This window comes from Xenopus laevis, chromosome 7L, assembly GCF_017654675.1.
Source record: "Xenopus laevis strain J_2021 chromosome 7L, Xenopus_laevis_v10.1, whole genome shotgun sequence".
NCBI classification, from domain to species: domain Eukaryota; kingdom Metazoa; phylum Chordata; class Amphibia; order Anura; family Pipidae; genus Xenopus; species Xenopus laevis.
In genome coordinates this window covers 114,230,822-114,284,422 of record NC_054383.1, presented here as the reverse complement: position 1 = coordinate 114,284,422, position 53,601 = coordinate 114,230,822, and the positions used below count along the sequence as shown (strand labels likewise).

The 53,601-nt window shown below is 39.7% G+C and overlaps 1 protein-coding gene across 1 annotated transcript; it reads right to left on the bottom strand.

The window, feature by feature from the left end:
• Positions 1-20,115: 20,115 nt before the first annotated feature.
• Positions 20,116-43,087, bottom strand: psg3.L (pregnancy specific beta-1-glycoprotein 3 L homeolog). The gene is made up of 7 exons (XM_041569580.1): positions 42,994-43,087; positions 37,509-37,859; positions 32,052-32,318; positions 30,861-31,106; positions 29,021-29,146; positions 23,859-23,891; positions 20,116-20,428 (listed from the first exon to the last, which is right to left on the bottom strand). Exons 1-7 carry the CDS (start codon positions 43,052-43,054, stop codon positions 20,385-20,387), a joined length of 1,128 nt encoding a protein of 375 aa, XP_041425514.1. The 5' UTR covers positions 43,055-43,087; the 3' UTR covers positions 20,116-20,384.
• Between the last annotated feature and the right edge of the window lie 10,514 nt (positions 43,088-53,601).

Sequence of the window (53,601 nt, the reverse complement as noted above, 5' to 3'; positions counted from 1 at the left end):
TCATGTCGCTGATCTGCATCCGACAGTCATGTCGCGTCTGATCACGTCGGATCAATGCAAAATGATGGAAATCAAGGTTTGACTGAAATGCATTGTCTGGGGTTGCACATCTAAAACTTTAGCAGTTAGAACCATAATTTTGTTGATATTTGAACAAAATTTATCTTATTTCCTCAATAGAATGTGAATGTAGTTATCCTATAAATTATAGTTTTTGTATTTATACTTCTGCTTGGACTTTGGTACCCTAAGTGCAGGGTTTGGCCATACCTTTATCTTTAGTGTCTATATGTATATATTTGTATCTTTGCTTAGCTACAGGATATACGGAAGTTACATTATAATGTAACAAAGAATGAGTTGTGTTGTGACAAATATATTGTATTTATAGGAAGGTAAAAGGCCAGAAGAGTTCCAATGGCTTGAAACCCTAGAACATCTGTTTTTAGAGAGTGGTCCTTTGACATTGTAACATTGTACCCCTCCAGGTGAAACCTGAAATTACCATTATGTCTCTGCTTTTACCACATTCGGGATTCTTCATTTATGGGACCCAAAATTAGATCCCTATGCTGTTTACTGCTCAGCGTCCAAAGTAATGATAGATAGATGGGAGCCTTAACAACCACGGGTAGTGTTTGAATAAAAAAAGTCTTTATTGCCAAGCATCTTTAAAAACACAAACAGGTATCTTCCTGGAGCTCTTTAACTAAACCATGACGTGTGTAGTCACCTGTCGCGTTTCGTGCCTCTCTTTGGCACTTCTTCAGAGGTGGAGTCTAGTCCTAGCTCTCTACCTTATATAGTGTATACAATTAAAACAATACATCCTTTAAAATTTACATATTACACTTTTGGTTTATTATCAGGCTATAATTTCACTTTATAATCAAAGGGAATCCTAAGTAATCTTTAACAATAGTCAGAATCTATGTTTGGGGGTATTTTCAGTAATATTTATATCCTATATTTAATTTAAAGAAAACATGAGACCTCCCAGTCACTATTTAACCCTTGTGGGTGGCGTGTTTTCAATGTAAAAATCCAGTATACCTCCTTCTGGTCTATCACTTTTTGCAAATCTCCTCCTCTCACTCCCAGTTTAACTAATTCAATACCTTGGAATTTTATTAAGCTGAAGTTGCCATTGTGTTTTAACATAATATGTTTACTTATGGCTGAGATTCTTCTGTGATTATGACTAGCTTGATCTAAGTCATTTAAATCTATTGGTGTAAGGTGTTCTCGCACCCGTTCCTTTAGGGTTCTGCAAGTTCGACCCACATATTGTTTACCACAGTCACATGTGGCTAAATAAATAACACATATAGAGTCACAATAAATGTAATAACGTATAGGGAAATTCTTCCCAGTTACACTACTCTGGAAGCCGTCCTTTACCAATATGTGTCTACATACCTTGCATCTATTTTTGCCACATTTGTAACATCCATTTTTGTTTAACCATTTACTACCTTCTTTTTTGGTTCTTTTTGGAGAATATAAACTTGGGGAGACATCGCTTGCAATGGTTCTATTACGTTTGAAATCAAATCTAATGTCATCTAAGACTGACTGGTCCAACAGTGGATCCATTCTCTTTCAATGATGAGTTTTTTTTAAAAAAATAGGGTTTGAAGGCTCGCCGACGTACGTTTCTCTTGCCCTTTTTGCCTTGATAAAGCGTAAGCGAAACGTACGTCGGCGAGCCTTCAAACCCTTTTTTTTTTAAAAAAAGCTCATCATTGAAATCTTACCTTTTTAAACCTTAATTAAATCTTGGATTCAGAGGAATTTAATGGAATTGTAGCGCTATTAGCGCAGCATTCATTCCTTTTATTCTCTTTTATCTCTAAGGCACTGAGGATTTGTTGGTTTTATAGCAAAGTTAGCTATGTTTACCAGACAGTAAAACGTAGTAACGGGACCACAGTCCTCAGTGTTCTGCCTTCCTCCCACGTGTGGTGTCCCAGGGCTTAGAACAACGCAGCTAGTTTCTTCGGGACAACTCCACCTCTATACTATTTTCTCATTTCTAACTTTTATTCATGAATTGCTGACGCTTTATTTTTAATTGTTTGATACCATGAACTCACTTTAAAATTATAACTACAGCACTAGCACCTTATTTAATTCATATAAGAACCATGAACTTTTCGATTATTCATCAATTGTGTGTAGATACATTTTGTTGAAGGTCACAGCACCTAATTTATAGCACTTAAGCACTTTAATCATAATTATTTGTATTAACACAATCGATTGAACTACCATTAATTGTATGTTGGTGCTAAATTGATTGAGAACGAAGCATATGTTTATAATAGCACTAAGCACTCATATAATTAGATCTCAATTAATTTTAGTAAGGTAGTGTGGGGGTTTACTGCTTTCTCTTGTTTTTAGTAAATAACAGAAAGATATATTTCTAGTTCAGGAGTTTGCTACAGATTACTCACCATATACCGGCAGGTTAATATATTGTGATGTTTGACTTCCTGGCTGTATTTGCACTATGTAATTTCCTCTGTTTGAAGTAGAAAGTTCCAATATATGTAATGAGCCATTTGGGAGGCCACTGGAATGAGGGATGTATTGTGGCCCTGGTGTCTGCACAGGGTTAGAAGTTGAATTATAAGTTAAGATTAGGTAGGAATTGCTGATGGATGAACCTTTATACCAGGAGAAAGAGATAATTGTCCCACTGATATCACTGACACTGAGAGTGACAGGCTGATTGACTACTGGATATTCAGGAATTGGCTGGATTTTGATTCCATGGATCAGATTTATCCAGACACTGAAGAGAGCTGAAAGGGAGAACGGAGTGAGATTAATTCAGGAGCAGGTGGACGGGCAATACTTTCATCCTTTTAAAGGGACTTTCATCCTTTTTTAAGCAGGTCTTGTCTTTATTTGACCATGTGTTTCTACTTAATACAGAACCCCTCTATGGCTACATCCTTATAATTTACAATAGGGGATACGTTAATGCTTATATAATACACAAGAATCTGTAAAATACCTCCTTATAACCAATGCTTAGTAATGTCATGTGTGTTTAGTGTAGTTAGTTGTGAATTACTAAAACGTATTCAAACCCTTATGTTGGAGAAACAAAAAATCACCTCTGTATCCCATCACCTGTGTTCAAGTTCTCAACCTTAGGCCCTAGGCGCATGATTTTATATGATTTTATTACGGACACCTTGAAACTAGTGATGAGCGAATCTGTCCCGTTTCGCCGGAAAATTTGCGAAACTCTGAAAAAATTCACGAAAAATTTGCAAAAAGCATTGAAGTTAATGGGTGTCAAAATAATTTTGATGTGCGATATTTTTATAAACGCGGCAATTTTACACGCGCAAATCTTTTGTCCAAATGCATAAAAGTCAATGGGTGTCAAAACATTTTTTACATATGCAACTTTTTTTGTCGCAGCTAAGTTTTTTGCAGCAGTTTCGCGAAGAAAATTTGCAGGTGGCGAAGTTCGAAAATTTCCCGCAAATCCATGTCTAGCGAATAAATTCGCCCATCACTACTTGAAACTAACATCAATGCAATAAAAAAAATCACACACAATTTTATCAGGCCATTTATATAAGAGAAATGAACTTTAGATGTATTTAATGAACCAGTAGCCTGAGCCAGAGTATGTACTTGCATAGCTGGTCTTATGGCCCAGTAGGGTACCCTGTTTTTGGACAAAGGTATGAATGAAAAACAATAGAGGGTCTGAACAGAGAGATATGTAACAATAAAATGGTGAATCACAGAGCAATCGTTTTCTAGGTTCCGGGGTCACTGACCTGCATCTCAAAGCTAGAAAATGGTAGGCAAATAATTAAAAAAAAACTATAAAAAGTAATCATGGGCAAATTTATGCGCCAGGCACGAATTCACAGCAAATTTCCGCATTTCGCAGCTGGTGAATAAATTAGTGAATTTGCCACGAAAATTCACTGGCGTTGATTTTGACACTGGCGAATTGTTGCCGACGTGAAAAATTGGTTTTGCGAATTTTACAGGAAATTCGTGGCAAAGCTAAACAGGACAAATTCGACCATCACTACTGCTAGGGGGCCCATTTACTTAGCTCGAGTGCAGGAACAGAGGAAAAAAAACTTCGAATTTCGAATGGTTTTTTTTGGCTACTTCGACCATCGAATGGACTACTTCGACCTTCGACTACGACTTTGAATCGAACGATTCGAAGTAAAAATCGTTAGAATATTCAACCATTCGATAGTCGAAGTACTCTCTCTTTAAAAAAAAACTTCGACCCCCTAGTTCGCCACCCCATAGGCTTAGCTATGTTTTTTTGGTCAAACAAAAATCGTTCGATCGATGGATTAAAATCCTTCCTATCGAAGGATTCGAAGGATTTAATCGTTCGAACGAATGATTTTTCGTTCGATCGAATGAATAGCGCTAAATCCTTCGACTTCGATATTCGAAGTCGAAGGATTTAACTTCAACAATAAGTAAATTTGCCCCTAAGAGTTGAACATTGTATAACATAACTTTTGAGCAAGAAATAAAAGCCCACTATGCCTCTGATAGTGAAGGTTATACATTTATTATTACCTGGATGGGTTATTACTCCCCTAATACACAGATCAGCTGTAATATGTCATTCATATATATATATATATATATATATATATATATATATATATATATATATATATATATATATATATATATAAGCACCAGGTCGCTATTGCTAATAAAATGAAGTATATCACATTACCTGGTAGCAGATATCTCTCCATCTTAAAGGTCCTGACTGGTGCCTCTGTCATGCACAACAATCTCTAGTCCTCTGACTGGATGGGAGATGGAATAATCTGTTATAATATCAATCATTATGTTACTTCCCTTATTCCAGTCCGTGGGAGGGCTTATCTGTGCAATAAGACTCCCTGAAATAATGGTACTAAAAGCTATAAAACTGCGGTTATGACAGTACTAGGCTATATACATGTCATTTCACTATTTATATGTATTATTTCCTTGTACAAAGTACGTATAGAATTCCCTTCTTTCACTATAATCTGCTGCATGAAAACGTATTTGTAACTGTATTTTACTAACTTTCTAAAAACTAGATCCGACTGAATCTGGACTGCAAATAATATTGCGTTTATGGCTGAATACTATTTTTGTCATGCAATCAACATTTTTAGACAAAAATTAACCTGCCTAGCAACAGAATATGTTGTATTTGATATAAAAAGATGTTGTTTTTGTGCCAAATAGAGTGAAAATTGACCATTGTTCTTAGAGAACAATCCAACATTGATAGGGAGTATAGTGTGGAACTTGAGGTGAAAGATGTGCTAACAGGGGTTTTAGTGGTTTGTTGTGCTTTGTCTATGGTCTTTGGATATGGAATTTGATTCTGCCATACATTTCCCTTTTTGCTATCTATCTCTCCTTTATAGGATGCTTTCTACGTGCTGATATCATTCTACAGCCACATCATATAACTAAGAGGTTACTAAAATGGTTAACCAGAAATACTCACTCATAATCAAAAACATATAATCTATCCCAAATAGGAGGAACATTTAATAAATATTATTCTAAGACATACAATTTACAATCTATTCAACATACTGACCCAGACTTGTTGTCCAATTTCCTCATCGAAGCAGGGTTTCCCAAATTATCAGCGGAAGATAGACAAGCTTTAAATCAAGGTATAGTCCTACCTATCCCTAATCCCTAAAGAGGACGAAGACCACTTAAACTGAGATAATTACAGGCCAATAACATTACTAATTTCCAACCTGAAACTTTTTCCAAAAATCCTAGCCAACAGACTCTCCCCTATTCAGGTCCAGACTGAGAATTAAAATAGGCCCTGGCATTTCAGGTACACAGAGGCCCAAACACCCACACAGAGGCCCAAACAGCCCCCACCAGCCCACTAAATAGTGACTTTCTATGGGACCTTATAGCAGCCCCTCTGGCATTTGCCAGAACCCACAGATTGCCAGTCCGGGCCTGCCTCTATTCTTCCAAACGTACTCCATGAAGATCAAGTAGGCTTCATACAAACCTGGCAAGGGGACAATATGCAACCAACAATTTAAAAGCTGTCCTGGTTGAATAGAAGTTACTGGTAATGGTCTCTAACAACTTTATTTATTTTCCCAGTTCATTAAAACATATGAGTTTTTAGCCTCATTGAAATAAATGGAAAAATGTGGTTCCCACTGCTGTGGGCCTCCACCACACACTTTTTAGGTGGGGAATATAGCACAGTTGCAGCAGATTGGCTTATGCATATCTTTATTAGTGATGGCCGAATTTGTCCTGTTTCGCTTTGACATGAATTTCCAGCGAAATTCGTGAAACTGACGAAAAATTTGTGAAACGGCGATTTGGCGCTGGCGGCGAAACCATCGCTGGCATTGAAAAAACTTATGACACCGAGCAATTTTCACTGCAAATTTACAAATTTATTCGCCAGCGGTGTAATGGGCAAATTCGCCGCAAATTCACGTCTGCCGAATAAATTCGCCCATCACTAATCTTTATGTCTTTATGAAATAATTTTATTGCTGAGTGTGACTACTGTGAATGCTTTTACTGCATAATTGTTTTTTTTTTCATGTTCAATGTTGTATCTGAATACTTTTTTTATCATAAAAATGCATGAACAATAGTTTTCTAGTACTATTACATAACAAGGGGGTTCTGAGGGAGTAGATGGTCTTTTTACATATTTTGAATTCAACAACATAAGTTCTAGGGTCAACTTACTGTTTAAGTGACATATAAATCTAAGGTGCCATTTCTAGGTATGTAACTGTATAAAGCAGATTAACGGGGTCCTACCCCCAAAAATGTTTTCAGTTACCATTTTGATTTCATCAGAATGTGTGTGTTTTGAGGCTTGTATGGTAATAAAGCAGTAGATGAAAATGTAACCATGGGAATTTAAATCTTGGGCTCTCTCCACATGGTTAGATACGTCTATGCATATTAGGTATCAAAGTTTTTAGAAGACCCCTGGCAAACATACTTGTGCCAGAAGTATCACACACAAATATCATTTTAATGCCAAGTGCTGGGAAAATCACCAAAAAATAGACCCCAGAAAATCCATATATTTTATTTTCCTACAGTTCACACTGCTGGTCATTCTGGCTATATAGCTAGTTATTTTTCTAGATATTAGTTCTCCCAGTGGGTTCCCTTCCTGATGGATTTGCTGCCTTGACATAAGCCTTCCTGTCTGATTTTCCATGTTCTGCAGTTAGACCCTGAGTTGAAAATACTGGAAATCTAGTAATATCCCATTGACCTTGCTATAGGAAAGATTACACTGGTTTATGTTTAGAGATTGGCAGAATCAGATGCAGCTGTGATTGGGTCAAGGCTGGGGAAAGCTGGGTGGGGGGGGGTGGAGAAATAGAGGGATGTGATATCAAGGGAGGAAGCAGTTCACTTCCTTATCTTCTGAGCCAGTAGAAACATCCCACCCACCTTCCCCTTTATTGAAAAATTTTGAATATGTCAGGAGTTTTCTTCTTTATGTTCTCATATTATTTATTAATAACTGAATGTGGATGTTTTCCTGAAGACGCTGTTATATTGTGATTTCTGTACCTTTTTATACAGTATAAATGTGAGAATCAGCATTGTATTCATTCCCGTTAATTCCAAATGCTTGATTCAGGGAATATTTCTGATTGCCATTGGGGTCCGGAAAGAATGTTTCCCTCTCGGGGCATAATTGGCACTGGCTTCAGGTACTGCACGGTAAAGTTTAAAAGAGGGAGAAAGGAGGTTCTCTCCTGTGACTGCACAGTGAGTTTATTGATACAGATGCTACTACTGCTTGTGCTAGGTGACAGCCTGCTTGAATTTCCTATCATCGAGACACAGCAGATTCAGGACCAGAAGCAAGGCTGCTGAACTTCTCTTATGGTGGGAGATGCAGCTCCTGCTGGTAGCAGAGGGCTATCCTCTCTGTAGGCAGAGGCAGCCTAATATTCATTGGTGGATATAATGACATAGTGCTGATCTCAAGTCTTCATTGAGGAGCGGTAGAGCATAGTAGTGATCTCTTATAGAATTCTGGCTGTAACATATTGCCTTAAGGTGAGACTGGGAAGGTCTTATTTATTTGATAAAATGTGAATAGGGATGTCGCGGACTGTTCGCCGGCGAACTTGTTCGCGCGAACATCGGCTGTTCGCGTTCGCCGAATGTTCGCGAACGTCGCGCGACGTTCGCCATTTTGGGTACGCCTTACCTGGCGCTTTTTTTGACCTCTCACCCCAGACCAGCAGATACATGGCAGCCAATCAGGAAGCTCTCCCTCCTGGACCACCCCCACACCCCCTGGACCACTCCCCTTCCATATATAAACTGAAGCCCTGCAGCGTTTTTTCATTCTGCCTGTGTGTGCTTGGAAGAGCTAGTGTAGGGAGAGAGCTGCTAGTGATTTCACTGATTTGAGGGACAGTTGATAGTAAGTTTGCTGGCTAGTAATCTACTTGATACTGCTCTGTATTGGAGGGACAGAAGTCTGCAGGGATTTGAGGGACATTTTAGGGTAGCTTTGCTGGCTAGTAATCTACCTTCTACTGCAGTGCTCTGTATGTAGCTGCTGTGGGCACTGATCTCTTCTGATCTCATCTGCTGACTGCTGTAATAACCCAATAGTCCTTGTAAGGACTGCTTTTATTTTCTTTTTTGTTGTTTTACTTTGCTACTTTAACAGCCAAGTGCTATTAGTCTAGCTGTGTTGGGGAGTGGGACTGGTGTGCTACTGTGCTGCTCCTAGTAGTTCAGCAGCACCAACCCGAGAATATTTTTTTTTTTAATATACATATAATTTTTTTTTTATTTTACTTATCTTACTGTTCTTTAAGGTGTCCAGTGCTGTTTGCTGTTCTTCATAGTAGTGCACCAATAGTAGTGCACTTGCAGGCATTATTTGCCCAGTGGCCACCTAGCTGTGTGAGCTTGTTCACATTCTGTCTAAATATCAATAATAATACCGTCTCCAGAAACACCACCTGAGTGACGTTTTTCAAGCAGCAATAATATATTCCGTATCCACCACTGCTGTAGTGTATACGTTGACCTTGTAGGCATTATTTGCCCAGTGTGTTCTTCATTTTCAAACCACTGCCACTTAGCTGTGTGAGCTTTTTCACATTCTGTCTAAATATCAATAATAATACCGTCTCCAGAAACACCACCTGAGTGACGTTTTTCAAGCAGCAATAATATATTCCGTATCCACCACTGCTGTAGTGTATACGTTGACCTTGTAGGCATTATTTGCCCAGTGTGTTCTTCATTTTCAAACCACTGCCACTTAGCTGTGTGAGCTTGTTCACATTCTGTCTAAATATCAATAATAATACCGTCTCCAGAAACACCACCTGAGTGACGTTTTTCAAGCAGCAATAATATATTCCGTATCCACCACTGCTGTAGTGTATACGTTGACCTTGTAGGCATTATTTGCCCAGTGTGTTCTTCTTTTTCAAACCACTGCCACTTAGCTGTGTGAGCTTGTTCACATTCTGTCTAAATATCAATAATAATACCGTCTCCAGAAACACCACCTGAGTGACGTTTTTCAAGCAGCAATAATATATTCCGTATCCACCACTGCTGTAGTGTATACGTTGACCTTGTAGGCATTATTTGCCCAGTGTGTTCTTCTTTTTCAAACCACTGCCACTTAGCTGTGTGAGCTTTTTCACATTCTGTCTAAATATCAATAATAATACCGTCTCCAGAAACACCACCTGAGTGACGTTTTTCAAGCAGCAATAATATATTCCGTATCCACCACTGCTGTAGTGTATACGTTGATCTTGTAGGCATTATTTGCCCAGTGTGTTCTTCATTTTCAAACCACTGCCATCTAGCTGTGTGAGCTTGTTCACATTCTGTCTAAATATCAATAATAATACCGTCTCCAGAAACACCACCTGAGTGACGTTTTTCAAGCAGCAATAATATATTCCGTATCCACCACTGCTGTAGTGTATACGTTGACCTTGTAGGCATTATTTGCCCAGTGTGTTCTTCTTTTTCAAACCACTGCCACTTAGCTGTGTGAGCTTGTTCACATTCTGTCTAAATATCAATAATAATACCGTCTCCAGAAACACCACCTGAGTTGTTGTTGTTTTTGTTTTAAAAATAATGCCAGGCAAAGGCAGGCCGCCACGCAGAGGCACTAGGGGCCGTGCTGCTATGCTATCCTGTGGCCCTAGGAAATTGCCCAGTTTTAAAAAGGCAATGACCCTGAACTCCCAAAATGCTGAAGAGGTAGTTGACTGGCTTACACAGCACACCCCATCCTCTACCGTTTCTAACTTTACCACAACATCCTCATCCTCCACTGCTATGGGCACCCCACGTAACACTTCCTCCACCACCGGCGCCCCTTCTTCACTGGAGTCAGAGGAGTTATTTTCACATGAGTTTCTTGAACTGAGTGATGCGCAACCATTATTGGCAGAAGAAGATGAAGGAGATGAGGACGTTACACCAGATTTAATTCTGGCAGAGAACACAACAGAGATGGACATAATGAGTGATGACGAGGAGGTCCCCGCTGCTGCTTCCTTCTGTGAGCTGTTAGAAGAAATTGATGCATCTGAGGAGAATGATGATGAGGAGATTGATGTTTTGTGGGTGCCCAGTAGAAGAGAGCAAGAGGAGGATAGTTCAGATGGAGAGACGGAGAGTCAGAGAGGCAGGAGGAGAATAAGACTTAGAAGAAGCAGGGAGGACAGCTCGCAGGGAACAGTAGGGCAACAACATGTATCGGCACCTGTGGTCAGCCGGCCAACGCACCCGCCATTGCCGCCAACGCCGCCGACTTCTACTTTTACCGCCAGATTGCCAGCCTCAAAAAGGTCAGCAGTGTGGGATTTTTTTAATGTGTGTGCCTCTGACAAAAGCGTTGTAATTTGCAATGAGTGCAGTCAGAAACTGAGTCTTGGGAAGCCCAACAGCCACATAGGTACAACTTCTATGCGAAGGCACATGAACGGCAAGCACAAAGCACTTTGGGAGCAACACCTCAAAGGCAACAGGCAAACTAAAGGCCACCCTCCTTCTGGTCCAGCATCTTACTGCTCTACCTCTGCTGTCCTTGACCCGTCTGAACCACCCTCCACTCCGCCTTCCACCTTGACCACCAGTTCCCATTCCCAGTCATCTGCCCCCAGCCAAGTTTCTGTGAGGGCCATGTTTGAGCGTAAGAAGCCAATGTCTGCGAGTCACCCCCTTGCCCGGCGTCTGACAGCTGGCTTGTCCGCACTCTTAGCCCGCCAGCTTTTACCATACCAGCTGGTGGACTCTGAGGCCTTCCGCAAATTTGTAGCAATTGGGACACCGCAGTGGAAGGTACCCAGCCGCAATTTTTTTTCAAAAAAGGGAATACCACACCTGTACCACCATGTGCAGAGCCAAGTCACCGCATCTCTGTCACTTAGTGTTGGGCCAAAGGTCCATATGACTACTGACGCATGGTCCTCCAAGCATGGTCAGGGCAGGTATGTCACCTACACTGCCCACTGGGTGAACTTGGTCATGGCTGGGAAGCAGGAAATGTGTGGCTCAACAACGACAGTGGAGTTGGTGTCACCGCCACGGATTGCACGCGGTTCTGCCACCACCTCTACTGCTCCTTCGCTCTCTACCTCGTCTTCTTCCTCTTCTTCGTCCTCTGCTGCTGGGTCCTCCTCCTCCACACCTGTGCACCCCCAGCTCCCCCTAGGCTATTCGACGTGCCAGGTACGCCGTTGTCATGCTGTCTTGGGGATGACGTGCCTGGAAAGCAAAAACCATACCGGATCTGTACTCCTGTCATCTCTGCAGTCACAGGCCGATCGGTGGCTGACCCCACACCAACTGAAGATCGGAAAAGTGGTGTGTGACAATGGAAGCAATCTGTTGGCAGCACTGAGACTGGGCAATTTAACACATGTGCCCTGCATGGCACATGTTCTGAATTTAATAGTCCAACGTTTTGTCTCGAAGTACCCAGGATTCCAGGACGTTCTCAGGCAGTCCAGGAAGGTGTCGGCCCATTTCAGACGTTCCTATACAGCCATGGCACGCCTTGCTGACATTCAGCAGCGGTACAACATGCCAGTCAGGCGTTTGATTTGCGACAGCCAGACTCGCTGGAATTCAACGCTCCTCATGTTGGAACGTCTGCTGCAACAACAAAGAGCCGTCAACGAATACCTGTTTGAACTGGGTGGTAGGACTGGATCTGCAGAGCTGGGGATTTTTTTCCCCCGTTACTGGGTGCTTATGCGCGATGCCTGCAGGCTCATGCGCCCTTTTGAAGAGGTTACAAATATGGTCAGTCGCACCGAAGGCACCATCAGCGACCTAATACCCTTTGCTTTCTTCCTGGAGCGTGCCGTGCGACGAGTGACAGATGAGGCTGTAGACCAGCGTGACGAGGAGCAGGAAGCGCACGATTTCTGGTCGGAATCACCAGAACGAACCCAGGCACCTGCTGCAACGCAGGGAGAGGTGTCAGAAGTGGAGTCAGAGGAGGAAGGTGGCTTTGTGGAGGAGGAGGACCAACAGGAGCAGGCTTCCCAGGGGGCTAGTGGTGACCTTTTGGGGACCCCTGGTCTTGTACGTGGCTGGGGGGAGGAGACCGTGGATGATGCAGTCCTTGATAACGAGGAAGCGGAGATGGATACCTCTGCATCCAACCTTGTGAGAATGGGGTCTTTCATGCTGTCATGCCTGTTGAAGGACCCCCGTATCAAGAGGCTTAAGGAGAAGGACCTGTACTGGGTCGCGACTCTACTAGACCCTCGGTACAAGCATAAAGTGGCAGAAATGTTACCAACATACCACAAGTCTGAAAGGATGCTGCATTTACAAACCAGCCTGCAAAACATGTTGTACAATGCTTTTAAGGGTGATGTCACTTCAGGAACTCATCAACATTCCAGGGGCAGAGGTGCCAGTAATCCTGCCACGAGCGCACCTGCAAGGACAAAGCACTTTGGCCACTCTGTAACGTCAGACATGCAAATGTTTTTCAGTCCAAGGCAGCGGCAGAACCCTTCGGGATCCACCCTCAAAGAACGCATCGACCGGCAGGTAGCGGACTACCTGGCATTAACTGCAGATATCGACACTCTGAGGAGCGATGAACCCCTGGACTACTGGGTGCGCAGGCTTGATCTGTGGCCAGAGCTGTCACAATTTGCCATGAACCTCTTGTCTTGCCCCGCCTCAAGTGTCCTCTCAGAAAGGACCTTCAGTGCAGCAGGAGGGATTGTAACTGAGAAGAGAACTCGCCTAGGTCACAAAAGTGTGGATTACCTGACCTTTATTAAAATGAATGAGGGGTGGATCTCGGAGGGTTACTGCACGCCGGAAGACTTGTTCTGAGTTTCTGATTCTGACTCCCCATGCAGCTGTCCTTCTCTGCACGCCTCATGACTCCACATACAGCTGTCCTTTAGCGTCCTCCTCCCTCCACCACCGTTACAAACTAGGGTGCAAACCCTACTGGTTTAATTTGAATCCAGGTAAATCCTGAGTTTTTCTGGCCTCTGTGCTTCAGTGGCTGCGACCAAAAAAAACAGAATATTTTCAGCATTTATATGGCATATTTTTTCTGGCCTCTGTGCTTCAGTGGCTGTGACAAAAAAAATTAATATTTTCAGCATTTATATGGCATATTGTTTTGGCCTCTGTGCTTCAGTGGCTGCGACAAAAATAAATGAATATTTTCAGCATTTATATGGCATATTTTTTCTGGCCTCTGTGCTTCAGTGGCTGCGACCAAAAAAAACAGAATATTTTCAGCATTTATATGGCATATTTTTCCTGGCCTCTGTGCTTCAGTGGCTGCGACCAAAAAAATTGAATATTTTCAGCATTTATATGGCATATTTTTTCTGGCCTCTGTGCTTCAGTGGCTGCGACAAAAATAAATGAATATTTTCAGCATTTATATGGCATATTTTTTCTGGCCTCTGTGCTGCAGTGGCTGTGACAAAAAAATGAATATTTTCAGCATTTATATGGCATATTTTTTCTGGCCTCTGTGCTTCAGTGGCTGCGACCAAAAAAACCAGAATATTTTCAGCATTTATATGGCATATTTTTTCTGGCCTCTGTGCTTCAGTGGCTGCGACCAAAAAAAACAGAATATTTTCAGCATTTATATGGCATATTTTTTCTGGCCTCTGTGCTTCAGTGGCTGTGACAAAAAAATGAATATTTTCAGCATTTATATGGCATATTTTTTCTGGCCTCTGTGCTTCAGTGGCTGTGACAAAAAAATGAATATTTTCAGCATTTATATGGCATATTGTTTCGGCCTCTGTGCTTCAGTGGCTGCGACCAAAAAAATTGAATATTTTCAGCATTTATATGGCATATTTTTTCTGGCCTCTGTGCTTCAGTGTCTGCGACCAAAAAAATTTATATTGTTAGCATTTATATGGCATATTTTTTCTGGCCTCTGTGCTGCAGTGGCTGCGACAAAAAAAAATTAATATTGTTTGCATTTATATGGCATATTTTTTCTGGCCTCTGTGCTGCAGTGGCTGCCACAAAAAAAAATTAATATTTTCAGCATTTATATGGCATATTGTTTCTGGACTTCTGGTTCAGTGGCTGCGACAAAAAAAACATAATTTTTCAGGAAAGTACACATGCCTAATTTTTCAGGGTTCTGCAACAGTGGCAAAATCGCATCTTTTATGGTCACCGCAGGTGATCAATAAAGTAGACCAAAACTGGGCCCACACTGCAGAATCAGTGTTTTTTGGTTCACTTCACTGTACATTGAATTACCTCTGCCTGACCGTGCACGTGTGCACAAGCACGGTGACTGCTAAACACACCACTACAGAAATATTGCCACCAACAGGACGAACATCCTGGAGGTGACAAGCAACTAGTAATTAAAAACTATTATTTGCTCACTTGACGGTATCATTCATTAAAGCTCTTTGCGTCTTTTAGCGTTGCAGTAAGCACCGCGTTTCGTCTTTGCGTGTGAACAGGCTGTAACTTTTACACGACTTGATTGGCATGTAGACGCCGGACGTTTTAAAGCATTTTATTACACAGGTTTAGAAATGTAGTGTGATTTCTGCCCTTTACAGCACAAAACGCAGCGCTGTGTCAACAATGGATTTTTCAGATACATTTTTGCCCTTGATCCCCCTCTGGCATGCCACTGTCCAGGTCGTTGCACCCTTTAAACAACTTTAAAATCATTTTTCTGGCCAGAAATGTCTTTTCTAGCTTTTAAAATTCGCCTTCCCATTGAAGTCTATGGGGTTCGCGACGTTCGCGAACCGTTCGCATTTTTGACGCAAGTTCGCGAATATGTTCGCGAACTTTTTTTCCGACGTTCGCTACATCCCTAAATGTGAATACATGATGTGGGCATTTTACCCCATTTCTGGCTCCTGGTGTTTCATTAAGGTATGTAACAATGGGGATCAGTGGGTTGGGTGGGGGCAAAGGGTCTATTGAGGAGTCATGAATAGTGATGGGCGAATGTATTCGCCAGGCGCGAATTCGTGGCAAATTTGCGCGATTCGCCGCCAGCGAATAAATTCGCAAAACGCCCGCGAAAATTTGTGGCACAATTTTTTTTCCGAAAAAAGGGCGCCGGCGTCAAAAACGGGCGCCGGCGTAAAAAAACAGGTGCCGTTTCGCGAATTTTTCGCCTTTCGCAAAATTCGCTATTTTTTTGCCGAAGCGAAACAGCGCAAATTCGCCCATCACTAGTCATGAACTGTGCCTGGTTTTTTGACACTGAACTGTTCATTTCGCGCAATTCAGTACAAGAAGCACGCTGAGCACAAATAAGCTTGGTGACTTTTTTAATGAGCTTTGTAACTGTTTTTCAGCTTTAGGTAGAGTCCTATATCTAAGGAAGTAGAATTGCATAAAAAAACAGGCAGATTTAGAAAGTTACTTTTTCCCTGAAAAACAGGATTCCTAGGTAAACTGAAAGTTCCCACTGGAAACTACTCCTAAAGTAAAAAGAGATCGCAAATTGATATAGGGCCAGATTCAATTCTTTAAGAAAAGTGATGGGCGAGATTTGATTTGAGAAAAACATTTTTCACTGTTTATCATGTGAAAACTCTATTGAAGTCTTTGGGAAAAACTGGAACTGAATTTGGAGAATTTTTTCTCCTTAAATTGAATTTCGTGAATGACTTTTCAGGTGATAAACCATGAGATAACTTTTTCTCACTGAATTGAATCTGGCCCATTGACTGGCATTTAGCACAAATGGAGGAGGTACAGTAAATCTCATCTGTGCTGCCCAGATCCCCCTGTAGTCCATCATCAGCAGCCTATTGACATCTCTCTAATGTAAACCATTATTCACACTATTATTCTATCACTTGCATTTTGGCACTATATAACATTTTTCTGTGGCTGGATATTCTGTGAGTGTGTATGAGTGCAATACATACTCCTTTCATATATTTACCCTGCTATCCCAATTGTTTCCAATACACACAATAATGCTTCTCATTATTTTACTTTATTCTTACAATGTTTTAAAGACCACTGTACAGCAAAAATGTCCAAAAACAGTCTCTTATTTAATACAAAACAGAATTATAAGTTACACTACTTATGTCATTTATTCCTTGTGATATAATGTACAGGACTGGCACACACACAACATGGCAAACATCTGCAACTGTCATTAAGATGGCTTAGAGCAAATAGAAGATTGTAGTTATGAGAGGAAGGAATACTGGCACAGTTATCCAACTCAGGATGTCATTGGAAGAGTTTTTCACACCCAAATAGGATGTAAATTATCACACGAGTGTTACAGCTCATTGTGTGTGTTCTGAGACAGATGCACAATTCTCTGAAATTGAGAAATATACAGTTACATATTCATTCTTATATACATTTGTCTATACAATTCCACTTTAATCAGAAATTAGCACATAATAACATACTATGGGGGTATTGTCAGAGACATATTTGAGTTGGCATCAACGAGGTCCAGGTATAACAACCATTTCTAGGAAAATATGTTTTAAAATGATTGTTACCAAATCTAAATGGTGTTGCTTCTAGAGTACAAAAGTAATTAACATACTGGAGAGCACAGAAGGTGATTTATTATGAATCTAGTGGAGGAACCTTTTTGCTGTACCAATAATCCTGTGCAAATAAGTAGAAATTAAAGTTAAATTTTGTTTTCCTACGGTTTTTTTCTTTTTAAAGGCTAATGCTAAATATCACCAGGAAAAATGCAATTCAAATAATTCAACCTCCTTCCATAATTTCTTGATATTTGCCAGTTTTAAAAAATAAGGTAAAGACATGTTGCTTGTTATGGGGTGTTGGCATGTTTGGGTTAAGTGTTCTGAAAAGCGATGAGCGAATTATTTAGCTAGGCATGGATTCACTGCAAAATTACTCACTTCCCCATCTGCAAACTTTTTCGCGAAACTGCGGCAAAAATCCACTGCAAAAAATTTTGCTTTGGCCAAGTCTAATGCATTTAGAGTGAGAGTAAAAAACTTCCAGTTTTTCCCCATAGAAAACTGATAAACTGTGACACAAGTTTTTATGAATTGAATTGCATCTCAAATCTCGTCCATGAATTTTCACGTGATAAACCCTTTTCTCATTGAATTGAATTGGGCCAATGAGTATAGATTACAGTTGAAGAAAATAGGGGTGGTACAAATATGAATGTTGTACTGAGATAATAAAGTGATTAAGAGAAATAGATTTTGTAGTTCCCTGGAAGAAAATGTGCAGTGGTTATATATTCCAGGCAAAATTCTAGAACATTGTAACTCTTTTATTTTGTGGTATTATCGTTAAGCGCTCTATTTTATTTATTTATTGTTTCTCAATTATACATTGTTTTTATGTTTTGCACCTTGTGAGGGGGGGGGCTTAGGTGGAACAGAATTTCTATATGTAAAAAGTATATACATAGTTGTATTGACAATAAAGTTTTTTGAATCAGGAATCTTGAGTATTTAGACCATAGACCATTTGGTAGCTTGTATGTTATGAGGATAGTAAGAATAATTACGTTTTAATTATAGTAGTTTGGAATTTCAAATAATCTTGTTGCGTAAATAATTATTAATGTTCTCAAAAGAGCTAAAATTGGAGAATGAATTATAAGCTCAGATTAGATTTGGTATGGAATAGATTACAATATGTGATAATTATGTAAAAATGCAACCACTTTAAGGGGCACATTTACTATGGGACGAATATCGAGGGTTAATTAACCCTCGATATTCGACCATCGAAGTTAAATCCTTTGACTTCGAATATCGAAGTCGAAGGATGTACCGCAATTCGTTTGATCGAACGATCTAAGGAAAATTGTTAAATCGAACGATTAAATACTTCGAATCGAACAATTCAAAGGATTTTAATTCATCGATCAAACGATTTTCCTTCGATCATAAATTGCTCGGAAAACCTATGGGGACCTTCCCCATAAGCTAACATTGGTGCTCGGTAGGTTTTAGGTGGCGAAGTAGGGGGTTGAAGTTTTTTTTAAAAAGAGAGTACTTCAACTATCGAATGGTCGAATAGTCGAATGATTTTTAGTTCAAATCGTTTGATTCGAAGTCAAAGTTGTAGTCGAAGGAGCCAATTCGATGGTCGACGTAGCCAAAAAAAACCTTCGAAATTCGAAGTTTTTTTCCTTCTAATCCTTCACTCGAGCTAAGTAAATGTGCCCCTTAGTGTTTTTTGTTATTCCTTCCCATGATCATCAACCTTGAAATAAATAATTTATTGAAATCAAGAGATATATTCTTTTGTGAGCTAAAAGGTGGATGGTAAGTCATAGGAAACTTGTGATTTTTTTATCAGAGGGGCAAAGTATGCTTATCTATAGCTGGTTTTATATAGTTGAAATACATTTTTACATACAATGGTATCTCTGTAAAGGCAAATCTTTAAGTGAAAGTGACATTATTTGGTTGTTGATTAGATATGAAGAGAGATTATTCTGGTCCTAATGAAAACAGTTGGTAAAGTCACTATAAGTTTAAGACAACCTATGACGAATTCACTTCAACTTCCCATCAACAGGAATATAAACCAACTGTCAGTCAACTAATAACAACAACAGAACAAAAGGGATACACGCAAAATATATACAATAAAATACAAAACAATACAAAGAGCATACAACAAATAAAACAAAGAAAAAACTACAATTGAATCTCTTCATATTTTATATGTGTGCTCATCTTGAACTCCTCCTCATACAGTATTTCTGCCACCTGGTGGGTATTTAAATCACTCACCTGGTAAAAATGATCATTAATGCCAGTGTTGTTAATATGGAAAACATTGATAGGCAGGTAAATGTTAAAAACCATACAGCCAAACATTTCTAATTATCCTCTTCATGTCTCATGACAACCAGTTTACCTTCTAGTCTAAGATGATTTGCTCAAGGTTGGCAAAAGTGTTGTTCTATGACATGGTATGACGTGAGCAGGAGACACCCTTGCATGAACATGACATCAAACTCTATGATCCTTGACTGTTGATTGAATTACATTCATCTCGTATTTTGGGATACAATTATAGGATCTATTCCTGGGAAACCTGTAATCTAAAAAAGCTTTGAAAAATGCCATATTTGCCAAAGGGCTTAATTTTAATCATCCGGCCGTCCGATAGTTCGAGAATGGTTTCTTAAAGTAGATGAGATGATACATCCATTTGAAGAACTATCACCTATCAGCTGTTAGTTCAGAACAATCCACAAAGTATAGGTATAGGATCCCTTATTTGGAAACCCGATATCCAGAAAGCTCCGAATTATGGAATGGCTGTCTTCCATAGACTCCATTTTATCCAAATAATCCAAATTTTTAAAAATGATTTCCTTTTTCTCTGTAATAATAAAAAAGTAGCTTGTACTTGATCCCAACTAAGATATATTTAATCCTTATTGGAAGCAAATCCAGCATATTGGGTTTATTTAATGTTGAAATGAATTTCTAGTAGACTTATGAAGACCCAAATTATGGAAAGATCCGTTATCCGGAAAACCCCGGGTCCCGAGTAGTCTGGATAACAGGTCCCATACCTGTACTAGTTAACCTGGCTGAGATGGCTTCTGTTAATGGATCCTGATATGTATAAATATATTATTGGTAGAATCACCAATTCCTCACCCTTCCACAGCTACAGATGTACTTTATCCCCACCTGCTCTTTCTCCCAACCCCCTTAACCTATCCATTCTATATACTCCATCATTTCCCCTGGTTATCATCTTCTTATACTTTGTTTCTCGGAATCAAGGACAAAAAGATATTAGTCTTCCCCACTTACAAGTGTATTATAAAGTTATAACTCACCATAGATGCTCTCTCTTCTTTTGCTCCCTGACGCTACAGAAAGTTAAAGAGAGAGAGAGAGATGGAAAGAAATTGCTTTTAATGGTGTATGAATGGGAAAGGGGTACAGTATACACCTATCTTGCAATATACTCATAAAAGCTAAATTAAGCAAGAATTATGGTGGCCAGACATGGGCTGATATAAGCTGAGTGGATTCCAAGAATAAAGGAGATCCTTTCTGAATTGTTCCCCACACCCAATGATCTTCATGTGACAAGAGGAAAGAGAGAAGATTGAAACACAGATGAAGAAAACCTGAGGACAATACATTTCCCTTTCATGTAGGGTTAACAGTTTATTTGAAGTGAATAATTCCTGCCTTTTTGAATTTTACTCCTTTTCCTGCAATTACGGTTTTTGTATTGAGTTGTGTTTACCTGCACCAAATGTTATTTTGAAAGTTTAATAGACCCTACCCATTTACAGGTTGAGCACGAATCACTTACCTTTGTTGAACCAGAAACACTACTATATATTTTGTAGTGCCCTAAATGTTCAATAAAAATAGTATTTTGAATGTTCGCCAGTAATTTATATTTTGAGCCACTTACAATATGGCTACCCTCGGATGTGTAATTATTATTGGCTAATTGTCTTTATCTGTTCTATTTTGACTTTAGACAAACCCATCTTTATGCATTTAGATGAAGATCGACACTGCTATTAGAAGTATTATTCCCAGAAGCAGATAAGAGTTCCTGTAAACAAAAAGGGGGTTATATCCGAATGCCATAAACTCGAACAATTTGAGGTTTTTTACTATAAAATCAGAATTTTTTGTGAAAAAAAACCTCAAATTTTTCGTGATTTATTATACCCCGAGGATGGAAAACTTCTGAATCCAAAAATCCGGCATATCAGACCTGCCGAGGTTGTATATAAGCCAAAGAGAAGTCCCAAAGATATCTTGATCTGTGCTAGGTTTCGTGCAAAAATCCAACCAATCCAAAAATCTGTAAAAATTTGATTTTTTTGTAGGCGGAAAATCCCAAAAATTGGGCGATTTTTTCGAGTTTTTTTCAGAACTGGAATTTTTTTTGGGGAAAGTATTGAAAAATAAGGGGAAATAACCCATGCGGTATATTTCAGAAAATAATGAGATAAATTCGTATTTTGATAAATAACCCCTAAATGTGCCATGGAAGTATTTCCATTCACATTAAGGGGCTGATTCACTAAGGGTCGAATATCGAGGGTTAATTAACCCTCTATATTTGACTGGGAAATGAAATCCTTCGACTTTGAATATCGAAGTCGAAGGATTTAGCGCAAATAGTGCGATCGAAGGATTATTCCTTCGATCGAACGATTAAATCCTTCGAATCGAACGAATCGAAGGATTTAAATCCAACGATCGAAGGAATATCCTTCGATCAAAAAAAGTTAGCCAAGCCTATGGGGACCTTCCCCATAGGCTAACATTGACTTCGGTAGCTTTTAGATGGCGAACTAGGGGGTCGAAGTTTTTTTTAAAGAGACAGTACTTCGACTATCGAATGGTCAAATAGTCGAACGATTTTTAGTTCGAATCCTTCGATTCGAAGTCGTAGTCGTAGTCGAAGGTAGAAGTAGCCCATTCGATGGTCGAAGTAGCCCAAAAAAAACTTCGAAATTCAAAGTTTTTTACCTTCGAATCCTTCACTCGAAGTTAGCGAATCGGCCCCTAAGTGAAAGTGACATTATTTGGTTGTTGATTAGATATGAAGAGAGATTATTCTGGTCCAAATGAAAACAGTTGGTAAAGTCACTATAGGTTCAAGACAACCTGTGACAAAGTCACTTCAACTTCACATCAACAGGAATATAAAGCAACTGTCAGTCAACTAATAACGACAGAACAAAACGGATACACGCAAAATATATACAATAAAATACAAAACAATACAAAGAGCATACACCAAATAAAACAAAGAAAAAACAACAGTTGAATGTCTTTATATTTTATATGTGTGCTCATCTTGAACTCCTCCTGATACAGTATTTCTGCCACCTGGTGGGTAGGGATGTAGCGAACTGTTCGCCGGCGAACTAGTTTGCGCGAACTTCTACTGTTCGCGTCCGCCGCAAGTTCGCGAACGTCGCGCGACGTTCGCCAATAGGCGTTTGCGTCAAAATCGTTCGACCATTCGACCATTCGATCGCTAAAATCGAACGATTTTCGTTCGAATCGAACGATCAAAGCCATTGGATTGAATGAAATCATTCGATTGAATGGCTTCGAACGTTCGATTCGAACGAAAATCGTTCGATCGAACGATTAAAATCCTTCGATCGTTCGAATCGAACGATTTTCGGATGTTCGAAGTTCGCGAACTGTTCGCATTTTTTGCCGGTGTTCGCGAACGGCGTTCGCGAACACATACTCGGCAGTTCGCTACATCCCTACTGGTGGGTATTTAAATCACTCACCTGGTAAAAATGATCATTAATGCCAGTGTTGTTAATATGGAAAACATTGATAGGCAGGTAAATGTTAAAAACCATACAACCAAACATTTCTAATTATCCTCTTCATGTCTCATGACAGCCAGTTTACCTTCTAGTCTAAGATGATTTGCTCCAGGTTGGCAAAAGTGTTGTTCTATGACATCATGCATGACGTGAGCAGGAGACACCCTTGCATGAACATGACATCAAACTCTATGATCCTTGACTGTTGATTGAATAACATTCATCTCATATTTTGGGATACAATTATAGGATCTATTCCTGGGAAACCTGTAATCTAAAAAAGCTTTGAAAAATGCCATATTTGCCAAAGGGCTTAATTTTAATCATCCGACCTTCCAATAGTTCAAGATTGGTTTCTTAAAGTAGATGAGATGATACATCCATTTGAAGAACTATCAGCTGTTAGTTCAGAACAATCCACAAAGTACTAGTTAACCTGGCTGAGATGGCTTCTGTTAATGGATCCTGATATATATAGTGAATAAAGTACCCCCTCTTGTAAAATATAAGGATATTATAAGTTACCGAGGAGTTTCATGACCATATAAAAACACGAGGCCAAAGGCCGAGTGTTTTTATACAGGTCATGGAACTCCGAGGTAACTTCTAATATCCTCATATTTTACAACTGGGGGTACTTTACTTATTATAATACACAAATTTCAGTGAGTCATGTGACAGAAATGACATCAGAACTCACCTTTTATAAGGATATAATTTACAGGATATTCATGGCTTTTGTGTATTATATAAATATATTATTGGCAGAATCACCAATTCCTCACCCTTCCACAGCTACAGATGTACTTTATCCCCACCTGCTCTTTCTCCCAACCCCCTTAACCTATCCATTCTATATTCACCATCATTTCCCCTGGTTATCATCTTCTTATACTTTGTTTCTCGGAATCAAGGACAAAAAGATATTAGTCTTCCCCACTTACAAGTGTATTATAAAGTTATAACTCACCATAGATGCTCTCTCTTCTTTTGCTCAATGACGCTACAGAAAGTTAAAGAGAGAGAGAGATGGAAAGAAATTGCTTTTAATGGTGTATGAATGGGAAAGGGGTACAGTATACACCTATCTTGCAATATACTCATAAAAGCTAAATTAAGCAAGAATTATGGTGGCCAGACATGGGCTGATATAAGCTGAGTGGATTCCAAGAATAAAGGAGATCCTTTCTGAATTGTTCCCCACACCCAATGATCTTCATGTGACAAGAGGAAAGAGAGAAGATTGAAACACAGATGAAGAAAACCTGAGGACAATACATTTCCCTTTCATGTAGGGTTAACAGTTTATTTGAAGTGAATAATTCCTGCCTTTTTGAATTTTACTCCTTTTCCTGCAATTACGGTTTTTGTATTGAGTTGTGTTTACCTGCACCAAATGTAATTTTGAAAGTTTAATAGACCCTACCCATTTACAGGTTGAGCACGAATCACTTACCTTTGTTGAACCAAAAACACTACTATATATTTTGTAGTGCCCTAAATGTTCAATAAAAATAATATTTAGAATGTTCGCCAGTAATTTATATTTTGAGCCACTTACAATATGGCTACCCTCGGATGTGTAATTATTATTGGCTAATTGTCTTTATCTGTTCTATTTTGACTTTAGACAAACCCATCTTTATGCATTTAGATAAAGATCGACACTGCCATTAGAAGTATTATTCCCAGAAGCAGATAAGAGTTCCTGTAAACAAAAAGGGGGTTATATCCGAATGCCAAAAACTCGAACAATTTGAGTTTTTTTACTATAAAATCAGATTTTTTTGTGAAAAAAAAACCCTCAAATTTTTCGTGATTTATTATACCCCGAGGATGGAAAACTTCTGAATCCAAAAATCCGGCATATCAGACCTGCTGAGGTTGTATATAAGTCAAAGAGAAGTCCCAAAGATATCCTGATCTGCGCTGGGTTTCGTGCAAAAATCTGTAAAAATTTGTTTTTTAGATGGAAAATACCAAAAATTTGTACGATTCTAATTTTCAGACGATTTTTTCAAGTTTTTTTCAGAATTGGAATTTTTTTTGGGAAAAGTATTGAAAAATAAGGGGAAATAACCCATGCGGTATATTTCATAAAATAATGAGATCAATTCGGATCTCCCCTAAATGTGCCATGGAAAGTATTTCCATTCACATTAAATATAGGATTATTTTATATATTTTTTAACTTTCTATTCTTCTCTTAGCTCTGTTATCTCTAGCCTCAGGTCTGGCTGTGGCCATGTTTTTTGGTTAGTTCCTTAACTTCATTATGTTTAGTACTGTTAAACTCTATGCCCCCTTTCAAAATTGTGCCGTAAATCTGCACCGAGGGGTAAGTAAAAAGTTAGGGGCATTTGCCAGGAGTAGCAGCCAGGCTGTGGGGAGGAGGGAGGGGAGTCTATGAAGGATAGGGGGGGTAAGGTTTTTTTTAATAAAGGGTTTACTACTCCTTTAAGGTGCATTTGGAAAAGAATGTGTTGTGAATGTGAATGTGTAGTGAATATAATTCTGTATGGACACATATGTAATAAGAGATGCAAAGTTTGCTACATCGCTAATCACCTATGGCTGCCAATCAGCAGGTAGCATTTACTCAACTTTTTAAAAGTAAACTTCTTATTGGTTGCTATGGGTTACTATACCTAGGCAAACTTACCTAGTAGCAATTTATCTTGACCCTGGAAAGACCTGTAGGAGCACTAAGGGGTGCAAGGTGCACTTTGCACCATTGCCTGTACATAATAAATGACCCCTTGTTTCTTTTATTACATAAGAGCCTGTTGAAACATATTTGAATGCAAATACCTTTAAAGAATAGCAAAACATTTGAGTCTGTCTTATCATGACTGCACTTGTTGCTGTGTCCTTTAATGAGCCCTATAAAATCTAACACAACATCCTTTCCATCATCCTACAAGTATCCTACCAGTATGCACCCTAATCATTCATTATGGACAGATTTATAAAAGGTCAAGTTGTTTTTTTCCCTAAAAAAAAATTGAGTTTTCGAGAGTATTTTTTGGTAAAAAATAAAATTTTCAGGTAAAAAAATACTAACATTTTTCAGGTGTTTATTAAAAAACTCGAGTTTTTGAAATTTATTATATCCCGAAGCTGGAAATACCTCGAATACCAACATACTCCAGCTAATCTGTCAAGATAATGTAGAAGTCAATGGCACAGGTCCCTTGAACCATTTGGGGATGTTGTTAACCTTCATGATTTTCTGGCTTTTTTCTGTGGTTTGTGCTTCAAAACACAATCAATTCCAGCAATTCAAGTTTTTTTTTCCTGCAGAAAACTCAATCAATTTGAGCAATTTTTTTCACCAATAACTTAAATGGGTGGTCACCTTTGAGTAAACTTTTTGTATGTAATAGAATGGCCAATTCTAAGCAACTTTCCCATTGGTTTTTATTATTATTCCACCCCCCCCCCCCAATTTTTATAAATAAGCAAACATTTAAATTGTGAGTTGATTCGAGGTATAAAAACCTCACATACTAAACCTTTAAGAAATACACAGCACCATGTTCCCTGCGTATAATTCTCTATTGCATGTAAAGCCCCCGTCGAAATATGGTTACATCTAAACTAGGTGATGCGTTGCATTGGTGCAATAACCCATTGCCAACAAAATCATTTTGTTTTGCTTAATGTACTGCAAGTCAGAAAATGAAAGCAAATATTTAAAGGAACAGTAACACCAAAATAATTGTGTTTTAAAATATGACAATATAATGTACTTTTGTCCTGCACTGGTAAAACTGGTGTGTTTGCTTTTAAAAAACTATTATAGTTTATATAAACAAGCTGCTGTGCAGCTATGGGGACAGCCATTCAAACACAGGTTTCACAATCGATCACAGATAAGTTCTGAAGAATCCCATTGTTTACTGCAGAACGTATCTTTCATCTATTAAGTATCCTGTGCCTTTTCTCCTTTTTCAGCTTTGAATGGCTGCCCCCATTCTATTATCTACTATTGTAGAGTTTCTGCAGCAAACACAGCAATTTTACCAGTGCAGGAGAATCAGCATATTACATCTTCATTACTTATACACACTTTAATTTTTTTGGTGTTACTGTTGCTTTAATAGGTTGATATGGGTTACTGCTCTGAACTTTAGCACCTATATACTGTATGTAAAGGCGTGCCTTTGTCTCATTGCTCTGGAAATCCCCTCGTATGTATTACATTAGGAAAATTAAACTGAACAACATCCTACTCATGCACCTGAAGGGTTTCCCATGTACTCTACTTTAACATCTTTCACTTTCTTGTCAGTTGTTGATAATTGCAAGGCCCCGATGGAAGTATTTTTTGCATGACAAACCAAAAACTTCCTCCTCTCACACTTTTCTCCTTCTATGTACTCGCAGATATAATAAATTGCCATGAAAGTGCTGTCATATCCTCTCGTTTTTAATGTTTTGCTAGAATGTTTTGCTATAACGTTATTTGCTTGTCTCCAAAAATAAAAATGACAAAAAAATTGTTTTAGGAAATACATTATGTTCCCATCAAAACAAATTCATAGGGTTTGTTGTGGAAATGAGCTCTGCCTGTGCTTTTAATTAAAAAAAATCAATATTTTCTCTGTTGGTAATATAAAGAACAATGGAATATTGTTTTGTTTTAATATACACACATATATATGTGTGTATACATATATATATAATGCTCAGCTGGCATTCGGGACACTGCTCTTTCATGGTTTACATCTTATCTGTCTGACCGTTCCTTTAAAGTTTCCTTCTCTAACTCTACTTCTACTACTTTCCCACTCTCTGTTGGAGTTCCTCAAGGCTCTGTTCTTGGCCCCCTGCTGTTCTCACTCTATACAACTTCACTAGGGAAACTTATTCAGTCATTTGGACTTCAGTATCACCTTTATGCTGATGACACCCAACTCTACTTGTCTACTCCTGATCTTTCTAATTCTGTCCTTTCCCAAGTCACAGACTGTCTCTCTGCTGTCTCCTCCTGGATGTCACAGCGCCACCTGAAACTGAACCTTTCTAAAACAGAACTCATTATATTTCCTCCAAGATCTTCCCCTGTCCCTCAGATATCACTCACCGTAAACAACACCACCTTTCATTCCACCACACAGGCACGCTGCCTAGGAGTCATCTTAGACTCTCATCTGTCTTTTTCACCACACATTCAAACACTTGCAAAATCTTGCCGTATTCAACTGCGCAACATTGCTCGACGCTATCTCAGCTCAGAATCAACTAAAACACTGATTCAGTCTCTTATCATCTCCCGCCTTGATTACTGCAACTTACTCCTCACAGGTATTCCAACAAGTCGCCATTCACAACTCCAATCTGTTCTAAACGCGGCCGCTAGACTCATTCATCTAGCTCGCCGCTCAACATCAGCTGCTCCCATATGTATGTCCCTTCACTGGCTCCCAATCTCTTCTAGAATCAAATTCAAATTACTTACACTCACATTCAAGGCCCTTAATAATGAAACCCCTCCCTATATTTCATCTCTAATCTCCAAATACACTCCTTCACGAAACCTTCGCTCTGCTTCTGATCTTCGCCTCACTTCTCCTCTGGTCACTTCTGCCCATTCTCGTCTACAAGACTTCTCTCGGGCTTCTGCTTTTCTCTGGAACTCTCTGCCACAAGCTGTCAGACTTTCTCCTTCTTTCCAAACTTTCAAGCGCTCCTTAAAGACCCATCTGTTTAAAGAGGCTTATTCCATGTACCTTAATTAATCATTGCTGTATCAAAAATGACAAAGTGTTTATACAATCCTAATGTCTCAATTGTACCCTAACCTTTTAGTTTGTAAACCCTATTGTACTCTGTAATCCTTGTCTGTTATCCACCATTTATTCCCTGTTTGCTATAACTGCAGTAAAGCACTGCGTATCTTGACAGCGCTATATAAATAAATGATGATGATGATGATGATATATATTGTACAGTACTCCAAATTTTCTATTTTTTCTCTACATCTCTTCCAGTAGCAAAAACAAATATTTTTATCCTGCGGGTGACACCCACAGAAGAAGGGGACCCCCATGGCCACTGGGTCTGCTTCCTCTGCAGTTATGCCACTTATCTCTGTATCTACTGCTCAATTTGCCTTGTTGATCTTACCTTTCTGGTATTTTCTCAGAGGAAGACTATATTTCTTGTACAGCAGAACCGTTGTATATATGATGAGTACAGTTCCTGCAAATGACCCGCTGATGATTCCTACCGTTGAGGCAACACAGTAAGATTCTGGAAGAATAAATATTCATAATGAGGTTAATTCGTCAAAATAGATTCTTTTATGTTTTCATTTGTGAAAAAATGTCACAATGCAATACTCATACAACAAGCACACTCAGGGGCCTCGCAGCAGCCATTGACTTTATTGTCTCCATTATTACCATTCTAGCTGTTACTCACATCTCTCCCTCCAAACATCCCAAAGCTATAAGGGCCCTGAACGGCTGTTCCTTAGCCAGGAAAGTTAGTGCCATCATGTCCTTAAAGAGTCCTACAAAAACATTAAAGTATGTAGGACAAGTCCAAGGCAGTATTTTAACTGCAATTCGTTTTTATTGAGAATGTGGTTCACACACAACATGTTTCAGGCAGGGCCCTTTATCAAGTGTGATAAAGGACCCTGCCCGAAAACATGTTGTGTGTAAACCAAATCCTCAATAAAAACTGATTGCAGTTAAAATACTGCCATGGACTCGTCCTACATACCCTAACTTTATTGGATGACCGTTTTTGGTATATCAGCACAGTATATCCAGTGGGATGAGCTGAAACAGTAATTGGTGAGCTACAGTTCAACATAACCTTTTTGGAAATATCCTTAAAGAGTCCTATCACCTGGATAATGTGCAACTATGGCATCAAATACGGGGAAGAGAATTAGCCATTCTACCCCCCACCCCAGGTAGACCCCCCCTCCCTCCTCCCCCCAGGCTAACTACCTCCACCCCCCCGGGGAGATGCCCAATACTCCATACTTACCCCTCACCGCAGATTCTTCCAGCGAAGTTCCACGCATCCATCTTCTGCGTCCTCGGTAAACTGACCGCGAGATTGGCAATTTCCATGTAATTCCGCACATGCACAGTTGCACAACCCGGTAAACTGCTCCAACTGCGCATGCGCAGAAATAACGATCTCGCAGTCAGCTTACCGAGGACGCAGAAGATGGACGCGTGGAATATCGTCGGAAAACTCTGCGTCGAGGGGTAAGTATGGAGTATGGGGCATCTCCCCAGGGGGTAGTTAGCCTGGAGGGAGGAGGGAGGGGGGTCTACCTGGGGTGGGGGGTACGGATTTTTTTATCCACAGGTTGATTTCTCCTTTAAGGGGCCACAGCTTCAGACCTAACAGTACAAGTCAGCTTTAACTTCTGTTAAATGACCTTCATCAAAAGAAACCATAACACTAACTATACATATTGTTGTAATGTAATATCACACATTTAACACTTACCTTATTCATTCAGACTACTTTCTTCTGCCTCCTGGCACAGACACTTTCTCAACCACCTGATCTCTCTCCCTCACAGAGGTGATTACTGTTATGCCAAAATGACAATGGACCCACCTGTTCCTCTCCCAAAGCCGATATTCTTCAGTATAGTCAGGACCACAGACTGGACAACCCGAAACCAATCAGCATTAGTCACACATACCCCAATTTTAAGAGGAGCCACTGCAGTGAATTCAGTGCTCTTGCAGTGACTACACATTCTCATCATCTAATGTAATTCAGTGTGGAGTATACGGTGCATCAAAGTACCACGGTCCTGAGGTAAATTAAAGATTATATTGTGGACCCTGCAGCCCGCTTACCCAAGAACATTGCACCCTTTGCTTTTCCTCCTCCTAGAATTATTCACTGGATTCCTTTTTCTCAGACTCTTAAAACTTGGATACCCCCCCCATCACTTGTATCTGTAATTCTGGGCATTAGGACTTACCAATTATAGCCACATGTACAGAAATGGTAGCCGAGCGCCTCGTCACTGAGTTATACACCTCACATATATACACCAACTGCTCCTGTGATTTGTCCTGTAGGACACTAATAGTGTCATGTGGAATAACAGTCCCGTTGATTCTCCAGAGGTAGGTGGGTGCAGGCACAGAGTCAGCAACACATTGTAATGATGGGCGGTCTGATCCAGTGTTGACATGAAGTAAACTTTTAACATTCTCAGGTCCATCTGCAGCAGAGATAAAAAAAATATACACCTACTCACTGTACAGAAGCCACAGATACTGCATGTTATCTGCTCAACATCTGCAGTGTGTTCAAATCACAGATAACTGAGCAGGGCCGGATTTACATAGTGGTTGCCCCTAAACCCACTGCGTTTCGTCGCCCCTGTCCCCTCCCCTTTATTCGTGCAAATTTTCATCATCAGTACCGGAGCAATAAGGGTTGGTCCACAGGAAATTCAAAAAATGATTGTATCTCCAGCGCATCCCCAGTATTTTTGAACCAATGAATCTTTTTGTGTCCTATGTTTTCCAAACGGCTCATTGAAAGCACTAACAATGTTTACTTTTCACTAGTCAATTCAGCCCAAAACCAATTATTATCTGAAGTCTTTTGCATTATATTCCGGTTTTCATTACACCACTATAATCTGGTGGAAATGCTCTTCCTCCTATCGCTAAAGCCTTTTCACCCTTTTCTATTCTCGCGCCTTATTGCACAGTTGTTTTAAAGGCATTTACAGCGATGTGTATTTCAATAACTAGAAGACTTTCACATAATCTCATGTTTGTACAAAATACAATGATTCAAAATATATCACCTATTTGTCTTATGCCTATTTATGACATTTTCATTCATGTTTATTTTTTGGAAATAAGTGTGTATTACACAATAGTACTGCATCACTAGTTTTTTTTTTACCCTTACCCTACGCCTGATGCAAGTTGACTTGGAAAGTGCCTCACATCAACCTCTATTCAGCTGTGGATAACACTATAATCTTCAACCTCGCATCTCAATATATTTAATATGCTTAATTTATATCAGTTATGTCATTGGTCTCTCTTACAGCCATGCCTCAGCCAAGGTGCTTCTAGATCGGTACGTGTAAGGTTTGAGGGATGTTTTTAGTTACTTTATTAATTATAAGAAACACTTTGTTACTCACAACTGACAGTCAGTGTGAAGATGTCACTCATATTTCCACTGATAGGATTTTCAGCTTCACATTGATATTGCCCAGCATCCCAGCGATTAATCCTGTGGAAGGTCACAGTCCTGTTGTCTGGAGACAAATCTACTCCAGTAGGGAGGCCATTACCATCCTTTCTCCATAGGATTCTCTCTGCATGAGCAGTTATACATGTGAGGGTCAGAGTCTTGTTTATAAGTAACTGGGAGCTGGATGAACTGATCACAGGTTTAGTGACAGGTTCTGTGGATTAAGGAAAACATATGTGGTTACAAGAATATACACAACAGAAGTTTCCTTGCACTACAAGTGTTATTAGCTTTAGCATGGTATACACTTTTGAATTTTGCACTTCCCATATTTTATATTTATTATATAGCTATCCCTAATATGTACTGTAGTTGTACCCATATAATGTGCTGTATAGATTTCTGTATTAATTACTGTATTGCTATCCAGTGGTGGTGTGTGTATGTGTGTTGGAATTTTTCTGGCCTACATGGTGGAGGGCAAAATATGTCAGTCAGTACTGATCTCTCCCCTTTTAAACCACACCCACTTTATGTCACACCCCCATTACCAAAAGAAGTTTTAAGACCATATCCACATTAATGGTGGTGAACAAACAAAAAACCAAATGGTTGATGCTCACTGCAGGGATATCACATATCACTCATATGTGAAAAATGTCATATTAAAACATTCCCCCCCCATCCAGCACATGATCAAACACCTTAGAGGCCCCTAACAACAATTTCCAAATACTAATGCTCATGCCCCCACAGATAACGTATGGCACACAGACAGGCAGAGTAGGGCAGGCAGAGCAGGGCACACACAGGGAGCAAAGGACAGGCAGAGTATGGCACAAACAGGGAGCATAGGACAGGCAGAGTATGACACACACAGGGAGCATAGGACAGGCAGAGTATGGCACACACAGGCAGAGTATGGCACACACAGGGAGCATAGGACAGGCAGAGTATGGCACACACAGGGAGCATAGGACAGACAGAGTATGACACACACAGGGAGCATAGGACAGGCAGAGTATGGCACACACAGGCAGAGTATGGCACACACAGGGAGCATAGGACAGGCAGAGTATGGCACACACAGGGAGCATAGGACAGGCAGAGTATGGCACACACAAGGAGCATTGGACAGGCAGAGTATGGAACACACAGAGCACATTGGGCAGGCAGAATACAGCAGTTCATACAGTGCTGGTGCCCCTTCAGCCGTTTGTATGAGGCGTGAACAGGTGAACAATGTGGGCACTTTCAGTCTGGGTCTAAATTGTGAACAATACAGGGTACAGTTAATCTCAGTACTGATACCTTTTAAAACTTACACAAGGTAAGCAGTCACAGCAGGGAGCCTTTCATGTGGGGGTCACATAAGGAGGGGGTCACAGGCCACCAGTTGGATATTACTGCCTTACACTCAGGAGGTCATAAAAAACTCACACTGTGTCCTGCGCTAATGGTGACACCCCTATGGCATTCTTAAGGGTAGAGCAGTGACCACTTACCTGATGTCTGGAAAACTCTAATAAATAGTCAATAACTGCCGATGCAGTCTTTGGAGGAGCCATTTCCGTGTGTAACTGTGAGCCTTAGCCCTCGGCATGCTGAATGGAAATGCTAGTCCGTGCAAATAAAGGTATCTCTCCTGAGATTGGTGGCAGCAAGTTTTATATAAGTTTTGTGGGTGTTGGTTGGTGTTTGGGGGGCTGTTGCGCTAGTCAAATCTTTTGTGCAAGGTGTGAGTAAGTGACCCCTGATAGCCACACTTAGGGGCCGATTCACTAACTTCGAGTGAAGGATTCGAAGTAAAAAAACTTCGAATTTCGAGTCGTTTTTTGTGCTCCTCGACTATTGAATTGGCGTAAATTCGCCTGAGTAGAAGGATTCGAATAGAACTATTCGCCATTCGATAGTCAAAGTACTGGATCGAGCGCAAAAATGCTGTGACTATTCGCCCATTCGATAGTCGAAGTACTGTCTCTTTTAAAAATACTTCGCCACCTAAAACCTACCGAGCACCAATGTTAGTCTATGGGGACCTTTCCCATAGGCTTTCTAAGTAATTTCTGATCGAAGGAAAATCGTTCGATCGATGGATTAAAATCCTTCGAATCGCTCGATTCAAAGGATTTAATCGTTGAACGATTTTTCCTTTGATATTCGAAGTCGAAGGATTTAACTTCGATGGTTGAATATTGAGGGTTAATTAACCCTCGATATTTGACCCATAGTAAATGTGCCCCTACGTGTGTTATATAATGGCCAATTCTAAGCAACTTTTCGATTGCTCTTCATTATTTATTTTTGATAGTTTTTTTTGTTATTTGCCTTTTTCTGCTTCTAACTCTTCCCAGCGGGTACTTTGCAGGTACTTTGCCACCTAAAACCTACCGAATTGCTTTAAAAGCCTATGGGAAAGTCCCATAGGCTTGTTTTCCAAGTTTTTGATCGAATAAAAAGGCATTCAATCGATTGAAAATCCTTTGAGCGAATATTCGATCGAGCACCTATTCGTCTGGCGAATATTCGCCAATTCGACTATTCGCCAGCGCGAAAATTGGCCCAAATTGCCTATTCGATTCTATTCCCCAGTCGAATTTCGAGGGATTTAACCCCTCGAAATTCGACCCTTGATGAATTTGCCCCTAATTTAAAGTCATGTGCAGCTGGAAGTTCCATAATCCGTAACTCACAGAAATTAGGTTCTTCCCCCCTTCGAAGGCAAATAAGGATTGATGGTTATGTAAATGTTTGCTATACAAACAGATCTGTTACAAGTCTATAATGTTATACACGTTAAATAATGTTACAGTTGATAAAATGTTAACTGCGGTCTTCTTCTTCAAAACCAGCGTCTCTGATTGTCTTTATTGGGGGGAAGGAATTGGTTTAGTGGTTGTTGGTTAAGTAAGGGAGGGGAAGAGTTATAGTTTTGACACTCATCATGTAGCTGCTGCCAGAGCTTAGAAAGCTCACTGGTCGTGAGATATGAGTGAGAAAACACAGAGACAGTCAGAATAGCTTCCAGGGTGCAGTTAACCAACTTTCCAGCAGTGGAGACAGGTATAAAGGGACTGGAGAGAGCTCTCTTTGATACGTATGCTTCAAATCAAAAATAAGGATACACATATTAGTGCATAAAGAGCGTGGCCTGCAGGGAAGTAAGGGGAATATGCTCAGCAGTTTATAGAAAGAAAGTGAGCAGAAGGTTTCAGGAGCTGCCCCACATTGTCACAGATCTCAGGGACGCAGCCACCAGAGTGGTTATCATGATGGGACTGTGGGGAGAAAGCTTTGGGTGTTCTGTGCATTGTTTAGCCTCTAAATCCAAGTTACCTTTCTATATCTAAATTCATTTACAACCCTATTTGCGAAGCCAGTACATGAACTGTATTTTCCACGACTAATAAAATCATCTACTCGCTAAAAATATGCCATACAGATGTCAGCTTTGTTGAGGCAAATAAAAAAGTAACCACTGGATAGATCGACGCTAAGTTTCTGCTCTTTTTCACAGGGCCAATCCCCGGGCCATGAAAGAGAACAGCAAGCAGGATGTGGTATTAACCGAAAAACAAGTTGCTAACAATGTAGATGACCTTATTTGGACCACATATAAGCAATTATAGGAAATATACAGCTCATAGACCTAATTTAGATGTTAAGATTATCTGTTTTTGTTCTAAAGACAAGCAAAACGTTTTTTGTTTTGTTTTTAAGACGAGCAAATTGCAGGCTAGTAGTTTATTTCATATTATTGTCTAGAAGTTTGTATTCAACAAAGCCTGTGTCCCCCCTCCCTATCAATCAGCCATTACATGAAAAACATTTCTTATTTTCATCTGTAGTCAGGACCCCTCCGTGCTCCATCCACTCTCATTATTAGTTTTCCTCCTTCATCGCTGTAACAATAGCCATAACCCAACTTTAAAATCAACATGTTGGTCTTAGGGAAAGAGTTAGGACAGAGGCAGACGCTGCTACTGGGGAAGATTAGTCGTCCATCAACAAATCGCATCTTCTTCAGGCAAATAATCTCCCCTAAATGCCTTCCCGCTGGCTAGAATGTATATCGCTGGCGGGATGGCACTCAGATCGATTTGGCTTTCCGAAGTCGCCCGAAGTTTCCTCGTGGGGCAACTTCGGGCGACTTTGGAAAAAGAAATGTTCCGAGTGCCATTCCACCGGCGATTTACATTCTAGCCGGCGGGAAGGCACTAAGACCAAAATTCGTGAATTCGCCAGCGTATCGCAATTTTGTTAATTCGCTGATTCACTAATGGACGCTGGCGTAAATTCGCTAGTGTAAATTCACACCCTTATGCCTGGTGAATTTGCGCAACGGACGTAACTACTCAAATTCACTAAAGTGCGCATTTTTCTGAGCGCTACCTTTTACGCCAGACTTCCTTCGCCACCTCAGACCAGGCGAATCGCAATAGAGTAGATAGGGATTGCTGGCAAAAAAGTTAAAACATTTTGTAAGTCCCAAAAAACGCTGGTGTTTTTTCTTTTTTTATGGATGATAGGCTGAAAAATATCGATTTTTTTTTGGGGTCTACCCTCCTTCCCCCCAACATTTCCTAACTCATGGCAACTTAACTATACAATGGGCACATGTGTAGGGCAAAATAAAAATTGTATTTGCTGTTTTGAAGGTTTCCAAGGCTTGTGTAGTGATACTACATATACCTCTATTGTAACTTCAATTTGGTGCCATATGCAAATTAAGCATTGGTAGCGTAACTTCGCTTTGCTTTGCGAATTAACGCTAGTGCAACTTCGCAACCTTGCGCTTCCCCTGAGCGCAACTTCGGATTTAAGTGAATTTGCGTAGCGCTGGCGAAATTACGCCTGGTTAGTGGTTTTTCTGAGTTTTCGGGTGAGTTTTAGATTCAAATTTTCGGACGATTTTCATGATTTTATTTTTTTTTAAATTACCTGAACTGGAATTTTTTGGGAAAATGTATTAATAAATAATGGGAAATAACCTGTGCGGATTTGGTCGGAGTATATTTTAGAAAATAATGGAATAAATTCGGATTTGGATAAATATTCCCTTTAGTGTCTGTAAGATGCTCAGATCCCTGTTCATGGCCACTTGGAAATCAATTCAGTCTGCAGTATTCAATTATGTTGAATACCAATCACACATACCATATATATGTTTTATTTAGCAAACAATAGATGATGCTTCAGTGTAATGTACTATGCATTTCCAAATGATTTATCATTAGCAACTGTAGTAATGATCTTTTTTGAACATGTTATTAATTTCAAGGAGTGAATGAGCTTGGTATGTGACTGATACATATGTTTACACAGTATACTCTATATACAGTATAAAACTGGATTAGCTAAACCAAGACAGGGCAAAGATTATTATTAATCAATAATTACTCACCATAAACTGTCAGGAGAACTGTATGTTGTTCTGTATGCTCAGCAGTCTGTATAAACACTGTGTAATTCCCCTGGTCTGTAGGAACGAGGCCTGAGATCTGCAATGAGCCATTTGGGAACTGACTGGCCCTAGAGAAATACTGACGCCCATGTGTCACTGAATTTAGAGATGGAATAACATTGAATATTTGGTTATTAGTATCTACACTTGAACCTTTATACCATGCGAATACTCGTATTGTGCCAGTGACTCCAGTGACACTCAGGGTAACAGACTGATTAACCACCGGATACTGAGGGATCAGCTGAACCCCAATTCCATGGGCTGAATCCATCCAAACACTGAGGCAAACTGAAAGAGACAATAAAGCAAGATCAGTAGAGCAGAGGAATGAATAGATTAGGAGGCAGAAGGATAAGCGCAATTCTCTATAGAAAGAGGTGAAAACCATGTCATGCACAAATACAAACAGGAAAGGCTGTCCTCTAATTTGTCCCATCTTGAGAATTTCACTCTCTTTTTCCCTTTGTGGTAGGTGATATTTCAGAGAATACTGGCAGCAGAATTTTTAAAGTTCTCTATCCCCAAACCTTAAAGGAGAAGGAAAGGTTAAAATTAAGTAAGCCTTATCAGAAAGGTCCATCTAAATATACCAGTAAACCCCCAAAGTAATGTTGCTCTGAGTCCCCGTCAAAAGAAACACTGCATTTCTTTCCTCCTATTGTGTACTCATGGGCTTCTGTATCAGACTTCCTGTTTTCAGCTTAAACCTCATTGACCTGGGCAAGAGCATGCTCAGTTTGCTCCTCTTCCTCCTCCCCTCCCTTCTCTACTGTAATCTGAGCCCAGAGCAGGGAGATACTCAGGCAGGAAGTGATGTCACACCACATTAATACTGCAGCTGCTATCCTAAACAAACAGAGAGTTTCTAGATCTTTTTACTCAGGTATGGTAAAACATTCTACAGAATAAATATAGCATTCTAGCTTGCACTATTGCAGCTAATCTATTGGCAATAAAATGCCTCCGTAGCTTTCCTTCTCCTTTAAGAATATCAAAAGACTTGCTTATGTGTTTGGTAAGTCAGAAGTATTATGGGCCCAACCAGGGTCGGACTGGGGAGCCGAGGCCACCGGGACTGCTGTCCAGGGCCCCCCACTACTCCGACGCACCTCTTAGCGTGCATGAAGGCCTAAATGCGCGAATGCCACCACACACATGCCCTCACTGCGCCGCTCTGCGCGCACATGCTGACGGCGCTGAGCGGCACCATTTTTGTTTTTTTGTAGAAAGGGGTCTTCGGGAGAAGGGGTTTGGCCCGACGGGGGCCCATGAGGGTTGGGGCCTACCGGGTTTTTTCCAGGTGTCCCCCCGGCCCAGTCCGACACTGGGCCCAGCTATATTCTTGGTCTGCCCATCAGGCGGACAGACTGCAGTATCAATGATTAGATCATTATCTCTTTCTGTTTTCCTCTTGGTCCCTCTTAGGGCTCTTACACACGGGCGTTTTTTTGTGCACTCCCCTGCTTTGCTCTTTCTTCTGCTTAGCCGCAGGGGAGCACAGGAGTAGACACACTCAATTATTGTGAAAGGGGCTGTACTCACACAGACGCATGTAAGTGCCAAACGCAGGTAAAATGCAACATGCTGTGTCCCATATGTCTGTGTGAGTACAGCCCCTTTCACAATAATCGAGTGCGTCTACTCCTGCGCTCCCCTGCGGCTGAACAGAAGAAAGCGCAACGCCCGTGTGTAAGAGCCCTTATACTCCATTTAACTCTCTCCCAGTGCACAGTTCATTTTCAGAGGATCATATATGATGTACACTACAAAATTACAAAATAAAGAGTGGATTTTACAGTTCCAGATGTTGCCCATGGAAATCTTATACAGCAAATACTGTATCTGTTGGGAGCTGGAGGGGTGAGGGAAAGTAAAAAACAATAATTACAGCAACATTATATAGTTTTCCTGTTCTAAGACTGCATATGATAACTCATGCTTATGTGATGCCAGATGCTTCATTTCTTGGAAGAATGTATAAATGTATATGCCCCAAAAATGCAATTCATTTAGAAATCATCATGTTTCCCAAGTTCAACAATATCAAAGATATATCCGTTTATAGAATTCCGGACTTGCATAGATCAAAAATCCACAGTCGAGAATACTGAATTTTAAAAGCACCAAACCAGAAATAGTTAACATTAAGTTGATCCCAGAAAAACATATTTGTTTTGAAAGTGCACATTAAGGCAGATTTGAAAATGGTAAATATCTGTATACTCCAGAGTACCAAACTGAAACTTTTTAAGATGTTTTATGACATTTTTTTTCCCTTTCTTTTTCAAACGTTTATTAATATTCATAAACAAGTCAGTAATAGGACAATACATGAACAATATTCCAAATAAAAGAAAAGTCAGTTAGAACAAAGTGACAAATGTTATTCATTACAGAAGAACAAATATAGAGCAATTTAATTTGAACAGATCTTAAAGGGCCTCAATAGAAACATGAGTAATAGAAAGTAGTAATAATAATACATTTGTAGCATTATAGAGTATTTGTTTTAGATGGGGACCGTGACCCCCTGGGAAGAGTTAGAAGCAGAAAAAGGCAAATAACTAAAAAAACTATCAAAAATAAATAATGAAGAGCAATCGAAAAATTGCTTAGAATTGGCCATTCTATAACACACGTAGGGGCACATTTACTATGGGTCGAATATCGAGGGCTAATTAACCCTCGATATTCGACCATCGAAGTTAAATCCTTCGACTTCGAATATCGAAGTCGAAGGATTTACCGCATTTCATTCGATCGAAGGAAAAATCGTTCGATCGAACGATTAAATCCTTTGAATCGAGCGATTCGAAGGATTTTAATCCATCGATCGAACGATTTTCCTTCGATCAGAAATTACTTAGAAAGCCTATGGGAAAGGTCCCCATAGACTAACATTGGTGCTCGGTAGGTTTTAAGTGGCGAAGTAAGTGGTCAAAGTTTTTTTTAAAGAGACAGTACTTTGACTATTGAATGGTCGAACGATTTTTATTTCGAATCGTTCGATTTGAAGTCGAAGTCGTAGTCGAAGTAGCCAATTCGATGGTCGAAGTAGCCAAAAAAATACTTTGAAATTCAAAGTATTTTTCACTTTAATCCTCACTCGAGCTAAGTAAATGTGCCCCTAAAAGTTAACTTAAAAGTGAACCACCCCTTTAAGACTGAAAAGCAATTAAAAAAAAAACTTCAAAATTTCCTGTATCAGAGCACAAGGGGTTCACTGAAAGAATTAAAATTAAAGGCACTCAGAAATGAATGATAAAAGTAAAATCAGATTCCTGGAACTAATTTTTTTTTAATCCCATGTACAGTCTTCCTTTGAAAATCCTTTATTAACAAAAGCATCCTTCTTGGGCCTGTCAAATAAATCTACATACAAAGGGGGGTTATTTACTAAACTCTGAATTCATCTGGTCAGGCTTTTTGGGTTAAAACTCAATTTTTTTAAGATTTATGAAAGCTCTATGCTGCAAAAAGCCCAAATTCTAAAATCCTTCATCTCAGACCTGCTGAGGTTGTGTATAAGTCAATGGCAGAGGTCCCTATCCTATTTGGAAGTTTCTGTGGTCTGTACGGGAATTAGCCTGAAAATCTGACCATTTCAGACTTTTCAGGCAAAAATCATAAAAAAATGCAGGCTTTTCAGGAACAAGCCCAAAAAAATTGAGCGATTTGGGTTTTTGCTTGTTTTATCTAGTTTTTACCCGAACCGATTAAATTTAGCTTGTTTTAATAAGAAATAATGTAAAATCGGGTATGGGAATTTGGTTGTGGTTTTTATATTTACATAATGAAAAGCAATAATTCCAGCAGCACTCCGATATGTGAATCAATGATTATTTATTCATGCCATTAGCAGAGCGACGTTTCGGGCTATTCCAGCCGGGTTGGAATAGCCCGAAACGTCGCTCTGCTAATGGCATGAATAAATAATTACAGTGGAGTTTTTCCTTGGGCAGAGAGGAACACAGCTGTGCACCCGACGCTGCAAAAGGCGATCTAGTGTAAGTGTGGCACCTTATTGATTTGATTTGACCATATATTTACATAATGAGATACATTAAAATTTTAGTAAATAACCCCTTTAGACCAAAGAGTCAGACAATAGAAAAGGCTGTTGGATGCAGTGGTGGAACTACCGGGGGAGCAGGGGGTGCGAGCGGGCCAGGGCCCGGACCCCCCAGCAGTCCGTTAGCCGCTGAAAATGCGGCCAAATGCGGCCGTACGGAGGAGGGCGGGGCCCGGCTGCGCCTCAGGCACCAGGGCCCGCCCCCCTCTAGGATTGCTACTGTTTTTCATTCTTGAAATTATAGCAAAAAGATATAAAAAAACTCACTTGGCTGAAAGAAGAAATACTTTCCCTTAATGCAGGGACATCTGTCTTATGACATTTCATAAAATCCCCACAGAGCTTTTACTTACAGCATCTAATATGCTTTATATCTTTAAATACAATGATAAAACAACATACATATAAATTGTAGGAGTCTTCTGAACAGTTAGGGCAAAGGATTATCAGAGTATGTGGCGTGCCGAGACCTCAAAATGGAAACAGTGCACCCAAAACATAAGTAATTAAGATGAATACAGCAAGCGAAATATCCACCAATACAAAAATAATTGCATGCTGAGGCCAGTGGTCAAAATCCCAGTTTTGATTCAATTTCTGTGCAATGAACATTTTACAGGCGCAACGACACAATTAACAGCTACGGACAACACACCATGGATTAAAATAAGTAAAAATTCTAAAAATGCAATTAAATCACTAGAGTAAAATTGAAAAAAGACTTCTGCATTTTTATGGCAAAAAAAACTGTGAAAAAGTAAATATATAGTGAATAAAGTACCCCCTTTTGTAAAATATAAGGATATTATAAGTTACCGAGGAGTTTCAAGACCATATAAAAACACGAGGCCGAAGGCCGAGTGTTTTTATACAGGTCATGGAACTCCGAGGTAACTTCTAATATCCTCATATTTTACAACTGGGGGTACTTTATTTATTATAATACACAAATTTCAATGAGTCATGTGACAGAAATAACGTCAGAACTCACCGTTTATAACTGATGACATCAGAACTCACCGTTTATAAGGATATAATTTACATGATATTCATGGCTTTTGTGTATTATATGTATATGTGTGTGGAAAATTGTGTTTTGTGTGTGTAATATATGCAACAGCTGTGCATTGCTGCATTCCATAGTTCTGCTGAACTAAGCAGAGAATATAAGAAATTACATAACCCTTAGACTGGAGATCCATGAGATGTATTTAGGTACATGGCATCAGACATTGTTATAGTAATCAAACTATATAATGACTCAATGTGCTTATATTTTGTAAAAGAAGGCACATTATTTCATATTTATTGTTACAGCCTGTAGGAGATGAATCACCAGAGCCACCGTACCTGTGAGCAGATATCCTCTCATGCAAAGGGCCCGGGCTGCTGTTGCTTTCTCTCCAGCCATCGTCTCTCTCTCTCTCTCTCTCTCTAACAGGAAGTCTGTTTTTTTATATATATATATTCTGTATATATATGCAACAGCATTCGGCAACCAAGTTCTGGGCTGCTGGCTTTTTTTCCCAAGCATCCTCTTGCACAAAACAGTGTTGATAGGAGGTTGTGTGAAACCCTTGAACCACTGAATTGAATGTGGTTTCACACAAGCCAAAGGCAGGAAGAACCATCATCATTGTGCAAGAGGGAAGTTTGGTTATACAGCAGATGTAACTTTAATAAAATACTGAAAATCTGCATTCAAAAATAAATGCAATATTGTTAAAACCTCTTCTACCTTTTCAGCAGGTGAGATGGATTGGGTGCCTAAATATTTTATTCCTATTTTAGCTTTTCTTAGAAGCTACAGTTTTTTTCTGACATAACTAAAAATGCTTCTATGAAAAGTCTCATTAATCTTTCCAAACATTGGGGGTTCCAGAGATCTCCCTATGAACAGCATTTTACAGGCAACTTATGAGTTTTGTTTATTATTGGAAAATAAAGTTGAGGTTTAGTACCACATCCTATAAATTTCTTCTTTCAACGGTAACACTAGAAAAGTATTTTTGCATGCACATTTTTTATTGCAAATATAGCAAGTTAATCTGCAGATGATGGGCTTCAGATACACCCCAGCACAGTGTTAAATCCCAGGTTAGTGGAGAGGGGCTCAATGTACATTTTTGCATGCAGCACCTTTCTTATGTAACATTTTCTCCAAGATGTAACACTTCGTGAGCTACCTAAAGGCTGTTTTTTTTTGTAATAGTGGGAGTAAAGGTCCCCATAGATGCAAAGATTTTTTTTTTGATTAAGTGCACTCCAACCAATCCGTAAAATTATTGTGAGGTTAGTGGGAATCGAACGATCGTGCATCTAACGATTTTTCGTCAGAAAATTGATTGGCTAGAAAATTTTCATCAGTCACAGTGAAATCTATCTTTTGTCCAATTGTTTGCAGGACCAAGCAGGCAGCTACCCTCAGTTTTCCTGGCTTCAACTAGACAATATCACTTGAAATGGTCTTTTTAGTTGATGGACAAATCTTACATTTAAACGAGCGTTTCAAGATAAGCTTGGTCTAACGCTAATGAAAAGACCTTCGAAAAATTGTGAAATAAGAAAGTTCCCGAAAAAATCGTGCAATTCGGACATTTTCACTCAAAAAACCTGAAGGTTTTCACAAAAAAATCTTGAACTTTGAAGGATTTCACTCAGAAATCATGAAATTTGAAGGTTATCACGAAAAAATTTTAATTTTGAAGGATTTCACTCAAAAATCGTGAAATTTTAAGGTTTTCACAAAAAAATCGTGAAATTTGAAGGATTTCACGCAAAAACCATGAAATTTGAAGGTTTTCACTAAAAAATCATGAAATTTGAAGGATTTCACTCAAAAATGGTGAAATTTGAAGGTTATCACAAAAAAATCGTGACATTTTAAAGATTTCACTCAAAAATCTGGAAATTTGAAGGTTTTCACAAAATTTTTTTGAAATTTGAAGGTTTTCACAAAAAAAATTGAAAAAAAAACCCGGAAATTGACGCCGTTGAATTTTCAATGCGGGAATTCCCTGCGAATTCGTGCCAGGCAAATTTATTTGCCCATCACTAATCCTTACATCTATGGCCAGCTTAAGAGTGTGGTGAGATCTACAATAAAAACAAAAATTTTAAAAGTAAAAGTAGTAACCTCCGCTGTATGCTGGCAAATGCACGGAGTTTGTCTGGTAAAATGGGAGACCTGGAATTAATTGCATGCTCTAAAAATTATGATATAATTGGTATCACTGAGACCTGGTGGGATGAAACATGTGACTGGATTGTGAATTTAAATGGTTACACCCTTTTTAGGAGGGACAGAGGGATTAAAAAGGGTGGAGGAGTGGGTTTGTATGTAAAGCCTGAATTAAAGCCATGCGCTAAAGAAATAACAATAGCTGGCACTGGTGAGGGTGTAGAATCACTCTGGGTAGAGATTTTGACTGGGCAAAAGGTAACAAAAAGAATTATCATTGGTGTATGCTATAAACCACCACGAGGTGGTTTATAGCATCGAGTATGAAGCCCAGCTACTCTTGCAGATACAAGCGGCTTCACAGCTGGGTCAAGTTGTTGCTATGGATGACTTCAATTATCCAGACATTGACTGGGGTAATGGGGTTGCTAAGACAGAAAAAGCTAGTAGGTTTGTAAATATGCTGAATGAGAACTTTTTATTCCAGCTCGTTCAAGAACCTACTAGGAATAACTCTCTTTTGGACCTTGTAATAACTAACAATACTGAACTCATCTCTAACATTTTTGTGGGTGAGCATTTAGGGAATAGTGATCATAACATGGTCTCCTTTGAGATTCTGTTGCAGAAGCAATTCTATAAGGGAGTAACTAAAACACTAAGTTTCAGATGTGCAAACTTTGACAGTATAAGGGCATCTCTGCAACATATTAAGTGGGAAATGCTTTTCACAGGGTTAAACACAGAACAAAAATGGGAAGTCTTTAAAATGCTGCTTAATAAATATACTTGTCAGTATATTCCACTTGTAAGCAAGGAACGATGTTGCAAAGCAAAACCTTTTTGGTTCAATAGAAGCGTTGGTGTTGAGGTGGGTAAGAAAAGACGTGCTTTTAAGGATTTCAAGTTAGCTGGTACAGCCGAAACATTTATAAGGTACAAGGAGGCCAATAGACCATGCAAAGAAGCTATAAGGCAAGCTAAAATTGCTATAGAAAAGGATATTGCAGCAAGCAGTAAAAAAAATCCAAAATTATTTTTTAAATATGTTAATAGTAAACAAATGAAGCAGGAAGGGGTGGGACCCTTACTATCAGAGGGGGGTCAGCTGGTTGATGAAAACAAAATAAAAGCGCAGATTCTGAACTCATATTTTTCATCTGTCTACACAAATGAGGAACCAGTAAGTGAAGGTTTCCTTCTTAACAGTCCCAATTCTAGTAATACAAATAATGATGCATGGTTCACACATGAAGAAATTCAAGAGACTAGAACATGTTAAGATTAACAAAGGTCCAGGGCCAGATGGTATTCATCCCAGGGTAATTAGCGAGCTTAGCTCTGTGATTGCCAAACCTCTTTACTTAATTTTTCAGGATTCATTGAGATCTGGCATAGTGCCGAGAGACTGGCGCATTGCTAATGTGGTGCCTCTATTCAAAAAAGGATCCCGTTCTCAGCCTCAAAACTATAGGCCAGTTAGTCTGACGTCAGTGGTAGGAAAGCTTTTTGAGGGGGTTAATAAAGGATAAGAAACTGGACTTCATAGCAAATCATAATACTATGAGTTTGTGCCAGCATGATTTTATGCGTAATAGATCTTGCCAGACTAACTTAATTTCTTTTTATGAGAATGTAAGTAGAGACCTCGATTCTGGGATGGCAGTGGATGTGATTTACTTTGATACAGTGCCACACAAAAGGTTACTGGTTAAATTAAAGGACCAGTAACGTCAAAATTTTTTTTTTACAAAATTCGTTAGTATACATCGAAATATAAACACCAACACACTTTAAAATTTTAAATTGCAAAGCCTTTATTAAAAAATAACTTACTGAAACTCCACTTCCTGTCCTCTTCAGAAACGGCGACACGGCGACCATCCTTCCTGCAGCAGTTGATTTCTTCTCCCTGGCTATCTCTCCTGGCCACTCTATGTCTGCCGCGCTCTGCCAGCAAGATTGACAGCCAGCTTCTTCTTCTCCAGTCACTTCTTGATGCAGCCGTACTGGTCCTGGTGGTGTTCATCTACGGGGCTTGCACAAAACCGGCGTGCGCTGGACTTCTCCCTGCACACTCGGTGTGCTGCTGCTGCGGACTCTGAGCCCTGCTGCCCCTTTGTTTCCCGTGCACCCTGTGTAATGGAGGTCCCTGCTGACTGGGGGTCTGCGGCGGAGAGCGCTTGTTGTTGCTCCCACCGCCGGGCCTGTCACTCCTGATCGCTGCTCTCATGGAAAGTAGCGCATGGAGAGCCTGTCAAGATCTGACAGGAGAGCCTCTCAGCGTGGCGCTGTCCCAGGCGCTGCCGTTTGAACTGAAGCTCTTATCGGTTCTCAGTTGTGGTTGGACACTGGGACGGTCGATTGTTTGTCTTCTCCAACAAATTATAATCTGTTATGCTGACTGCGGGGTCTGCGGCGTGTGGGGGGCGGCGGAGAGCGCCATGGATCTGACAAGAGAGCCTGTCAGCGTGGCGCTGTCCCAGGCGCTGCCGCTTGAACTGAAGCTGTTATCGGTGGAGAAGTACACAGTACAAGGAAAACCGTCAGAGTACAGAAATGCACTCTTGTGGAGTTCACTTCAGTTCAGACGGCAGCGCCTGGGACAGCGCTACGGACAGCACCCAAAAGCAGCAGCACTGCGGGACAGGCTCTCCATGGCGCTACTATCCATGGGAGCAGCGATCAGGAGTGACAGGCCCGGCGGTGGGAGCAACAACAAGCGCTCTCCGCCACAGACCCCCAGTCAGCAGGGACCTCCATTACACAGGGTGCACGGGAAACAAAGGGGCAGCAGGGCTCAGAGTCCGCAGCAGCAGCACACCGAGTGTGCAGGGAGAAGTCCAGCGCACGCCGGTTTTGTGCAAGCCCCGTAGATGATCACCACCAGGACCAGTACGGCTGCATCAAGAAGTGACTCGAGAAGAAGAAGCTGGCTGTCAATCTTGCTGGCAGAGCACGGCAGACATAGAGTGGCCAGGAGAGATAGCCAGGGAGAAGAAATCAACTGCTGCAGGAAGGATGGTCGCCCTGTCGCCGTTTCTGAAGAGGACAGGAAGTGGAGTTTCAGTAAGTTATTTTTTAATAAAGGCTTTGCAATTTAAAATTTTAAAGTGTGTTGGTGTTTATATTTCGATGTATACTAACGAATTTTGTAAAAAAAAAATTTGACGTTACTGGTCCTTTAAGGAATGTTGGCCTGGAACATAGTATTTGTACCTGGATAGAGAACTGGCTAAAAGATAGACTACAAAGAGTGGTGGTAAATGGAACATTTTCTAATTGGACCAGTGCATTCAGTAATTGTGGAACAAATCCAGGGCAGCAACTTGTCTGCAAAGTTCTTTATTGGGATAATGAGTTACACAACATGTTTCGGGCCCACGCCCTTTATCAATCACACTTGATAAAGGGCGTGGGCCCGAAACATGTTGTGTAACTCATTATCCCAATAAAGAACTTTGCAGACAAGTTGCTGCCCTGGATTTGTTCCACAACTACTGAATGCATTGAACTATTGGGTATTACACACAGAATACCTGTGGAAGAAGCCAACAAAGAAATTCGGTGAGCTTGCTCTGAATACTAATTGGACCAGTGTTGTAAGTGGAGTACCGCAGGGCTCTGTACTAGGTCCCTTGCTTTTCAACTTGTTTATTAATGACCTGGAGGTGGGCATTGAAAGTACTGTTTCTATTTTTGCAGATGATACTAAATTGTGCAGAACTATAGGTTCCATGCAGGATGCTGCCACTTTGCAAAGTGATTTGTCTAAACTGGAAAACTTGGCAGCAAACTGGAAAATGAGGTTCAAAGTTATGCACTTTGGCAAAAATAATATAAATGCAAGTTATACACTAAATGGCAATGTGTTGGGAGTTTCCTTAAATGAAAAGGATCTAGGGGTCTTTGTAGATAACACGTTGTCTAATTCTGGGCATTGTCATTCTGTGGCTACTAAAGCAAATAAAGTTCTGTCTTGCATAAAAAAGGGCATTAACTCAAGGGATGAAAACATAATTATGCCTCTTTATAGGTCCCTGGTAAGGCCTCATCTGGAGTATGCAGTGCAGTTTTGGACTCCAGTCCTTAAGAGGGATATAAATGAGCTGGAGAGAGTGCAGAGACGTGCAACTAAACTGGTTAGAGGGATGGAAGACTTGAATTATGAGGGTAGACTGTCAAGGTTGGGGTTGTTTTCTCTGGAAAAAAGGTGCTTGCGAGGGGACATGATTACACTTTACAAGTACATTAGAGGACATTATAGACAAATGGCAGGGGACCTTTTTACCCATAAAGTGGATCACCGTACCAGAGGCCACCCCTTTAGACTAGAAGAAAAGAACTTTCATTTGAAGCAACGTAGGGGGTTCTTCACAGTTAGGACAGTGAGGTTGTGGAATGCACTGCCGGGTGATGTTGTGATGCTGATTCAGTTAATGCCTTTAAGAGTGGCTTGGATGATTTTTTGGACAGACATAATATCAAAGGCTATTGTGATACTAAACTCTATAGTTAATATAGGTATGGGTATATAGAATTGTAATTAAAAGTAGGGAGGGGTGTGTGTATGGATGCTGGGTTTTCATTTGGAGGGGTTGAACTTGATGGACTTTGTCTTTTTTCAACCCAATTTAACTATGTAACTATGTAAAAGTACATTGGAGGGCAAAACAAAATTGGCATAAATACGTTTTTTTTAAAATAAATCAACGTTCTCAGTTGCTACCATATTTAAGACAAACCTATCAAAATCACATTGCTCCATTCATTTTCAAAGATGCTGTAAAATCACAAATGGTTTAATAAATTTAAAAAAAAAATGCTTGAAATCTTCTTGACAGTTTTAAGTTGCCAAGGTTTACCCATTCAACTTTTCACAATTTCTTTGTTTGATGTTTGATAAATCGAGAAAACTGAAATTTGTGAAAAATTGGATTTGAGAATATTAAAGGAGAACTAAACCTGCTGTTATATCGATAACTGCATGCACTGGCATGCAGACACAACAAAAATCGATAATTAAAATATCATAGATGCAGAGTAATGTTCAGTAAATAACAGACTAGAAGGCCTACTTGCTGTTGGATATGCATGTAAATATGCAGAAAACATTTTTGATACAAATAAACTTTTACATTTCTTGTGCAGGAGGCCAATCATAATCCTCCTGCGATGGGTTCCCTCCCTACTGGCAATTGTCAGTTTACAGGGTTGGGCTATGGAGGGATAGAGCAGCTTTCCCAAGTCCAGCTCTGTATTGTATCCATTACCGCAGACTCCCACTATCACGTTTTTATTTCAGCTCGCTGTATGTATTCTGAGATGGGTACTCCAGTCCCTAAAAAAATATAAAATATACATTTTGTTATGAATAATTTCTATTTATCTTTTTTTTTCTAGTTTCGTCATCAATAAATACTACTTATAAGAATGAATTTGAAATAAGCAATTGTTGAATGATAGGCTCACATGACTGAGTTTGTTACTGAGGTTATTACAGTCTGCATTGTCAAATGAAGGCATCGTATTTGATTCATACATAGAAGAAAGAATTGCTGATATGGTCAACAGTGACCGAGTCAGGAGCCATTATTTTTCATTGTTACAGACTAGGGATGTAGCGAACCGCCGAGTATGTGCTCGCGAACGCCGTTCGCGAACACCGGCAAAAAATGCGAACAGTTCGCGAACTGTTTGCGAACTTCGAACATCCGAAAATCGTTCGATTTTAGCAATCGAATGGTCGAATGGTCGAACGATTTTGACGCGAACGCCTATTGCCGAACGTCGCGCGACGTTCGCGAACTTGCGGCGGACGCGAACAGTCGAAGTTCGCGCGAACTAGTTCGCCGGCGAACAGTTCGCTACATCCCTATTACAGACACCCTAAAACTTTCTTTACATCTTGTTCTCCTAAAGAATCCAGACAAAAAAGTGATAATATAACAAACAAGGGAAAGTTGTGCTCACCACTAAGTTTTAAACCATTAGGTGGGGGTGCAATGAGGCTGTGACCACAAAATTCATACAGACAAATACAAGAAGTCATGATAGTATAACAGCAATCAGATTACACTCACACAGTAAACTGTGCTTACTGATTTTGGTTTATTGAGATCTCCACACGACATCTTGGGGGATCTACCCCCTTTCTCAAGTGAGAGGGGTCAATCCCCTGAAACGCTGTGTCTAGATCTCAATAAACCAAAATCAGTAAGCACAGTTTACTGTGTGAGTGCCATCTGATTGCTGTTATACTATCATGACTTCTTGTATTTGTCTGTATGAATTTTGTGGTCACAGCCTCATGGCACCCCCGCTTATACTATCATGTGTTATATGGAATTGCTGAGCAACAGAGTTCCCGGATAGAGCATCACAAAATTGCATGCAACAGAATTGGGATTCGTATTAACAAAGACAAGAAGTCCTCTGCACTCAACCCATATATATTTGAGACATTGAGTATGAGTTGAGCTACTAAAATGCCCTCCCCTTTAAGCAAAACAGGGATTGTTTGTCCATATATTGCAATATATTTAAGATGACCAACCCAACAACTAGTTCATTCCCCGTCTGGCCAGTCCTACACTGGACTTTCATCTGATTCATTAAGAAGTCTATTGCTTCATTATACATTTAACACGGGGATATTGAAAAACAAAACTGTAACACATTGGACTGTGAACTAGACACAATTCCATCCAAAATGTAACCAGCCAACTAGTCAATCATTGCAACAGTGTATCAAAACGTAACTTTTAATCTCTATTGCTGTTAAAAACTTGCTAGCACAACCAACACAGACTCACTCACTTTGTGAACCATTAAGCTGTGACCACAAAATTCATACAGACAAATATAATAGTAGCTCAAGGCACAAATGTCTTAAATAAATTGATAATGGGTTGAGTGCATAGGACCTTTTGTATTTGTCTGTAAGTGATACTCCTGTGATACCCTTTGCTCTCCAGCTTTTGGGGACCAACCACTCTTCTTGTCTTACATAGTTAAGACCAGTGATCCCTAACCAGTGGCTTGTGAGTAACATGTTCCTCACCAACCCTTTGGATGTTGCTCCCAGTGGCCTCAAAGCAGGTGCTTAATTTTGAATTCCTGGCTTGAAGGCAAGTATTGTTTTTTGTGTGCTGCCAATTAGTCAACTGAGTAGCCAACCATAGCCCTTATCTGACACCCACCCCCTGGAAATTTCTTCATGCCTGTGTTGCTCCCCAACTCTTTTTACATTTGAATGTGGCTCATGGGTAAAAAAGGTTGGGGACCTTTGGTTAAGTCTATGTCATAAAACTAATGGATACTGATTAGTTCTAACTAATGTTAAAAACCAAGATGGTTCCAGTGTGAAATACTCCTTATCACTTTAATCTACCTGTTAGATATTTGTTAGCTCTTGTCTTTTGGTGGTGAAAGCTAAATGATCCATGGCAGATCATGTCATTTTGATTATACACATTTATTCATACTCAAAGGTAGGTGTCACTGCATGAAAATGTATTAAGCAACTACAGGGATTAAATACAGGGTTATGGCTTGTTATGTGTTTAAATAAGATTTATAAATAGAGATATGGGTAACCTACCATGTATGAAGCTCCCTCTTGTGCAGGATCAGTCTAAAAAAGGAAATGAGAGGTGGAAATGAGTCACCTTTAGTACTTTGTGAAGAACTCTTTTTTTTTTTCTTTTAATAAAGATTTTATCATATCAAATACATAATTATACACATTGGTTGGAGGAAAATAAAAAAAATATAATACCCATAATAGTCATTAGTATTTCTTTTATATAGGAGACATATAACTTTACTCTTCTAAGGGTGGTTTTAGTGTTATTATATGAATCTCAAGTGAAGGTAGTGAAGGGTAAGTGTTTCTTACTCTTAAAAAAGGGGAAAAAAAGTGTGCTTATTCTTATGTGGGACCAATCTGTGTTGTCCATGAAAGAAGGGGAAGTGCCTCTTTTTTTTTTCCCCTTTCCCCTTTCTTTCTTCTCCTTTCCCTCTCTTCTTTTTCTTTTAAAACGGTTGTGAAATTACTTAAAGGGACAATATCTAATCTAATAAAGTGCTTCTCAATATGTGCTTGTATTATTATCAGTAACCCGTGCCTTTATTACTGTGAGTGACCATGTTCTAACCCTGTAGGGTCTATGTGTTACTTTATTTCTTGGGGACCTGTGCCTGTGTACCGTGAAGGGGCAGTGTCAGTGATAATGTGAAGGGTGTGTACCATTCCCCTATATTTTAATTGCATTTGAGTATATATAAATAAATTCCCATACCTCCCATCTTCCACATCCTCCATATCAGGGACATTATTAAGAAAACAACACAAAAGAAAAAGCAAGAGAAGAGAGAAAAAGAGAAACTAAGAGTTAGATAAGAGTTCAAGAAAAAGAGGAGGTATTCAGGTCCTGCTTGGCTCCTGTGTATTGCCGTTCTGTTGGGATTTTTTTATTTATTTTATTTTTTTTTTATTTTGCCATTTTCCAGCTTCTCCTCTAATTATGTTCTCTGCATTTTTTAATCTTGCTTTTTCCACTTTTCCCATTTTTGATACGTGGAATCAATCTTTTTTATTGTGTGGGTTTTGTTAATTGCCATTTTCTCGTACATTAAATTCGAATCTGTAAGGTTTATCGGTTCCTCCGAATTTCCGTTGATTTCCATCATCTTGATATAAGTAACTTAGCTGAGGTAAGTATGTGAAATGCTAGTTTCCTTTCACTTGGAGGGTAATTTTGTATTTCCAAGTT

Bases quoted from the DNA above. Each gene is read 5' to 3' on its own strand.
- psg3.L (XM_041569580.1), bottom strand. From the start codon at position 43,054: ATGGCTGGAGAGAAAGCAACAGCAGCCCGGGCCCTTTGCATGAGAGGA. The intron at 32,319-37,508 runs GTGAGTAATTAT...CTTAATCCACAG, and splicing joins AGTTCTCCTGACAGTTTATG to AACCTGTCACTAAACCTGTG. The intron at 29,147-30,860 runs GTAAGTCCTAAT...TTATTCTTCCAG, and splicing joins TGTACATGTGGCTATAATTG to AATCTTACTGTGTTGCCTCA.